At 37.6% G+C, this 72,089-nt stretch overlaps 4 protein-coding genes across 4 annotated transcripts in view; all 4 read left to right on the top strand.

Moving 5' to 3' along the window:
- Window positions 1-687, top strand: part of LOC139738605 (retinol dehydrogenase 8-like) — a 12,208-nt gene extending 11,521 nt beyond the window's left edge. The window contains exon 6 of the mRNA XM_071649221.1: window positions 1-687. This exon is cut by the window's left edge and continues 164 nt beyond it. Coding sequence (XP_071505322.1) covers window positions 1-64 — 64 coding nt within the window. The 3' untranslated portion in view covers window positions 65-687.
- Window positions 688-10,542: 9,855 nt separating this feature from the next.
- Window positions 10,543-16,364, top strand: LOC139738617 (retinol dehydrogenase 8-like). The gene is made up of 5 exons (XM_071649235.1): window positions 10,543-10,826; window positions 12,167-12,346; window positions 13,960-14,053; window positions 14,944-15,070; window positions 15,656-16,364. The coding sequence occupies exons 1-5, from the start codon at window positions 10,562-10,564 to the stop codon at window positions 15,884-15,886; spliced, it is 897 nt and encodes a 298-aa protein (XP_071505336.1). The 5' UTR covers window positions 10,543-10,561; the 3' UTR covers window positions 15,887-16,364.
- Window positions 16,365-24,597: 8,233 nt separating this feature from the next.
- LOC139738606 (retinol dehydrogenase 8-like) lies at window positions 24,598-36,149 on the top strand. Its single transcript, XM_071649222.1, has 6 exons — window positions 24,598-24,689; window positions 28,149-28,429; window positions 29,040-29,219; window positions 29,781-29,874; window positions 34,886-35,024; window positions 35,812-36,149. The coding sequence occupies exons 2-6, from the start codon at window positions 28,162-28,164 to the stop codon at window positions 36,037-36,039; spliced, it is 909 nt and encodes a 302-aa protein (XP_071505323.1). The 5' UTR covers window positions 24,598-24,689; window positions 28,149-28,161; the 3' UTR covers window positions 36,040-36,149.
- Window positions 36,150-43,544: 7,395 nt separating this feature from the next.
- LOC139738588 (uncharacterized) lies at window positions 43,545-53,993 on the top strand. The gene is made up of 2 exons (XM_071649203.1): window positions 43,545-44,104; window positions 53,882-53,993. Exons 1-2 carry the CDS (start codon window positions 43,545-43,547, stop codon window positions 53,991-53,993), a joined length of 672 nt encoding a protein of 223 aa, XP_071505304.1.
- Window positions 53,994-72,089: the final 18,096 nt, after the last annotated feature.

Below are 72,089 nucleotides of genomic sequence, written 5' to 3'. Positions count from 1 at the left end.
CGACGGGGTCGGGGCGACCGGGGCCCTCGGATGGTACGAGATGATGAAGAAGCACCAGAAGTAGAAGATGATTATCATCTTATGCGTTATCGCATGTCGGCATGTCCACTTTTAGCTAGCGTAGCAGGCCATTGTAGAAAGGAATTGGTAGACATAAAATCAAAAACAATGAAATCGAGAACTGAATTGAAAACAGAATTGAAAATTTGAAAACGTGCATGACACCTAGATTTCCTTTGCTACATCTTCGTCAAATAAGCTGCTGAGATTCAGACAACGTTCCAAAATAAGGCGTCGTCTTTAGCTAGGTTTATTAATGGGAAATCGAACTGTGATAGAGACGTAAGCTATGGTGTGGTATAAATCTGTGTGGTGGTTGCATAATTTATAACTAAAAAAACAACATGTTCAAGACGATAAGTGTGAATGCTGTCAATTTCCTGTGTATCTAGCACTATTTCGTCATAGTGAATTCAACTTGGCATCCCATCAGAAGTTGCCTTTTGTAGGGGGTAATGAACGACGCATCGGTGAAATACACATCTTTTACCGGGATAGGAACGTATTTCGAGCCGCGTCGTGACTCTCCTCTAGCCGCTACTGTGTCAGGGACTTTGCGTACAGTGTACAACACTACGGGGTTCTTCTAAGCCGACCAACAGTAAAAGCATGGAAAGGGCTAAGAGACACAATGCGAAATATGAATTCAATATTTTCGTAGTTTTTCCCTTCTTTCTTATAGAGGTGGCAAAATGCTCTCATACTGCATAACTGATACTGCAGTTATGCTTGCCTTATATTTGTCGTCCCCAGGAGTATTTTCGTCAAATCAGTTTGACTCCTTCTGCAAGCATGTTGAATATATTCCGATAGTATAAATAAGCATCAGCTAGCTTTTTGCTCCTTGCTCAAAGGTGTGGTCAGTTATGTTACACTTTATACTTTTGGTTTGTTTTGTTTTGGTTTTATTTCTGCATTTTCTTTCTCCAGGTACAATGACGAATCAATACAAATTGATACAGAGTATGCAAAAGAGAGAGAAAGTAAAACGTAAAAATCAATACAAGAATTGTGAAATTCGTATTTGAAACAACATCGTCCCTTATATAACATAAATGAATAAAATCAACCTATCAAAGGCTCACTGTATTCGTGTATGTTTACAATGGAGAAATCGAAACAAGGGACTGTCGTCATTAGCAAAGCTTGACGCGGATGAGGCCCTATGCCATACACAAATTGCTTACAATACCAAGAAACCTACACATATAATTATCAAAGGGATGGTATAGTTTTGGTTGAGATGGGATTTCGGGTTTCCAACTTCTTTTGTGTGTGTGTGTGTGTGTGTGTGTGTGTGTGAGAGAGAGAGAGAGAGAGAGAGAGAGAGAGAAACCTCCTATGAAATATGAAAGAAGGTATCATTTTAAAAGTAAATAAAAGTTTATTTGATGAAATTGATTTTGAGAGGGCATAGATATCCAAACAGATTGATACTACTGGCAGGTGTGACTCACCTTTTATTTGGATCGATTTGTGTTTACACTGTCTTTTTGATATTTCAGCCATTTCAAAACAGAGTTTACTCAATTTAACTATGAATTTCTGTTCGAATGGTAAGCATGTTAACATTTCAAAAAGTGGTTTCTAAGAATCTCACAAACGGTTAAAAGCTGAATTCTCATTCCAACCAATACTATCCCATCCCAACTGTTAAACCGTGCACGTATTTCTACAGACGACAGAACAGTGGCTGTATGCTTTACAAGAAAAACATCTGCATCTGTCTATTGGCTACTTGTTATACACTGTCACGGAAACCCCATACAGGTAATGATAATAATTATGCACATGAAATGCACGTCGTATAGATAGCATTAATACACTTAAATCTTATTTTTTTCATTTTCACTGCACATTAGCCTAACAAAACAGTGTAATCAAACTCATTCTTTTATTTTTGTTTCTTACCTAGACTTACAATATTGTTCTACAGGGGTCTAGCTAAGACTATCATCCCAAGCTCTTTAGTGGACCCCTCCATTTCTGTCGTAATCATAGTTTGTACTATTTATAGTATGCTATTTCATTTCTGGTATTTTCAGTTCATGGAAGAACACTGTATTTTGTTTGTCTTTTGCATTTTATTTTGTTGTGTGCCTGGCATAAAGAAGAAGAAGAAGAAGAAGAAACAGAAAAAATGTATTTTGTTGGTGGAAATGAAGTAAGTTCATTTCAGTTCAATTTGCTTACAATAAATCACTTCTTTTTCTTACGGCATTCATTCATTCTAATGGCATTGATTACTTTTAACTAATTTGAAGCATTCTAAACACGATGAAAGTATCATAGAACGTGTCATGAATGCATTTCCTAAAATCCCGCCTCATCCGTTAAGTGTAGGATATCTCTACACATGTATTGAGAAGACAGGAATTATGCACCTTTTTGGACAGAAACCCACACGAAACTCATTATACTGTTATAATCTATAACGTATAACCTGAATGATGTGGAAAGCGATACAGAAGTATTTCCAAGATTTGCAATCATGGAATATTTGACAATATAAACGTAATCACTTTGGGGAAATACGTAAATACTGTATTTTCTCCTCTGTCTGATAACGCATGTAGAGACAAGAAATCACACACCGTGGGACCGTTTCATAAAACTTGTCATCAGTGACAACTGCCACATTTCTATGACGAATTTGCTCTCAGCCACTTAGATGCAAGGATTTCAGTAGTTTGTCACATCTATGACAACTTGTCACTGATGGCAAGTTTTATGAAACGGGCCCCGTATGTTTAATTATATGTATGTAGATAAAGAGACAAACGCAGAGAGAGAGAGAGAGAGGGAGAGAATACATAAATTTCCATATGCGTCAATTTCAATTCAATTTCAATTTCAATTTTATTTCCATTTCCATTGAATAAAGAGGGAAAATATATATGTGCAATACATTTGTAAAAATTTAAAAGAAAACGTACAAGTGGTCACGAGTAACAACAGAACTTCCTTTCTAAGGTATATACATATATATAATACAAAGATTAGAATGGAAATGGAGGGTCCCACCAAAAAGCAAAGCGTGTAGGGTATGGGACCCTCGGAAAATACGTACACAAAATCAAAGAAATTTCGAACAATGTACACGTGAGAAAGATCAGGGCCCTGTTGCATAAAACCCTAAACATTAAAAACTCGGATCACCTAATTACGCCTATAGACTAGATATATCCATTTGTTTGTTTAAAGTTGTGTTTTTATAAGCAATTTATGTTTGTTTGGGTTTTTTTTTTTTTTTGGTAATCCCAGACTCATAGTCGGGGATTGCGTATTTCTTTCTCACTTACATTACATGCCAGTCTGACATGATTCCACATAATTATACGTACTCACACACACACACAAACACACACACAAACACACACACACACACACACACACACACACACATATATATATATGCATACACTCACGACCACAGATATACCGTTTGAATAACATTGGGTCTATATCATACCATCAAATCTTCTATTTTTCTATCACGACAACGTACAATAGGGAAACCCTTCATTAGCATTGATAACACATTTACTCGTTCTGTGCCAATCAGCCAAATAAGTACAAAATTCACACACGCACCTATAGACAGGAAATAAACTTAGCACGTATAGTGTTAACTATGGGAGTCAAGATTATTTGTGTAACTCGTCTTCATATGTCTTTTTTATTAAACTGACAAACTTTTATGTTTACAAGAAACATCTATGTGAATATGAATCATATTTGTTGGGAAACATAAGCGTACTACAACAATAATGTAATAACTACTTTCGGGATAATGAACCTGGTGATGAGTTCCTCAGTGAAAATGGCTCCAAACCACCCCCCCCCCAAAAAAAAAGAAGATACCGCTGAGCATCTCCCGATGTCGTCGATTGCTGAATATCTGCAGCGGTGGTTGAATGTCGAACATGGTTGAATGTCTAAAGAAACGAAGACCTGTTACGGAACCAGCGACTTTTATCAACGTCGGATGTCGCAGAAGTACGCCGTCGGAGTAAGCGGAAGAAGAGGTGAGGAATGGTACCAAAATGAATACCAGATATAGGCTTGTATTTTTTAAATACCCATTGACGTCAAAATTTGCAAAATTGTATTGCAAACTTGAGCATAAGAAGTAAATTGTACAACTAGCAACTAATTTGGAATTTTAGTAATCATGAAAAAGCACAGTTGTCAAACCATAGGCCCAATTATCAGCTTTTTTGTCTTCTTAGGAACACTTTCCTTTGCGATATCATTTTAATGTCGATATTTCTCGATTATCAAACCCAAAAATTGAATCCATGTAATCTAATGATAACTCACCATTTATAACCCATATCATTGTTTTTTAAATATTGAAATGCTGTCTTTCGATAAGTATTGAGATGGTATGAAAGTCTCCGTTTTAATGCTGTGCCAAGTAAAATGTATTGATGTAAAGGTGTCAAAGATCAAACTTGTCAGCAGTAGAACCAGTTAGACTTGGTTCAAAAGAAAACAATGAAATAAACCAAAAAGCAAACTTTATTTCAGTTTTTTAGTTTCCAAGGAAAACCAAGTCATGCATCAGGTACGTTTAAAGTGGTTGGTTATATAAACCACAAGTTACTGGGGCTTTGTAGACAACTTTAATACATTTTTGCACATTAGTCAACCTTCATATTTGAATTTGTAAATTTATGTTGAGACTAAATAAAGCTCTGACGAACAGGCAGAACAACATTAATCTTGTTTTATATTTATTTATATCTCTTTATAACTAAACTAGCGTCCACGGATCGGAAGTGTTTATAATGAACACGAAGTAAATAATTCTTTTAACATTTTCTGACGTCTAATTGGTCAACACTTTACTTTTTTTAAATGAATTAGTTAAGTACTCTGAAGACATCAAATTATGGAAAATTTGTTCCTAGGCAGCCATGGTTAAGTAAGTCTGTATTAAAATGTGTAAGTGAGAAATAAAGTTATTCGACAAGTATAAAAAGGACCCTAGTGATTTCAATGAACCTTGATACAAATTTAAGAATACTTTATGAAATGTTTCGCTTTATAAAAAAATATAATATCTCATAAAGAAATTAAAGAATTTTCATTAAGGGATGAAAGGAGCATGAAAAGTTATGTTCTTAAAAAAGAAAATATATTATCAAATGAAAGTTTTCGAAAGAAATGAAAAAGATAGTGATATTAGACCCGAGGAATTTAGCAATTGTTTTGTGAATGTAGGTCCTGATTCAGCTCAAGAAATTGCGTCTCTTCAAAGCCATTTTACATTAATTTGTGTGTGTGTGTGTGTGTGTGTGTGTGTGTATGATCCCATTGCTAAATCTTTACTTGTGACCCCGGATGAATGAAAAAGAAGTATTAAGTGTAAAAAAGCTTTAGAAATAAAAGTAGGTTCGGTTTTGATAATATCTCAAATAACGTAATGAAAGTTGTTGCTCCTCAAACATTTTATCCATTAGTACATATTTTCAATCTACCAAGGTACACTGGCACATTACCGTTAAAAATGAAAATGGCTATAAAGGTAGTACCGATTTTCGATAGAATACATGGTGTAATTTTCTCTAATCAAAGGTCTACATCTTTACTTTCATCTTTATGTAAGTTACTTGGTAAAAGATTACGGAAGAACAGCTGATTTTATTAAAAGCCAAAATTTATTTCTTAAAACACAATTCATGAACCACAGCTCATTGAAAAAGAATTCCAATAATATATGAATAATCGTAGGCACATCGTGGGTTTTATAATATTTGGTTTCATAAGATTCTTTCATACAAACTGGATAAGTACGGTATACAATACGAGTCGGCCTTTGAGTGGTTCAGAATTTACCTGTCGGGCAGGCAGCATTATGTACGTTTGAAGTAGTGCTAGTCCCCCTCCAAATACATTTCAGGTGGATCACACGGATCCTTATGACCCCTCACTTTCCTTTGTTACTTTAATGATATAGCATACTCAACTAAACTAAACTTTTGACTTATGATATTATATTTTTCTTCGATTAAAAAAGAAAAAAAAAACTTCTTAATACTGTCAATATTAAAGTAGTGTATAGAGCTGGATTCAAGCTAATAAATCATCCCTGAATTTACAACAAAGAAAGCAATGCAAACACCACATTATATGCCATTCGGTAATTCTAGATTACCCTCACGGTATTTATGTAAATATCCATTGAGTTACGAAGTACTTGCGTTGGGAAGCTCATTCAGGATTAAATGATGAAATGATTGCTAACCAAAAAGAAAGTTTTAGGATGAATTTATGTTTGTAATTTACGTGCGCACGCTGATTCGTGTCTTTTTCTTTTAATAAAAAAAGTAATATTCTTTTATACAAAATGATTTGCATTTAACTAACAAGAGAGTTTTGATTCACAAATTGAATGATTGTAAACTGCCCAAATTTTCGGTTATTGACAGTCAATTTATGAAAGACAAGAAAGAAGAATTAGCAAATTAGCTGGCGGATGCAGCTATTAAAACGCTAACCAAAAATCAGGAGTTGTATGAAAGACATTGATAGAAAATAGTATAAAAATATATAACTACAGCTTTGGTTTGTTGTGATCGTCAAACAATACTGTTTCACCTTCAGGTTTTTGTTTGCCCTGACAAGACCGCTGGTCTTTTGTAGTTTTCATGTTTCATTTATAGTTTTGTAGATTTCATGTTTTATTTATAGTTTTGTAGTTTTCATGTTTCATTTATAGTTTTGTATTACGTGTTTGTATACTCGTTGTCTGTCTTCAGTTTGTTATTGTAAAAGAGTTATGTTTTTTAAATGGAATAGAATAAATTTCAAGTTCAAGCCTTTAGCATGATAACATGATACTGGATAAATACCCTTGTGATGCTTGTATTAGAATGGATTTATCACTAAATGAAAATCAATAACAGCGTGCTATTTCTGCGGTGATTCATAGTTTGCCCTTCGAATTTTGCGTTTGATTTTTTTTCCTAACGTGGTCAGCACAGGGAAACAATCGTACAGACATCAAACATGCACTTTACCCTATATACAAAGCGTGTGATAGCTGTGTGCGTTCACTTTGTTTGCACAAATACTTCAGATCAAATAGGAGGAATTTCAGCGCTCGTATCGTGATTTTATTGTTATGTGAACTGGGGCTTGAAGGTTTAGAAATTTGTGCTCGCCGGAACATCTACAGAACACAATAAATGAGAATCGAAGGAAGGTACAATGACTCAGCAGATTTCTTGTTCATTATCGATGTATACTTGACAAAAAGAAAAAAGGATTAGTTTATTGAAGAGGAGTATTATCCAAAATTACCCTTTCATCACCACAAACTCATTAACATATGTTACATGGATCAGATAGCTAACTAACTACGACTTGTGAACTATGACATGTCTGCAAGAGATAGGATGGCTATAGATGGCTCTTCACATAATACCCCATCTGCTATAGGAAGCACCATGGAACGTCGGTTACATGTTCTTAACAGGGGAGGTGGGGTTCGAGGCCCACCGTGTGTGTGGCTGACATCCCTGGACAAGGTACATTATATACCACGCAATACCCCTCTGCGCTCATGTGTGTGTGATAATGTTCCTAAATATTTTGATGGGGTGTATTTCCTAGATAAAAATATAAATTAGGGTAAACTTTGCATGAGTTTTCTCATTGACCAAAAGGGCATAGTAAGTTGTGACAATTTTCTTTGTTATTGGTCCATTTAAGATTTGTCTACAAAATGAGCTTTGTTTGTTTTTACCATTTAACTTCTTGCCTTGGACTTATTTCAATTACCCATTTTATTCATGGACGTTTTACTTGAATTCATTTCGTGCAACAAACTGAAGGGTTATTATCACCCACGACAAACGTTAAATACTGCTCTATTTCTCCCTCACACATATAACCTGGCATATGGTAGTTTTCTTTTTATCCATCTTAAGTTGTTGTGACAGTTCGTCATTCAGAAAGCTTGTTATTCAGAAGGTTTGTCAATCCGAAAAATAAGATTCGTAATTCAAAAAGTTTGCTAGTGCACGCCTTCTCTTCATTTTAGGACTAACGAACATTCGGAATAACGAACCTTATTTCCTTTAAGGATTAACGAACCTTCAGAATGACTAACATTATCTCAAATTACATGAAGTTTGTTATGACCTTCAGTGCGAGGCAAAGCGAAGTGTAGATAAAGGAACAAATACAGTGTACTTGAACGTGTTCGAGAGGTAATCAATGATTACAATGGTGTTTTCTTACCAAACTAAGCAAACTGTTCCTTAGTGCTATTAATTGTCTCAACTTACGAAAACTGATACCTCACAACTGCACAATGTGTTACCAAGCGTGGCTTGGGTTAGAGGTAGCAAGACACCAGATGAGACTGATTAAAAATGGTATGTATTTCGGATAGGGAAAACTGGAATAGGAGGCAAGACAATATAATATTCGCTTTATACATTACTCGAGAAAAAAAAAAGATAATTGATTATAAAAGGCACGTGGGCCCGCACGGTGTTGCAGTGACGGTTTAGTGAAAACTTCACAAACGAGTCCCTGTACGAACAACATCACTATGACAGCCTCAAATGTTTAAAAGTTAATCACTAGCATTTCATATTCGTGGGAATTGGGCTCTCTGTGAAAATGGGCGTGTCTTCAAACTCTCAAAACTTGGGGGTGGGGTTCGGAAAGAGGGGCTGGAATGACTAAGCATTTTTTTTTCGGAGCCAGAGCTCGGCATACAGCTACTTCTGTTTACTTCCAACATATTTGCAGCTACAACCAGACGTGCAATCTACTTCTCTTTTTCCAGGTAAGATTTCGAAAATAAACTGCTACCATTGTCATTATTGATAACATGGATGGATTACACTGTTTTGCATTAAAAAAAAAAATTACTGACTGTAGGTATAGTGGTGGTGTCAGTCATGACGGCCTTTTCAAGATAGTGGCGGTTTATTTCATGGTTCTTCCAGGCTAGATAATTCAACGTCATTGTACATTTAGCATATCTTTGTGGCCATTGCTTGGATGACCTATAATAATAATGATAGAGAAAATTAAAGAAAAATCAAACTTGTGCTTATCTCAAGTAGTAGTACATACGAGGAGTCATTCATATGACAAATGGCTGTAGTAGATTGAAATGACACAGCACAACATTATAAGTAAAAATTTGTAAGTAAAGTGCTACAGTTATAGGGTATTTTTGACCTCACTGGTGAAAAGCACAGCGTGCAGTCTAGTTGATTTTACAGAGTAAAGGGATAATACATAGTTTTTCATTTTTCCTGCTTTTAAGAAAAATAAAGTGAGCCCTTGATTACTTTGATTAGCTTTTAGGTGTAATCTTAGATAAAGTTGAGGCAAGTGATCCTGACTGAGGTCTTAACCCACGGGCTATTTAGTAATGTCAACGAAGGATGGATAGTGGCAATTATCTTTTACGATATGGAGTGGTAAACTAGAAATGCACGGATTGTATATAGCGTTTATGTCTGGTCGAAGAATGCTTGAAAGAATCCACAGATGTAATTGTCTTGAGTGTTTGTTTTGGGCATAGTCCACGGATAATCCAAACTGCCTGATCGTTTATCATTAGTTGATCATCCAGTATTGATATCAATATATCTCTGTTTTGTTTTGGTTTTTTTTTCTGCACGTGCGAAAAAACCCCCCCAAAAAACAAACAAACTGTGACGACATCGCATATGCTGTAGGACAGACTAATACCTTCTCTAAATAACTCATGATCTTTTGGCAAAGAACTTTTTTTTTTCACATTCTTCCTGTATGTATTATAGACACACCACAACGATGCTTTATGGCATTTCGATAATATACATCCTTTCGCCTGAAGTAAGTTATCCTAGGTCGACAGTGATATAATAATTATGATACACAATACACAATAAAAACAACATCAATCAACGGCAATCAGTGTAAAACCGTCAAAGGTTATCGGTCTTGAGGATAATATTTTTTGAGAGAACTTCAAAGAAAACAGTGCTACATTAAAGTAACATTATGAAATAAGACATATTAAATTAGGAATGATAATAAAATGAAGTACACCATCATGAACATGAACACTGTTACACGGTCATCCCGACCACTTAAGGCGTAATTTACCATTTCCAAATGAAACAAAAACCCATGCTTAGTGCTTCAAATACTTCTAAAATGTGAATTGGGAATAGAAACAACTAATGTAAAAAATGTTTCAGTATAATCAATGTTAAGTATTGCTAAGTACATAAAAAGGGAACAATATCTATAATAAAAATGTGTTTATCGACAGTTACAGTTTAGTGGGAAATTAGTGATATTCCCTATATTTTAGGCTTTATCACGAAATTTTTGTATGTCAGGATGTTTTGTGATACAACTAACCTACATGTTTGCATCAAATGTGATATCTCGAACATTTTTAAATCATTGCTCCCATCAATATGATAAACAATAACTTTGAGCTCGCGCTCCAGGAAACGACGCATCATCGATCATGGCTACAGGGGTTGTCCTCATCACCGGTTGCTCTTCAGGAATTGGTCTCTCCACGGCAGTCAAGCTGGCCCAAGACCCAAAGAAGTCGTTCCTGGTCTACGCCACCATGAGGAACCTGGCAAAGAAGGGAGAACTCGTGGAAGCAGCCGGCAGCGCCCTCAACAGGACTCTCTTCATCCTCCAACTGGACATCACGAAAGAAGAACAGATCGTTTCAGTCATTAAGGAGATCATGAAGAGACACAGCCGAATCGACATCATCGGTTAGTATACAAAAAAAAAATGCACAGCTGAGCAGAGAGTGCCTAAGAGCAGATAAAGCCCACTCGGTAGTGTTTGCAATGGCGAAACATGCACGAGGGCATGACATTGTGAGGGTGTACCCGAGAGTGAGTAGCACCTCTACTGGCCTCATTAACTTAAACTTGAGCAATATTTGTTTTATAACCTGGGTCTGTGAACGATTTCTTTGAAGTATTTTTATGGGTGATCACTAGTTGGGAACATGTAGATCTTACTCAAACGGCATGATATCCGAAGATGTTCAATACATTCCTCAACATGAACTTAGAAGTTGTTTACAGTAGGCCTAAACATACTAAATGTGATTGAGCGCGAGCTTGAAATTGATAGAACAGTGTAGAGTGAGTGCTGCTAAAGTATAAATATATTGTGAAGCCCCTGTGAATGCCCCTTTTAATTTCTTGAAAATCCTTTGCACACTCTTCATTTTCAACTCTCGTAAATTTTGAAAGAATAATGCTACAGCTTTGAGTTGGCATCGATCATGGAGAGAATGAGTTAATGGAGCATGCTTAATTTCAGCTTAGATAATCCCTTCATCGTTGTTACTCCGGTGGTCTTCATCCTTTTTTTGTCCCATTCACTGCACAGTTAGCACGGTTTGATAAAGATTAAGCGTTTGAATAAAGTCTGTTCTTTAGATTCTCTTTTTTTTTCAGTTCACACCTTTCCAGAGTGTGCTGTCTCCTTCCGATATTTACATTGGTTTATCTGGGAGAGTCCATATACATCATTTTAAAGCTTAAAGTCTACTCTTTCAGAACCTGCCCTTAGATAAAAATCCATGTCTGGCGACTTTTTGTTGGTTTTGTGATGCAGAGTCACTAGTAAACGCTTATATGAAAGAAACCAACGCTTTTAGTCGCTCTGAAGGAGGCACAGTTGAATAAATATTCAGAGAAGTAATACAACAATAACCAATATTGCACTCAGAATTGAACTACTATTAAATCGAACAGCGATCTCGTTAAATGAGAGTAACACAATAAAATGATAAATAGTCCATGATGGATTGCTCGACACATGATTAATGCAATGACTTGTGCTGCTCAGCTTATTCTATATTCAGTCTCACGCATTACGATCAATAAGTGTCTCACTTTTAGTCGAGAACAGAACTGTCGATGAAAGCTAACCTCTACCAGTCTACAAAGTGTGTTTCATGGATTCCTATGTTTCATGCAACTACTCAGTCGTCCTGAAACATACATCAAAATAGCTGCTTTGTTTTTTTGCTGTCTTACCTTGTAGATTTGTGTCTCTTTTTAAGTAACGTTAACGATACCTTCTTGTTTCCTAGTGAACAACGCCGCATTTGGTTACTTGGGACTCTTTGAACAGATGCCGATGGCGGACATGAGGAAAATGATGGAAACAAACATGGTCGGAACGTACCGCCTGATCCAAGAAGTGATTCCAATTATGAAGCGGCAGAAATCTGGGCGCATCATCAACATTAGCAGTCTTGGGGGAATCAGCGGTGTGTTGATCTTATCATTATTATTATTGTTGTGGTTTTTTTTTTTTTTTTTGGGGGGGGGTGGGTAGGGTGGGTCGTGTTTGAATATTATGAGTATGTGTGTGTGTGTGTGTGTGTGCGCGCGTGTGTGTGTGTGTTGCTAAAGTGTGTCGCGCCTGTGATAGTAAAGCAAATTTCATAAATATTTTCCGTTAATCTATACGAAGAGTAATACATTTCGAAACCACCAGTCTGCATGCCCGCGATTAACTAATGATTTTTGTGTATAATTAAACACCACGTTATGATATCGAACTTGAGCCACTCAACCACAAGTCAATCAAATTACGTAACGTCACATATACATTTTTTTTTAACAGCGTTCCCGCAGCAGGGGAAAGTATAGATAGTAAATAACACACACACACACACACACACACAAATGAACAGGAGTTAATGATAATGGAGGCCTGGTTTGGCAACCCTCTTACTGAGCCATTTTCAAATGATAATGTAAGTAACGGGACACTGGAGTCTAGTAAATTGTAACTGGATGTGTAAAAGGTTTCAGAGTCTCTAGAAATGTTTGCCGTTTTCCTTTTCATTTTTTATATACTGGAAATTCTGAAATTGAGTGTAGCTGTTGTTGTTGTTTTTAAAAAAGAGAGAGAGAAAGAAAGGGAACTTGATAAAAAAAAAATCATTTTCCCAGACAACAGTGACATGAAATCAGATCATGATAAACCTTAAACAAATAAAACCTCGGTATTAGATATACAATATCATGTCTCCACGAGGGAGCTCATAATCATTGTCTCCAAGAGGGAGCTCATAAAAATATGTATCCACGCGGAAGACAACAATCAATATCCCCATGAGGGAGCTCATATTGAATGTCTTCCCGGGGGAGCTCATAACATAAAATGTCTCCAAGAGGGAATTGATAATGAATGTCTCCACGAGAGAACAGATAATGAATTTCTCCCCAAGGGAGCTCATACCGAATGTCTCCACGAGGAGTCTCAACATAAATGTCTCCAAGAGGGAGCTCATAATGTAGGTCTCCACGAGAAGTTCATAATAAATATCTCCATGAGGGAGCTTATGATTAATGTCTCCACGAGGGATCTCAAAATAAATGTCTCCACGAGGGAGCTCATAATGAATGTCTCCACAAGGGAGCTCATATAGAATGTCTCAACGAGGGTTGTCATAATAAATGTCTCCACGGGGGAGCTCATAATGAATGCCTCCACGAGGGAGTTCATATTGAATGTCTCCACGAGGAAAGTCATAATGAATGTCTCCACGCGGGAACTCATATAGAATGTCTCAACGAGGGTTGTCCTGATAAATGTCTCCACGGGGGAGCTCATAATGAATGCCTCCACGAGGGAACTCATATTGAATGTCTCCACGAGGGAGCTCATAATGAATGTCTCCAAGAGGGAGCTTATGATTATTTCCTAAAAGAAGCTTGTACAGTTTTTTATTATTACTAGAATATTCAATACTAAATCAACAGTAAAATGTCTTTGTTGTCCTGATTTTAACTTGTCGTCGATGCATACTTCACAATTTCAATTTTATAGTGTACATGACAGTGTTTTATTGATATCACGCAATCAATACAGGTTTTCCGTTTGGGTCCGTCTACGCTTCGACAAAGTTTGCAATGGAGGGCTTGACGGAATCTCTGTATCCCGAGCTGCGATGCTTTGGAGTGTGGTAAGCGAGAGTATTGAATTTGAAAATACAATGTATCAGAAGCAATATGCAAATAAAACTCTGTTCATGTGTACGTTACAAAATCCCTGGTTTCACAGTAGATCTGACAAAGAGATTGATCTGGGCATTACGTATTCTCTGAAAAAGATTTGTAAAAAAATGAAATAACATATTAATTGTGCTCGTAGCGGTACGAAGACGAAGATTATGCGTAAGTGCAGAAGTCGTGAGTTGTCAAGTCTGGCTCGTCAATACTTGCCGCAATAGATCAAGGAGAGGTCGGTAAGAACTCGTGTCTAATAGCAATCGATCATTTGGTCGAGATGGGTCGGGTTTAATGGGGCGATTGGGCTTGGTGGCAAACCCATCTTCAAAACGACATTATATCTCTTCCCCGAATGATGAATTTAAAGAGCGATGGCAGAAATAGTCTTCAAGGTCTGGGAATCATATTGGTGTCATTGTTATTATAATCATCATAACAATCTGTAAATATTGATAGATAATTATTGTAGATGATCAACCAATGTATTTGTAAACGTTACCATCACTCCGATTCTAATGAAACTATCATTCATTGGTATGATGGTATGATCACGGATGTGATGATGATACTGGTGTTGCGTTTGCTATCCAAGCAGTTGAAGGTTGAATATACTGCAACGTATTTTAATGAGTAATGGAATGTTGAAAGCGTTTAACAAGATTATCATACATGTATTACTTAAAATTTACCTGAAGGAATTCCGGCTTTCTTCGCCGTCATTATTGTATAGACTAGAAGTAGTCATGCAAGTACATAATATACAGATTTACATTACTCATATTATAAAAGTACGCATTATTCCATGTCTATTCACTTTCATTCCAACAATCAAAATCTGTGGCAGGATTACCTCGATTTGTCCCGGTGGAGTCGTCACCAAGTTCTCGGAGAACATGTCCTCCAATAAAACTGGTTCGGCCGACCTGCATCAAGCGGCAAAAGGAATCGACCCGAACGACAAATCAGGACAGGTATAATCAACCAACTTTCAACACATATACACAAACACACTATAATGTAAAGCTCGACATCAATAACTGGTGGACTTTGGTGTATGTTAATGTATGTATGTATATATATATATATATATATATATATATATAAATGCATATATGTATATATGTATATATGTATATTTATATATAAATATATATGCATTATTATGTATGTATATTTATATATATATATATATATATATACAAATATATGTGTGTGTGTGCGTGTGTGTGCGTGTGTGTGTGTGTTATACAAGTATTCAGAATGATGCATCTCGTTGAGTTTCAAAGTAGAAGTGGGAGTATTAGCAGAAGAGTGCTATAGGTCTAGTTATACAGCAAATGCCGCAGTAAACAAATAACGTGATGTTGAATTAACTGAGATACAGACAGATGACAGACTTACATAGTTACATACAGAACATGGTGGTACAGAAACATCATCACTTTTGTCACTGTACTTCAAATCATTTTACACACGTTGGAATTATCCTTGAAGATAATCATCCCCATAGTTGTTGTCATCATGGTCATATTTTATCTGTTTTTTCCCCATTACAGATTCTATCTTCCTTCATAGCAGATCTCAACGAGCAGATGATGCCGAGCAGTCAGCAACCCGAGGACATCGCCGATGTGGTGATCGAGTGCCTGGCCGCCGGGCAGCCCAAGGTTCGCTACTTCACTAGCGATTTAGGGAAGGGTATGATGGCACAAAAATACGCCGATGGCATCGGGGCGAACGGGTCTGATATGTGGTACCAGATGATGGTAAAGACCGATACCGCTTAAAGAGGAAGCAGCGTGCCTTCTTAAAGAGGAAAAGCCGCCCAAAACATAAATAAACTTCAAAAGAAAGAGAACAATGTTTCCTACAGAACCGTACTAACAATGAATAAACGTGGATAAGAAATAAAGAAGAAATGACAATTTAAAATCTCATATTTTTAAAGAAAACAGTGCTCGACCAGTCCTTAGGAATATTTAAATCAGCAACTTGATGATGTCATGCTCTACCAATTTCGAATTCATTGTATAAAGAGAAAGGGCAAAAATCTAATATTTTAGCTGTATAACTATAAAACTTGCTTTGAAATCACCAGAATAAATCAGAGCAAATGTTAACTCTCATATGTCTTGGTATGGGAACATGCTTTTACTGGTACTAGCTAAAAATAACATTTTTCCCCGAATTTCATTCATATCATTTCTGAAAAATTGTGACGGTATGACATCATCACCTCGCCCATTTAAATATTCAGAAGGACAGGTCAAGAACAACTGCTTTTTGCAAAATGGTAAGTTTTGCATATGTAGTATATTCCTTGTTATCCTATTTTCCCTTTTTGTATCATTCTGTAGGAAATGTTTTCATACCTCTTTTCAAGTTCATTATTTTTGCGTGTATTTCTTCTTTAATTAAGTGGGTTTCAAGGATTCTCTGCCAGAGGGGTCCACAACCATTCGTACAGGAATGTAAAGTTTAGCTTTAGTTGATGCCAAATTTAGTCGGGAGAAAAATAATGCAACATTATATATACATAATAAACATGTATATATATACATATATATATATATATATATATATATATATATATATATATTAATCATCTGCAATTTTCATACCTTGCTATCACGCGTGGATAGGTCAAGAGAGACAATATTAGAATAACATGTACACGATAGGGTCTTCTGTATTCAACGCAGGGTTCTCAACTGAAATCGAATTTTTACCTTATCAGCGAATGGTAATGAACTGAAATATCAGACATTTTTTTTTATATCACATATCTAGAGGTTATGTGTTGTTTACGCTGACATGATCTAGTCTTAAGTACAAAATTCTAGTGTAAAATAAAAAAGTTCTTTGGTAGATTGACAGGTTGATAAGGCCCGGCACACAAGGTGTGCTAAACGTAGGCATCACTTTGTCTTGGCATTGGGAACACAAACTGGGAACAAGTGGAAACAAGTGGAAATGCAATGCTAAGATACTTAATCACTTAATTATAGTTTTCAAGTGCAGAGGACCAATTAGCTACTGGCATGGATCCTGGAAACAAGAAAATGAAAAGTAACTTTACATGTAATAATGACTTACAGCATTGACAAAAGGCGGATGGTGCGACAAATATTTACCTTTACACGATTGCTGGTTGTCATCATAGTATATAGAATTAATCTTATTATATTTTTATATTGTGATATTGTGAGTTCAAATTAGTGTTAGAATTTTAGTTTATATATTTGTCTATGGAAACTTCTTTTTTGAGAGTTAGAAGGATTAGATATTCAAAATGCAGTCTGTTTATCGCCGGATATCGCATGAAAACTACCTTATGACTTTGTTCTCGATGATACATAATAAGCACAGTGAGCATTCATAACATTACCATAAAGATTGATTTCGACAACATACATCCATCTTGTTTTATGCGGTAAATAAAAGTCTGTCTACAGTGGTGACAAAACCGAATACTGTGTACTTTGTTTCTTGCTCTTACTTTGTATTCCTATATTAAGTACTTTCAAATCGGCATTTACTAGCATTTAGAAAAATTCAAATATATAAATTGTGTTTTATTTATGTGGTTTGTGGTTCGTCTCCAGTAGAATAAGAGAGCTTGATATTTGAAATTTGAAATGCCAAATAATGGAGCAAAATAACCGTGAAATAACCTATGACATTTGCAAAACAACTGAAAAAAAAAAAAACACAAACACAATATATTTTTTTTCAGTGTCCAATTTCGTGTGTTGGCTTACTCAGACTTGTAATCTTATCGACACTTTGAAATCCATTCGTATCAGTGAAGTGCATAATTTTTTTTTTATTTCATGGTTCTTCGCTTTCAAATGAAATCGACAAAAAGTCAAATAGAATGTCACAAATCCCGTCAGCAAAAATAAAAGAAAACTAACAAAGGAAAAAAAGAAAGAAAAAGTATATACGTATGTTTCCGAGTTCTTCTTCCTCACGGAATATTTGTCTAATAAAAATTAATGTTTTCTATACCATGTTAAAGGTAATTATCAACCTAGAAGGTCAATAAAAAAAGGGACACAAAAAACACATTCTCTTTTTTTTCAATTCCAAGGTAAAAAAGTTTTGCAAAATTGCAAGTGAACATTTAGTTGTCATTCATAAGTAGATGAGAACAAAAGACAAACTTCACACAATAAGAAACACGAATTGATTTCCAAAAATAATCCTATAATCTCTATAATGTCTTTGTAGCCCCTATAGATAATGAAAGACTTAAAATAATCTATCAAATCCAAATTCAATTGGCATTAGAAAAGAGACAATATGGCCTAACATGGTAAAGAATCTAAATGTTATTCAAATGAGTAAAACTGAAAACAATACTTGATTCTTGAATTTGTCACTAATTCATGAATTCCGTTTATCACATTTGCGGCTTACTCCCTATGAAGTTCGAGTTGATGGCAAAAATATTCATTTTCCCCTTTAGGTTCCCACTTTGTCTTTATTGAGGGACATAAGGAGATGATAAAGAAAACGAAAACTTATTTTTACATATCCATTCATGTCTCTCATTGCGTTAATTTGGTGTTTTGCTATAATTACTATTTTGAGGGGTATTCTAAAATGAATAGAAATTTTCATTTTCAGCAATTTGTACACATGTTGTACTTTTGTGCCTTGGTAGAGAAAGACGAATGTGTTCACTCATGCGTAGAGTTTGACTCAGTGTTATCTTACTAGTGCGATAACCAATCGAATTTCATTTCTATCAGAATGAATTACCTAGTATATGATACACTTTTTTATGTACTATGAGAAATACAAATTTGAAAAAAATGTGAATTTTCATTTTTTTTTTGTTGGTGCTGCATGTCGATTTTGATGGTCAGTAAAACAAGAAAAATGGATATGAAAGTAGATCGAAATGACGTTGCAATCTGATCGTCATTAACTCGTTCCATACAGGAGCCTTGTGGCTACAAAGATTTCAGAAATCAGTGTAAAACAGGTTAATACTTAGTAGAAAGATACAAGTGAATCTTGAATAGCGATGAGCCATGTGTGTTCAGTAGATCTAGTTCCCTGGCCAAGCTTGGTGAAAGTTCGTTCGATCGTTCGTTCGTTCGTGTTTATTTAGCTTGTCAATCAAATCAAATCAAATCAAATCAAATCAAATCAAATCAAATCAAAATGAATGGCACATAAGAAGACATAGTCAATTGACAAAGTGCAGTTTATACTGCATGCAAAACAAAAATCTTTGTAAAACACTTATAGTTGCGTATAATACAGAAAAAGCAGCACATATGATTTCCGACCGTTTCTTTCTTATGATTCAGTCACATTTTACCCATGTATTTCTTCAACTAGTATGTTTATTGATTCATGTAAACAAATGATGTGTATCTAAATTTCATTTGGAAATGTAATAGTTACATTGTACTTAATTTGTTTATATGAAATTGTCATATTATATGCTTTGGGCGGAAATGAAATAAAAATGAAGTGAAATGAAATGATTCAATAAGGTACCAGGGGACCGTCAGCATAAGCATGGCTTGACTGGGCTGACGGCCTCATTGGGAGTATAACTATAGGTTTGCATCTCACGGGAAAGTAGTTTTATGTGTTTCGATATTATGCTTTAGAGGGATATGTGGCTTGAACAAATCAGCTAGGCAGCTGGAGTATACATTGAGCTGTGTTCACGCTTATCAACCAGTTGTACTTGTAGGAACACAGAAAGCATGAAAGATATGGTACATTATATAGATGATGACTGGCGGGGGAGGGAACATACCGAATATTCCACCCGAAGAGTTTGAAATGCTATTGAGGGAGGTCATAAGTCCCGAGACGAAGTCGAGGGACTTATAGCCTCCCGAAATAGCATTTCAAACCCTGAGGGTGGAACGTTCGGTGCATGTTCCCGACAGCAAAAGTCATCATCTGTTAATCTGTTATAATACATGAGTTAGTCAAATACCATGAATACCGTCATCTGTTATGGGTTGACATTATAGTCAAGCAATCTGAGAAAACTTACCTTCAACTTGTCACCCTCGATCGCTCGCGCAGAGCCAAATTCACTGTGCGCGGGTAATTCATATCTCGCTGTGGTACGCGTCACAATAATCGGTCATCTGCTTTTTCCAAAGAGATTTTCTCTTTGGCTTTTTCACATTGTATGGAATATGCGAATTCATCCTATCGATTGAGAGAAAAATATGATCGTTCAATCGTTTGGCATCGTTTGTCATTATTTTGTCACGAGAAAATGTTTTCCCATGGGAGAACATTACAAAAATGTTCTGCCCAAGGGCGAACATAACAAATGTGCCTCCACCGCGTGACTGTGTTTAGCCAATCACTATTTGACTAACCCATTGAACATTGGTCAATGTCATAAGGGTATTTTATGATATTAATCCATTGTTCATTTTTTTTTTTCATGGGGCCCGTGAAAACTGAATTAAACCCGGTGTGGAGATATCGTTGCACCCGTCTCAGTGGCTTTAACTCCAATGATTATGTCATTCTGATTAAACAAAAAGTAAAGTGTGATATGATTCTGATCGACAAGTTCAATCATCTTGTCCTGTTCTGCGGTCCAATATTTTAACAGTCATTGCGAACCACCCCACCTCCCCCCCCAAAAAAAAAAAAAAAATAATAATGGATTGAGAGAAGGGGTTCTCGTGTCCTTTAAAAGTTGTATGTGTGGCAAAACCAGAATAGATGTTTGCGTAATATCTAATTCTGAATATACTGTAGACTTTACATTGCTTCATCCATATGGGGCGATTTGTTGTTGCTTTAAAGAACGAAAGAAGAGAGAGAGAAAAAAAATATGGGGCGATTTCTCGATGTAGACTTTTCACTACGCCACACCCACATCTACACACAAAGGCAACCATTAGCTCACTTCTTCTCTTAGTCTATGTGATTTTATTTGTAATGTCTATATCAGCAGAGTTCACTTCTACTATAAACCCTTTTGAGCTGAAACGAAACGCAAACATACCAGATCAGTTTAAGCAAACACTCGAAACTCTCAACGTTCATGGTGTGCGGTATTTCCTTGGGGAAAAAAAATCTTTCCGCAATACTGCTCAACCAACGTACACATTTTGGATATGGCTATAACAGTCCCAGTTACATCAGACAAAAGTAATATTTTCTCTAGCGCCTGTTTATTTCAACCAAATTCAGTTCATCAATGCTGAACTGAATTTTGTCATAATACATTGGAGTTACATTGGTATAAAATGTATGGCACATTGCAGAGACAGGACTTATGACATGCTGGGATTTAATCTCCATCCCCCTCCCCTTCCCTAACAAAAAAAAAAAAAAAAAAAAAAATAGGGGGGGGGGGGGAGAAAGAAAGTTTTAAACAAACTTGATCCGAGCGTAAGAGAACTTGATTTAAACACGTAAAGCATAAAGACCTATATAGTGAAGAGTGCCGTTTAAGATCAGTCATAATCATGAGCCTAATTATAGGTGCTTACAACGAGTATAATTGAGGGAAGCAAAAAAAAAAGAGGCCACAGGAAAGAGAAAATATGTCTAAAAACAACGTCTTAACCAATCTGATATTAATTATAAAGTCTGGTGTTCATGTCTCATTCGCATTTCTTTGGTTTGTTCCTTCATGTTCTCCATTAGTATGTTCATTACAGCACCGTGTCATATTCAAATCAAGTTGCAATCTAAAAGATGAGCCATGTTTTATTCCAGAGAGACATGCCGACCCAAAGGACTTACGAGGATTTCAACTTGCATGACTCAGCAGTTTTGATCCGTAATGTTTACACTGTCATACTCGATCATTGGCAATAACCAGTTGTCAAATCAGCAAACAAAATTTTAATGCGTGGAGTTCTTTCGTTAAGCTTTGCTGCCGGTAGCTGATATTTATTCCTGCGCATGTCACTGCGCATGCTTCAAAGTCTGTTGACCTTTAATAGTTGTATGCTGTTCGTTTGCTTTCCGTTGATTAGAGATGGAATTATAATCCTCACTATTGGCTATTTCAAAGATTCATACAAAGACACATACGAACAGTCGACAATCTGTCTGTGCTCGAATTTACACTAGCAAACCATCAAGAGAAAACAAAGAGCACCGTGTATCTACAATTTGTCTTCCTCTCGATCCCTACACTTTTAATTTTCTTTTCTCTCTCGTTTTCTCTATTTGTGTTCTTTGAAATTTCCTTTCTTTTTCTCTTCTTTTTCCTTGATAGTGCTAAAACGTTTTCTGTAAAACTCTTATCTTGATATGAACATCTTTTTCGCCTTTTTCATCTTTTCGTGCTTGGTCGTATAGGTGCCTAAATTTTCATGATGTCAGAAACCTTTTCTGATTTTGTGGCTCTCTAGTTCAATAGACATGTGATCTTGGGTGTCAACGATAAAGTGCTGTAGTATACAGAGCTTTTCGCATAACCCTCACCCCTTGTCGTTTTATACACAAGTAAATCACAAGAATTAATAATAATGCCATGCAATCTACACTCACCGTATTTGGCAGTATAACCCCCTCCCCCTTTAAAAAAAAAAGAACCCCTCCCCCCCCAAAAAAAAAACCAGAAAAAAGAGAAAAATCCTTAGATATCAAGTTTATGGTGTGATAATAAACACATAGCTGAATTCTCTCCATACACTGCCATATGTATTAAACTGGATTAAAGGGGGCTTGACGTCTCCTGAATGCCTACGCAAATTGCCAACGCAAGCGATTACATTTCCTTATTTTGCCAAACTTTGCATGAAAGGCATAGCACCCTTTACCGTTTGCAGATGAAACAAAACCCAGCTTTAGTGCATCAAAATGGATCTAAAATGTGGGTTGGGGATAGAAACAGCCGATGTAAAAAAAAACAATGAATCAGTATGATTAATGTTATTTAGGCTATTGTTAATTATACAAAATGTGAACAATAGCTATAATAAGATCTTTCAAGAGTAAACCGTGTACAGTTAGGGCTTATTTAGGAAATAGCGCTCTCCTTATGTTTTGGGCTTTACTGCAAAATGTTTACATGGTAGGATGTTTTGTGATTCAACACCTTCACATATGCATCAAAAGTGATATATCGAACAGATTTTCAATCATTACTCAATAGGGTTAAACTGTATACCTTGAATACTCCATGGCGAGTCACTATCCCATCATACACCCCATTGTTACACAGAATACGTACATGTGCTTCACGGTACGACTGTTTCCAGAATTGGAAATTGTGCTGAAAATAGGAGAAAGAAAGCATAAAAGATCTGTCATTCATGAAAACATGATACCAGGACGTGGCCGGGAAAAGGGAGGGATGCCAGGGCGTGGCCGAGAAAGGGAGGGATACCAGGGCGTGGCCAATAAAGGAAGGGATGCCAGGGCGTGGCTGACAAAGGGAGGGATACCAGGGCGTGGCCAATAGAGGGAGGGATGCCGGGGCGTAGCTGACAAAGGGCGGAATGCCAGGGCGTGGCCAATTAAAGGGAGGGATGCCAGGGCGTAGCTGACAGAGGAAGGGATACCAGGGCGTGGCCAATAAAAGAAGGGATGCCAGGGCGTAGCTGACAAAGGGAGGGATACCAGGGCGTGGCCAATAAAGGGAGGGATGCCAGGGCGTAGCTGACAAAGGGAGGGATACCAGGTCGTGGCCAATAAAGGGAGGGATGCCAGGGCGTAGCTGAAAAAGGGAGGGATACCAGGGCGTGGCCAATAAAGGGAGGGATGCCAGGGCGTGGCCAATAAAGGGAGGGATGCCACGGCGTAGCTGAAAAGGGGAGGGATACCAGGTCGTGGCCAATAAAGGGAGGGATGCCAGGGCGTAGCTGACGAAGGGAGGGATACCAGGGCGTGGCCAATAAAAGGAGGGATGCCAGGGCGTAGCTGACAAAGGGAGGGATGCCAAGGCGTGGCCAATAAAGGGAGGGATGCCAGGGCGTAGCTGACAAAGGGAGGGATACCAAGGCGTGGCCAATAAAGGGAGGGAGGCGACTGATACAATATCAATACATTTGTGTGCTTTTTCTTTTTTATTGTTGAATATTTTACGTTTTACAAATAAACCATAAACACAACAAGAAATTGAATGTGTGAATTGTCGAATGCAACAAATAAAAGAATACATGTGAAATAGAAAGTATGCAGGATCTATACAGGCATTACTTGTAGGGCACGATCACACGAGCCAGGTGAAAGGTTGAAGAAACGTGAGGGTCTCCATTTGGATTTTATTCCGTTGAGCTGTCTGTTCTCGCATTGAATGTGTGCAAATATCTTAAAACGCACATTATTGTTCATTTCGTTGTATCGTCCACTCTAGGCCTTAGAATGTCATTTCCCTCCAGTGTATGCATTCATATTTTGTAAGATTTCTTGACCTTCTCGTCATTTCATCTTCCCCGGAAGTGGGCGCATTGTTTGCGTTAGCGGACGCGTATGCACGGACGACCGTGCTGCGAGAGATCAGAATGACTCAGCACTTCTCACGTCCAAGGGCAGCTATATTGAGCAAAGGACGAACCCAGCCGAACGTTCAGACACTCATCTCGCAGACGCTTGATCCAACAGACACAATCTCATCACTCGAAGGTAAGAGGAAAGACGAAATACATTTAAGTATGACAACGTTTGATCGTTGTCATAAAAGGTTCACGAAGGAACACTACTGATGTTTTCTTGAATTCGTCTTTATAATGTGTACTATATTAAGCGGAATATGTCTACAGTGTTACAGCGTTGAGGATGAGTACTAATCGTCTTAATAGGGATTAGTGATATAGACTTGAACAGACAATACATGGCATCACATAGTTTCTTATACCCACAGTCGTTTTGTTGACAACAACGAGCCGCGCATGCATTTCTACTCACTGAATACTTGTACTTGGCGAAATTCGAATGGACTGCCTTTTCTACAAAAGCTTTAATGATCAACAAACAAGATGTTTTGACAAACGCTGTTTAGTATACCTGATATACCCTCGTTCCGGGCCAACTTAGCATTAATTTATCAAGTCGGGAACAGATGTCCGTGAGCAAGCGCAAAATGATAAAAAGAGCATCATTGCTATCGCTGTGGCAGTCCAGTGGGGCTGTAAGCGTTGCATACCAACCGATCAGTGCGAGCCAGAGGTCTTCCATATCGCCATTGTTTGCCGAATACGGGTCACTATAAGAATGTATGTCGTGAGTGCCTGTCACCCATTTAGGGTCCTACCACTTTTTTTTCGAACGTATCTCATATTTGCAGTGACAAGCAGCAGTATGCTTTGTTATTTCCTCTTGATAATATAGGAATTCAGTCTTTTCGTGTGTGTGCTGTGATCCATGAGATCTGATAGGCGGTGGAAATCATCCAGGTAATACCGCTGTTGAGCGCCACGTGACTCTCTTCGGCGAGCCCCCTGTGTTAATTTTTGCACAAATGACAATGGAATGAGAGCGGTAAAGCTTTAAGATTTTACTGTAGACGAATATCATGCTTTCTCACACTTCCGTACGTTTCCCCGGGGACAGAAGAGGGTGTGACCTTTGCAATGATCACTGCTATGCAGTGGCTCATATTGGATTGTTGAGTTATAGCTCCACAGTTGTGCAATATGTATAGGGACCTACATGTAAGATACAAATGGCCTACTACCTGCCAATTATTCCCTTTTATCGGAATACATGTACTCCTATTTTGTCGAAGAGAAGAAAGTCTGGTTTATAGTTCTCTCCATTTTGACTCATTCTTGAGATAAGAAGAGTATGCAGGAACTTGATCGATTCTTGTTGAAAACTCGAAGTATATGATTATTATTACTTATGCAGAGTAATAATCCCTGTGTATTTGTAATTACAATAACTATGAGAAAACTATTAAGGATAATTTATTCGTTATCTGTTCACATTATTGGAATGGCAAATCATCCTTGTCCGTTAAGTTGCTTCAAAGTTAAGATGTATGAAAGGGCATAACTTTTCTGAGACCATGACACGTCCAATACGAATAGTAGGCCTTCATGTACATTTCTGGGGGCAACACATTCAGTGATATTATGCAGGTACTACATTGCTCAGCTTCTATCGATTTACGCCTGAAATACAATTATGTTGACATAACCTTTGGTCCCGGCCTTTGGGACCTGGATATGAGTCGTATGCATTTGTTTGTACAGAACTGCATATACACACTCTCCAGTGTTGAATGAACCATATAGACTACAGCATATATATTAACCACGGCTGAAGCACTTGTATGTTTACTTCATGTGTAGACATAATGCTTGCCGCAGATTCAATACCGTGAAATATGTGATTGTCTCAACCAAGGCTAGCAAATGTTTGTTTTTTTTTTTTTTTTTTGCAAGAGTTTACTTTGCGTGATCACCCATTCTTTCATATTTCAGAAGCCAATTTAAGGCATGAAAGCGCTATCGTTGGTCTTACAATGTATCTCACGAGGTGGCAAAGACAATTCGTGAAACTTATAGGGATTGTACAGTAGGCCCTACTAGTCGAGGTGAGGATTCAGCTTGTAACGTTTTAAGAGCATACAATTCAATTCAATCAATCATAGTTTATTTCCAATCATCGAAAATCAAAAACCATAGTACAAAGTATACATGTGATGAAATAATATTGTTCAAACGTTTGCAAAAGGTTCATGTAATATATATACGAGACAAATTATAGAACAACATATAACATGTACAATATTTAGGAAAAACACTGTATAAATACTTCGTGGGCGAGCGGAAAATAAATTCGATTATGGAAAATAGTGATCCACTAAAAAGCAAAGCTTGTCGGAAGTGGATCGCTAGATAAATAATGAGTAAATGATATACTATTCTATAACAATATACATGTAATTATTTTGAGATACACCGGTTGGGAGAAAAATATAGAATACCAATGCTAGTGCCCGGACACTGCTCACTGAACCACGTTCGTACATACATTCGATTACCCACACGTATATACACTGTAAGACGCGAGACAGTACCGAGAGGAGAGAAGACGGTAACAATACAAGTCTACGAAGAACAAAAGACGGTAACAATACAAGTCTATGAAGAACAAAAGACAGGAAAGGAACAAAAGACAGGAAAGGAAGAGGAGAATTCTAAGGGAAATCAAAAGTTTATTTGATGAAAATCGGTTTTGAAATGACTAAGATATCTGAAAACAAGGTAAAACAAAGAGATCCTGATAAAAGTCGTCGCCTGTCAATTTTGTTAGTATGGCTTTTCTTGATATCACAACCATTCCAAGGCCAATTTTCATCAAATAAACGTTGAATCATTCTTGAAATTATATGCTCTTTCATATTTCATAAGAGGTTTCTCATTATCTCACACACACACACACACACACACAAAAAGATGTTATAAACCTGAATCCTCACCTCAAACAGTACTGTACAGTCCCTTATAAGGGACTATATGTCACACATCCTTTCGGTGTCACTATACTCTGCCGTGAGCCAACCTTTTCATTCCCCCACCATGAGATACTAAGCAAAGACTCTAATTTTTGAAAGAGTTCTGAATCTTCAAAGGAGATAAACAAGACAAAATAGTTTTGCGAACTTTGCTATGACCAAAATGCTGTCTATAGCAGCTATATGATTTATACCCAGACGGCCGAGTGACTATACTACGATAGATATTGATCTTTTCATGTTGTCACTTCCAAGGTCTAAAAGGACTCTACCTATATACAGTGTATTATATTTCAAATTTGACTGTTATCTGATTCGTAAAACTAGAGTAATCGTAAGGTATGGGGCCTAGACATGTACCATAATTTCTAACTCCCCATCAGGAGAGGTTGGACATTTTAAAAATCCGGCAGGTATCAAACATTTCGTGTCAGAAATGATTCGATTCTTTAGAATTCCATTTACAAAACCATATTCAATCAGCGACGACTGCATATAAATTATTCTCACATATGTGAGCAGAGACCCAGAGATGAACATATTTTCTAGGATATGTTCGCTCCTGCCTTTATTTCCACATGACAGTATCGATTAAACATTTCTTTTTTTTAATCATCCAGATACCTTAACACCATGGCTTCTGGGAAGAAGGTCACACTCATCACTGGCTGCTCTACCGGCATAGGCCTTTACACTGCCGTTAGGCTGGCTAAGGATGGCAATTACAAGGTCTACGCCACCATGAGGAATCTCGCCAAGAAGGAAGCACTGGAGAAGGAGGCAGGCAGCGCCCTCAACGACAGCCTCTTCATCCTGGCCCTGGACATCTGCAAGGAGGCTCAGATCGTAGATGTCGTGCAGAGAATCCTGCAAGAAAACGGAAACCGTCTCGACGTTCTGAGTGCGTATATTTTTACGTCATCGATATTTCTGCAGCAATTTTTGTCTTTATTTATTGCGCTCATTTATTATTTATCAGTCCACATAAAGTTGGCTTGAATTGAATTGAACATTGAAAAAAAAGAAGAACTTAACTGAAGTGATTTGATGGGTAGTCTTAACAGAGTATTATGTCTCAATTACTTGAAAAAAAAAACAGTTTCTGGTCACATTTTACCTGATAAACGCCAGTAGGGAACTACTTGTCCATGCCCTTTTCCGTAAGCCGCTGATTTTTATAGGCTCCGCTTCTCAACGAGTGGATCGCGAAGCTCCAGCAAATGGTGCTGTTTGGCCGTAATATCTGCCAAAATGAAATAGAAAAGATTCATAGTCAATCTCAGTGGACCTCAAAATACACTTAAGGAGCCAAGCGGCGCGTTGGAAAGGTTGAGAAGCACGGTGCTAAAAGTTTTTTTTTTCTCTCTCTCATCTTTCTTCGTATAATGAAGTTCATCCACTTATCTCGCTAAGTCTCTGACGTACTTCCTTATATAGTGCACAGTGACGCAGCATATGAAATGGTGTTTTGCATGTTAATGGAGATTATTATATGGTTTCATCCCACACAGTAAACAACGCGGCCTTCGGTCACTTCGGCCTGTTCGAAAACATGTCGATGAGCGACATGAGGCAGATGATTGAGACTAATATGATTGGGACTTACCGCTTGACCCAGGAAGTGATTCCAATCATGAAGAAACGAGAGACGGGTCACATCGTCAACATAAGCAGTGCCGGTGGCATACACAGTAAGCAATCGGCATGCATGTGCATAATCCTCTCGTATAGCTAGGTCAGTTTACGTGATTTCAGTTCAGATATATAGGTCTGCGTCAAAGAGAACAAGATCATAGTAAAAGAATAGTGTGTACAGAGCTCAGATTAGTGCATAACAATTCGGAGTGAATTACAGAATACTACTCTTCAGTTGTACAAATTTAACTCGACTAGACAACTTATGCTACCACGGAGTCCCTGCAAAACATTTCAAAACTATCTTGAAATAGTTGGATAACATTTCGACGCGGGTTTGTATTCCAAGAAGTCTACGGCATATCGAACGTGCATGGAGACGTTGATAAAGGAACGTGCATGCAGCTGCAGATGCGTCAGAAGATCCCTTACAGAAAAAAAAAAATGCTGATCAGTTATTAATGTGTGAATGGCTTCGCCGCATAGAAAATCAGCTTGCAGGTAGCTAGCGGGAAATCATTGATCAATTATGATAATCATAATATTTGCTCGACTTTATGAATCTCTATCAGTGGAATATTACAAATTGTAATGAAAGATGACGTCACTTGCTACAGGCGTTCCATACAATACCGTCTACTGCGCAACGAAGTTCGCCATGGAGGGCCTAACGGAATCTCTCTACCCAGAGCTGCGGATGTTCAATGTGAAGTGAGTGACTGCCAAAATACCGTTAATAGCCTCCCCCCCTCCCCTTTAATATTGGCCCTCTCCAGACGTTGTCGTGACGACACATCATAACGTTTGATACACATTGAACTAAGATTCTATTATTATTTTCGGTTTTTCAATACTTATTAGTCAATAGGCCCACACCTTCAGTTCGGCAAAAAGATAATCGTTATAGGCACATAGACCCGGGATTTAAAGGCATAATTTACCATATGCAGATGAAACAAAAACCCAGCATTAGTGCTTCAAAGTAGTTCTAAAATGTCAGTTAGGGATAGAAACAACCAATGTAAAAAATTGAATCATGTTAAGCATTGTTAAAATAATACAAAATGTGAACAATAGTCACAATAAATATGTTTCCAGACTAATCCGTCTACACTTATGGTTATTGGAGAAAAATAGCGATATCTCCTTATATTTTAGGCTTTATTGGGAAAATTTTATACGGTAAGATGTTTTGTGATACAACTGACCTACATATATGCATTAAATGTGATATCTTGAACATTTTTCAAATCACTGTTCCCAAAGGTAAACAGGACCTTTAAGAGGGCGCTATTGAACAGGGACACTACAGGGCTCACATCTGCAAATAAAATGGACTGTCCCAGACCCCATCACAAATTCGTACCAAAGGTACCAAAATAAATGAAGAAAAAATTAATTAAAAATCAATGATGTCGTTTGGCAAAAAAAAACTGAATAGCTGTAGATATTGAGTATGAATTCCTCTACAAACTGCATTTTGATTGGAGGATGAAAGCTTTTCTGATGGAATTTGAGGGAACTATATTTCATTGGGTACGTGTACGGAAAATAGGTGATTTTTTTGAGTGACAAGAACTCGTATTCTGGCTTTGCGGACCTTCGGACAGAATTTGAACCAAAGAACCCACCCTGGAAATTTAATGGATGAAAGGTTATATCTCACTTATCCAGGTTAGTGAAGCTGAAACACCTCATTTTTCCCAGTTATTTTATAGAATTTTTCGAAATTTGAGTTTTAACACACGTCTCTATGGGGAATTATTTACCCGTGTGAGCCCTATAGGGACACTAGGGACACTAGTACGATCATAGCCACCATCTTTAGTGAGAAGATCAACGATGGAGGGCTCACACGGGTAAATAATTCCCCATAGAGACGTGTGTTAAAATAATAAAAAAATCTGTAGAATAGCTGGGGGAAATGAGGTGTTTCATCTTCACTAATCTGGATAAGTGAGCTATACCCTGTCATCCTACAAATTCTCAAGGCGGGTTCTTAAGCTCAAACTCTGTCCAATGATCCGCAAAGCCAGACTACGAGTTCTTTTCACTTTAAAAAAATCACATATTTTCTGTACCTGTACCCAATGAAATATAGTCCCTTGAAATTCCATGAGGAAAGCTTTCATCTTCAAACCAAAATGCAGTTTGTAGAGGAATTCATACTCAATATCTGCAGCTATTCAGTTTTATGCCACACTGCATTATCGATCATTTTTAATCATTTTTTTCTACAGTTATTTTGGTATCTTTGGTACGAATTTCTGAAGGGGTGTGGGACTTTGCCTTTTATTTACAGGTGTGAGCCCTGTAATGTGAAGCTAGTTGACAGTCAATCACAGTTGATCGCGGGCGCGTATTGGCAGTGATTGGTGCTTTCTCTCTTTCTACGGTTTGAATACTTTATACGAGTGGCGCTGTACGCACCCATGGCGTAGGTTTGGTACGTCAATGTTGGACTGGGCCGATCACATCGATCTATGGTAGATCAAGATAAAGCCTTACACTTGCACGGTAATCTGTCAACAACCTGAAATTGGCGTTAAACTTTTGATCTCAAGACACACTAAATTAACCTCCGGCATTTTCAGTTGTCAACGCTACTGCCTTCATCAGCGAAATGGGATGACCCTTCTTCACCTTGATCACGTGACAGTCGATAAGCAGATCATAGACCTTCGACAGTCCATAGCTCCCCGTCGTTTTTGAGAGAAGGTTGACAGGCCCTGATGAAAACTACTTTTAACGGGGCATTCTAGACAATTTTCATAATTTCACATCCTGTAGTACAAAACTCAACAGCTCCATGTAAAGATTTGTGGAATTAATTGTGGTCCTTGAGCAGAGAAATCAATACCGTGAAAACCCAAAACAAATTACACTGAACAAAGATGATGACATAGGAGCCTCACATATTTCAGAAATGTAGCAATGTAATTCCATTACAATACCATATGCTTGACAAGTTCACCTGTGTAGAATTTATGCATACCTTCTTCTTTTGTTCTGCTTCCTTGAGCCCCAACTCGTGCATTCTTGTTGTGAGGCCGCCACGCCATCATCCTTGTTCATTGCAATTTCTTATAAATTTTGAAGACTCCTATTCCTCATCCCAATCACTGCAAGTTCTGAAATTCTGCACCAAGTGTAACCAATTTATAGTTGTGTTATGTAAAAGTCTAAAGTCATCCGGAGGTCTCCTTTAACTCCCCTTTCGACTTCGAATCATCGAGGTCCTCAGTCCAGAATCTCCTTGCTTATCTAGGTCAGCATGCTGCAGGGGGATTCGAACCAGTGAGCTGGTGGCGATTGATTATCCGTGTCTTCATCCACTGAATCACAACAGCCTTCGTAGTGGTTGTGTAAATCTGTGCCTAAGAGTATGTTGCCGAGCGTCAGACAAATTAGGATCTAGCTCAGTTCTTTGTGGAGCACGTGATGTTGATTTGGTTGTCTTTAATGCGCAAAAGCTGTAAAGCCCCCGTTCCACTATGCCGTTCTCGCTACGATTTGACAATTTTCTCAGGTCGGGAAGGATCGGGTAAAACTTGAGCCGATCTGGACACAGTACGATGTTAGAACGCTCTAAGTACGCTGCAGTTACGACTACCAAGTGCTTGCTACGCTCTTACTACGATGATCGGGAATAAGACATTGCGATCTCTGCCGCTGCCGGTACGCTTTAGAACGATGTAGCTACGCTGTTAGTGCGATGTTGCCGATGTTATCCGATCAATGCACGCTGTATCTACGCTCTGAACGATCTATACGATCTTATCACGCTGTTACCCCGTTCAGAGAGCTGAAAAGTGCCCGATGTGCCCCGATGTACCCCGATTCGACTGTGGATCAGCAGTCAGTCAACTTATTAGCATGCAGAACCGAAGAAATATACTGTGGACCTCGAAGATTCATTCTTCTTTTTTTACTTTTGATTTTCAAAGTTGTTGTTGCTTCGTTATTCTCACTACTCTTTCTTCATCAGCGAGCAAGTGCTTCTGTGCTTCCAGTGCCCTGGTTATGACCCACCATTTCCCTCTCCTCTCCCCTCCTCCCCCCCCCCCCCCCTTGTCCACCTCGGACTTACTACCTTCTTCACTACTATATCTTTCTATCCTCTCATCAATTTTTTCCTTACAAGAGAGCCGCCATGTGTTTGTTAATGTGCGTCCGTATGTGTGCATGTATGTGTGTATTACTCTGTCTGTCTTTTTTTTTTGCTACCGCTTAGGGAAAATTGTTGTTGTTGTTTTTTGCAATTATTTATTTTTCTCTATGAGGGGACTGCATTCTAATACTATAGCAAGCTCTGCTTTTTAGCAGGCCTCTCCATTTCCAGCAATATTTTGTATGCATTTACCACAGTGACGTAACTGTTAGTTGTATCTCTGTTGATAATTTGCCTGTATCTCTTTTACAATGTTATTCTGTTCATCGCATTGTGGTACTGATTTCATGACGTCTGTGTATATGAGCTATTCTTTGTATTTTTTTTATTTGTTTGTTGGAAGTGAAATAAATCAACTTGAACTTGAACTTGAAGAGCCTCCTCAACTCACGATTCTTTTGCAGCAATGCATTGTATAAACAAAGACGTGCTGATTTTTCAAAGGATTTTTTCTTGATGTCCTTGCTTTTATAGTCCGTCTTCCTCCAGTTGTAGATGATTTCATATTCTTCAAAATTCTGCTATGTCCTCTTCCTCCTCTTTCAGCATCACGTGCAGTCTCTCTTTCTTCGCCTTTTGGGTAGGTGCTTCGCTGCTTTCTTCTCTTCTTTTTCTTCATCTCTTCTTCTTCTTCAGAAATTACAGCTAAGATTACTTCCCGTTCTTATGCCGATGTTACTACGCTCAGAAAGACCTTGTTACGCTCATCCCGCTGCGTTTACGCCGTCATTACGCTCTCCTCGCTGCGTTTACGCTGTCACTACGCTCTCCCCGCTTGCCGTACGATTAAAAATATGTCAATTTTGATCGGGGAGATCGGGAAGAAATTTTGAACCGGTTCAAAATTTCTTCCCGATCTGAAAAACTGCCCGCTCCAACCCCGACCTCCACACGCTGCTGCTACGATGCTTCCGATCCCCGTACGCTTTTGCCGCTCTCTCCCGATCTGCTAGATCGGGACAGATCGGGGTCCAAATCGTGATAGTGGAACGGGGGCTTAAGATGGCACGTACCTAGGAAAGAGGAAAATATGTATTACAAGTTTGCCTAAAGATCTGCTGAATGTTCAACATGTTGAAAAAAAAGCATAAACAATATGCTTTAGAAATGCTGTTGACAGTGTGCGACTGTATATGATCTATTAAAAAGTAAGGAATTAATGATGAAATTTGTGTAAAATTGACACTTTCACATGATTATCATTTTTCCACATTATTATAATTTTTCAGAGAGATATATGAGTGATGATCAATTTAAGAAAGTGCAATGAATGGCATTAGTATAAGAATGCACGATCCTCTGGCAGAACGCTCTGGGCATCTAATATTGGACCCACGAATTGCGTTTATTTATTTTTCTTTTCATTTTTTTTTCTGCGATGGTATAATTTTCACATTTTTCATTTGGGATTCCGTCACGCCCCCATTTTTTGTTATGTTTTTTGTCTACCGTCGCGGCTCATCGGCGCAAATTTAAGACAAGTTTCCCACCTCCACAGAACAAACGCTTTCTTTTTTTAACCAGCTTTTTCTTGGACGTTTAAATTCGCAGGATCAACACCGTTTGCCCCGGAGCCGTAGCCACCAGTTTCCAGCAGAACTTGTCTTCCAACAAGACTGGTGCTGCCCAAATTGATCAAGCAGTCTTGGACGCAGCCGCCAAAGAGATAAAAGACGCTAAATCCGCGAAGGTAATTCAACCAAAAAGGTCTTTTTGCGCCTCAGAATCTGGCGATTCAATGTACACTTCGAGGTTGGCTATAGACCGCCCTCAGCGTTGGAGATGGATAATGATAATGACATCGTCAACGAAAATGTGACACTGATCTCTCAGTGGAAAAAAATAGAGCTAAGTAGGAATAAAACGATGTCTATATAGTCTTTTTCTTCCTATTCTTCTTCATTTTCATCTTTAGCATCATCATCTTCTCCTGTCGTACTCTCTGAAAAAAATCGAGTGAAAATATTCACACTTAAAAGAGTGAATAAAAAAAAAGGTGAATTTAGAGTGAAATTGGAGTGAATTTTGTGTGAAAATGTTCATTTTCACTCATTTTGGAGTGACCTTAGGGGTCACTCGAAGATTTTGGAGTGAGCCTTAGGTCACTCTAAAACGAATGAAAATGAACATTTGCACTCAAAATTCACTCCAATTTCACTCTAAATTCATTCTTTTTTGTATTCACTCTTTTAGGAATGAATATTTTCACTCGATTTTTTTTTAGAGAGTAATAATTACCATTTTCATTATGATTATGATTATTTTAATGATTATTGCCATCAGCTTTTCAATCATTCTTATAATATCTCAGTCACAAGTGTCATCATCGTTACGGTCAATAGTAATGATATTTGCATTTTGTTTCACTAATGACCATCCAACATCGATAAAGTATAACAAGAAATTGGGATTAATAAAAGCACAGAACTCTGTCAGCACAATAAGATAATTGTCTCATTGTGATTTCCTATTGACAGTTGATGTCCGAGTTCCTGAAAGTGGCCATGGAAAAGTTCATGCCGTACGGACAGACTTCGGAGCAGGTTGCCGCCGTAATAGCCGACTGCCTCACCGATCCGGAGCACAAGGTTCGCTACGGTACCAGCGACTACTCGTGGGGCGTGATCAAGGAAACCTACGCCGACGGGCTCGGGGCGACCGGGGCCCTTGGTTGGTACGAGATGATGAAGAAGCACCAAAAGTAGGGGAGCGGTTCTGTGCTATCGCGTGTCTTCATGTAAATTTCACTTTCACCTAGCGTAGCAGGCCAATCAAGAAAACAGTTGATATGAAACAACAGCAACAACATTTGCATAATGAAATGTTTCGCTGCGAACAAAGTTAAAATAGATCAGTCAAAATCAGTTTGACCCCAGGGAATGTCTTTGGAGGGGCTCACGTAGATAACAAATGGACTTCCGTTTGTTAGGCGGCACCCAGCTTTTAAATAGACGGGAGTCATATTTGGCGGTTCATGTGGTAAAGATAGATTGCAAGACCAAAATTACAATTCGGGATGAAAATGTTAGCGCCTCTTTTAACAGGAAATATCCAGGCTGTTTGCATCGATGATCTGGATGAAGAGGGAAGATCTTTCCTGATGTAATATGAATGCTTGCTATAAAGCGAATTCGAAAAGATGCGTGACATTTACAGGGTTCTTAAGTGTGAAACCGATACTAAACTTAACTGCACAAGACCTATGGAGTGGTTAAAAGTCAAAAAGTTAAAAGCTAAAAGTTTAAGAGTGCCATGAAAACATATCAAAGTATTCAAAGTGTGATGTAAAATTCGCATCTGTCGCTCACTGTATCGTCATAGTAAATCCAGCTGGACCTCCCATCACAAGTTGCATTATGTGAGTTGTAATGGACGACAAACTGATGAAATACACCTCACTTAACGGTGAGCAATTAGAGCCGTCATATTCCTTCTATTAGAGGAAAAAAAGACACGAAAATATGAAATGTAAATTCAATCTTTTTGACGGTTCTCTCCCTAAATACACAAGATCTACTGAACGCTTTTTGGCCGATTTCAATTTTGATGGATGTGCTTGTCCTGTCCGCATTTATTTTGTTTCAGTTCAAAACAAACTTCATTCCACTATCACATTTTTTGTTTTTGTTTTCGACACAACGTAAAGAAAAACAAACGAACAGTGTCATAGAACGATATATAAACATACAAACATATAAACATACATGTATGAAACATATTTGAACAAAATAATTTTATTATTGGAAAAGAGAAGCTCACGTAAAAGACAAGCTTGCAGAGACATGGGTCACTCAATAGAATGAACTTACAGAAGAAAAAAAATAGCAGAACGATTCTGGCTAGGGAATCGGGTGACGGCGGCTCACACAGAGAGAACAAAAAAAATCTGGTTTAAACACAGGTAATGTCAATTGTGGCTTTATATTTTGTCACATCGGGAGTAAAGCAAGTCCATCATAATTGATATCCATCACCTCGTCCGTATTAAGCCATGAGAGCAAAATAAGTTATTTTGAAGATTTGAATGGACTTCGGTCTTTGGGAAAATGTGGCAAGAAAAATGCAGTCCGATTGAATGATATATTGCAGTTATATTCTTGCCCGGTATTATTCATTTCTTGAAAGAAGTTTGGTCGAATTTAATTCGGCCCTCTTCTATTCTTCAAGCTTGTAGAACGTATTCCGATAATGCTCGTCTGCTAGCCTCTGTATAGCTTATCGTTTGCTTACCAGCATGTCCGGTCAGATTACACTATAATAAAGTATACAATGTACTTTTGACACCCTGTGACCAACACACAGTATTATCTCCAATAGCAATGAACGTTGATTATAGACCTACTGTTTATTCATGTGAAACATTCTAAGAGCAGTGAAAGTATTACACAACGTGATAGCGCTGCATTTCCTTCACTGCAAAAAGTCCGGTGTTAAATAGTGAACACCGAGCTGGTGTTAAATTTTCGGTGCTCATTTATGGTGTTAAATTAACACCTCCGGGTGTCATTTCCAAATATAAAACTGCTTTTGAAGAGTTTCTTGGTAACTGCACTTCTTGTTGATTTTTAATTTAAACAAGAAGATCAAGAATTTTACATTAAAATACTAGATTTTTGAAAAATGTGAAAATAAATTTACACCACAGTAACACCAGCTGGTGTGGTCTCTTATTGAAGCTGGACGGGTGTTAAACCATTGATATTAACACCAGCAAATATCAAATCAACACCATGTAGTGTCATTTTTGAATTAACACCAGTTCAGTGTCAAAATAACACCAGGTACAGTGTCAAATTAACACCACGAAGTGTCAGGTGAACACTTTTCAACATCATCACAGTGCATTTTCTACACCTGTGGATGTGGTCCTCTATTGAAGTTTGATCGGTGTTAGATTTAACACTCATGGTGTTAAATCTAACACCGATGTTTTTACAGTGTTGCTTCAACTGTTGGAGGTGTATTATATCGAATGTGTATAAGACAGGAAAGCTGAATCTGTTTGCCTAGAAACTGACACGAAACTGATTACTAGGTACCTAGTAATGTAGAGTGAATGATGTAGAAAGCGGTATAGAAAGCATTGCAAGGAGTTGCAATCGTGGGATATCTAACACAGATGCAGTCAGCGTAATCGTTTTGGGGAAATTCGTAGGGTATATTGCTATTCAGAAATGCAAGCATGGTCGTGTTTGTCTATACTGTTCGAAAACGTTTATTGAGGCAAGCAATTACACACCAAATATCATATTTTCCATTGTAGATAAAGAGTGTGTGACGGAGAGATATATCGCTATTATAACGTTCAATTCAACAGCGTACACATTTAAAATAACGAGTTGTGTATCTGACGACTTTTGTACTTCCCAATGAACAAATAAAACCTGATTACGCCTAAACTTGACTGTAACCTTAAAGTTTCTCAACTGACCGTATTCCTGTGTGACTACCATCCCCTTGATCAGCTCATGGCATACGGCATTCGGCCTCACAAATAAAAACATAATCTCTTTTATTTAGACTCACCACGCCACAGGCATGGAGACAGAGATCTGGTTATTTTATTTCATGTGGTTGGGAACGAGTTGATGAATCGCGCCCTCTCTTAACGACACCTGCTGAATACGAGATACATACCGAGTTATTCACATTAAAAAATGAAGATAGCAACAACAAAATCATAACCCCAAAGATCAATAAATCGATCACTCAGTACGTCACCCATTCACTTATTAATTTTTCACTTACTTACAAACTCAATCAATCAATCGATCAATCAATCGACCAATCGATCGCTCAGTCAATCAATCAATCAATCAATCAATCAATCAATCAATCAATCAATCAATCAATCAATCAATCAATCAATCATAATAAGGTATTGAAATTTGATCATACTTTAACAAATGCCGTAGCCCACGAATATGACCATTTGTGTACTAGGTGTGTGAGGATATGTTGTTGGTTTTTGGTGTGTTTGTGTGTTTTGTTGTTGTTTTTGGTGAGGTTTTTTTTTTGGGGGGGGGATGGGGGTCTTTTAGGCAAGAAGTGAAATTTTTCCTCTAAAATGAACATATGATTAAAGCTAACGGGCAAAATGTTCATTATACAGTTAATGCTTTTCCCAATTATTCAGACATGCACATGGTATGAACATAATAGAAAAACGTACCAAAGTAATTAGCCCAGTCGATATTATTCACTGTTTGGTGGTACAACAGTTGAGTTGTTTTGGATGGGAGTCTGCCTGTGTGTGCAGTTGTGTTTGTGTTTGTTTGTTTGTGTGTGTGTGTGTGTGTGTGTGTGTGTGTGTGTGTGTGCGTGCGTGCGTGCTTGTCTTGATTCAGAATGGCCAATTATATCGTAAGTGAAGCTGGACACTTGCCACAGCCCTAATTTCCAATTATTGATTGATTGCTTGTTGATGAAAAATAACAGTTATAAATAAACGTAAAGACAGAACGATAACGTCAGACCGCAACCGATCACTAAAATACATGTATCTTGCAAATAGAAGATGATATATACTATGATGATGGCACTTATAAAAGTGATGATGATAAAATTCATGATGATAAGAATAACGATAATGGTGACGGTAATGATGAAAAGTAATAAAGTCAAGGGCATGCAGAATGTGATGTTTCGTCTGTAAATAGCACGCAGGCTGTATCACTCGTTTGCCAAATTGATCTATTCCCTTTAGTGACTTTGACCAGGGTAGAAAACCACTCCACATAACAAGGAGAAAAAAACCACAACGATCGATTAATTATTACAATCTCTCAGCTGATGTGTGCAAATGGAAGTGTGACGAATAATCAGAAGATGAAAGTTGTGTGCTATTAATGTATCGGGGCAGTTTAAACTTAGTAAGCCTGTATTCATTGAGCAATACCTACACTACGCCTTTTTACTGTTCTCGGATTCGTTGCGTGAATCATCGAGTACGTGTTTGAAGGGGTGCCCAGAGTTACGGCCGTGTAGTCAGGAGCTGCCGATGGGCATGAATGGGGTCAAATAAGGTTCAACGCACTGTCACTTTTTTTTTCTTACATTCTTCCAACCAATGAGCAGTTAAGGAGTGATGTTCCATGGGTTAAAATGTCGTCATCTGTCAGGGCAAACGTGAAAGGAAGATACTGGTCTACCCCGAAAATAAACCCTTAACTTAATTAGGGATAACATTTTATACATGGAAGCAGACTACAGACAGCATGGATAAATGCGTGGGGTAGAGGTGTGATGTGCTGCGGTAACCTGTAATTTTCAAGAGCGAATTTTTTAAAAGTATTTTGTAGCGAATTCTATGCAAATTACGTCACACACAATAACTGATTTTATAAAACAATTGATGAATATATTTTAGTGATAACTTGACCAAGGTACAAACACTTTTTATTCGACAAATTTAAAAATTGTAATATGAGTGAAAACAAGCAAACAATGAATGTATTTCATCAGGATTCGAACCTGAGACCTTCTGATTGCTAATCGAATCCAGTCGAATCCTAATGGAATCACACCGCTCATTCTCAGTCTCTTTCTATAAAGTTAGTGCTTATACATATTTATACATTTATTTATCTATGTATTTCCTACATCACTGAATACCCACAGTATTTGGGTTTCGACAATTTGTATCATTTAAATAGACAATCAACAGGCAAATGGGACAATACCGTCTACAGCAATATTTTGTTGTTGTTGTTTTTTTTTTTTGGGGGGGGGGAGGTTGGGGCGATGATAGAAAAGATTGGACCTTTGTCTCAATGTCACACTCCCATGATCCCACGTTAATCTACTATCATATGTGCATAGTTGCTCTTTATTAACTTGATAAGTTGTCGCATAAATCATCATGTGATATGGTATGATAATGTGTAATACGATTCCCTCTTTTATTGCTTGCAAACCCCCTTCCCCCCCCCCTTCTCTCGCACCCTCTCCCTCTGTCCGTCTTTTTCTGACTATGTCCGTCTGTTTGTCTGTTTGTTTGTGTCTCTTATTGTATTACCATGACCTTCTGTTACGCATAAATGTTCATTCAAAATGAGAAATGTGAAACCGTTGGGAGATTATTCATGCTTTTAAATTACTATAATCCCCCAGTAAAATAATATTCCATTTGGCAACGGCACAAAATATTTGATAGACCTACCAGCGAAAAAGAATAAGAAAATGAAATGAAAATAAAACAGGGGATGCACGATAATGAATTATATGTTTTATACAAGATACTAATTTGAAGGTCGAATGCATTTGGGGGAGACAAAAACTATATAATACATAAAATTATATTTGTTTAATGTCAGACTTCAATACTCTGACAGTCGGAGTTCACATGTGTTTACATGGGGATGATCGTAACAAGTTACCGTCACTCATTGTGCTTATAATCACTCATAGATTAATTCCCTTTCAGTCCCCATCTTACTTTGCCCTTTGTTTCCTATCTGTTACGCATGTTGTACTTTTCTTGCACTTTTTATTGTCTTCTTTGTTTGTCTCTTTCATTCCCTCAATCTCTCTCCGACGAATACACGCACACACACACACACACACACACACACACACACACACACACACATAATTAATCTAGGACGGGGTTAAGAGTCGACCCCCACGACCCCCGCCCCCTTCCCCCTCCCCCTTTATGCCATCCGCTTCCCCAATCCTTTACCCATGCTTCTGCTCGTTCACCGCAGCCAGACCGTTTGGCAGGCGGTAGCACGCATCGGATACAAGCTATATCGAGCCGACACAGAGTTATATTTATATACCTACTACACTTCTGAAGTTTTACGGCTGCCCAGTGTCACAATCGACAACGGAGGGAGAGGAGAAAAAATGCATGAAGTTGAAGTTCGAAGCAGAGTTTGCTTAAATGGTTTCAGAGCGGAGCATGACGCAGTCTTTGGCGGAGGCTAAATATAAATGACGCTCTAGTTTGAGCACATTTCTGACTTCTGGATGAACTCTGGAGCAGTATTTAGTCGGTGCGACTTCTGTTACCCTAGCAAAATAGAGAAACATGCTACATTCGTCTGTGATGGCCCGAAGGGGAATTAGCTTCTATGTGACGAATTGGAATTATGTGGATTTTTGCTGCTGAAACTCATCGACTTGAAAGCATATTGGGGGAATTAATGGCTCTCAACTTTCACACTTGGAAATAAAACGAATTGGAATATGCTGCAAGATTCATAGTGGCATACGGATCGTTGAATTACCTCTATTAAACAGTCATTCATTCTATTATGTACGGTGTTTAATGTAAATTTGTGTGTGTATATTTGATCATGGAGAAAAGATGACGACGATAGCAGAAAGCAGCTTAGAGCGAAGCTACAAACTTTGGAGGTGAGGTGTAATTGGCCACAAGACTTGATCTGCATCAAAGGTTAGACTTCTCCATTGATTTCATTGACAAACTAAGCAAAACTAACGAAAAGATCTTATCGTAGAAGAATTCTATCAAGCTTAAAGGAACGCGAAATAAGCGAAAAATCAAACTTGCGGTTACAGCCCGTCTCCGTGACCGGAAAAGTCGATAATAATCTAGTAGTGATCGATCGATCGGAGAGGACCGGCAGGCGTCACAGGAAACAACAATGGGGCGGGTGACGTTTGCTGTGTACGTGACAATGACAGTTTCGCGCCAGTCACATCAACTTGCAGCTATCAGTCTTTTCTTACCTTCGGAGCTCTAAAGTCAGGGGTAAAAATCCATGGCTGTACCTTCATTGCTGGTGGGATGTGCAGATGATAAGAAATGAGTATTTTCTGACGGTACCGCATGAGCTTCGCTTGATTCTCAACCAAAATCATTTCTCTCGGAATTTTACGATGGATTAACAGCTGGACCTAATCTTCAAAGGAAATACTGTAGGTAATGCTGATTCGAGCCCAACAAGTCACAGGTGATATCATGTGGGATATGGTTTTGTCAATATTCCAACTTCCAACGATGACAATATTGTGAATTAGATCAGTTGAAATCTATTGTATGGCTGTGAAAGAAAGAATTTTCTTTTTATCATCACAACGTTTACAGCGTACACATCACCTAAAGTTTGTCAGCTGTGTGTGTTTAATGTTTCGGAGCTTCGCGCTGTCAGGATAAAGACCATACTAATTAGAGGTTACATGATTTTTCAGTTTTGACCCCCCCCCCCTCCTCCTCCATTGATTGACGTCACAAATAGGTATGGCGTCCGACGATACGCAAGCTCTTGCACGGAGCATCGAACTCCCCGAGGACTGTGGTCACCGGAGCGACGACGACGAGGCCAGTACGGTTCGCGGATCACTATCCAACTTCAGCCGGACCGCTACCTGCTATCCGCTCTTCTTCGCAAGCGGTCGAACCGAAAACACTGACCGCACTAGCTGCGACCACGATGGGTCGTCATCGCACCCCTCGTGCTTCAAGCGTAAGCGGCAAGGATACTTCTTGATCTCGTTCATCAGTCTAATTGTACTCGCCGGACTTGCCATGATCTTTGTCGGATATTACCTGCATAACCGCGGATATTTATTGGTAGTGGGCATCATATACCCGTGGGTAGTGGGTGTCCCCACTTGTTACGTGTACTGTCAATACAGAGGGAGCCGTCCTAGTGGTAGACGGAGAGGGTCAACCATAGCATTGTCTTCCGCGATGAGTATAGAGGTGCCACCCCCGCATTACGAGTGCAGACATCAGTTTACATCTGTGGATTATACGTATACATCGCAAACCGGCTTGCACAACTATGCTCCCAACGGGTAGGTACTCCACTGTAAAATTCATAATGATAACCACCTCCGCGAAAAGGTGAAACCCACGGCCGGTGGAGGTAATGTTTTCGGTCAATATATGTTTGTCTGTCTGTTTGTCGATCTTTCTGTCTATCTGCCTGTCTGTCTGCCTGTGTACAAGATAACTCGAGAACAGATGAACAAACTTACACCAAACTTGCAAGGTGTGTTGATAATGAAGTAAGAAAGGAAAAAATGATAATTTGGGGGTCAGAGGTCAAAGGTCAAAGTTCGTAGATGTCACAAAGGACATAATAAGCTTAATTTCCCAATAACTCAAGATGATCGAATGTTCACTAGACTCATTTGGGTGCTGTCCGTTATTCCGAAACATGCAATTTACCTATGTCTTGATGTTCGTCAATCCGAAACGAAAACGAAAATGAAAAAATGAAAAATAAAAGAATTCCTTATCACGAAAGCTTTCATAATAATGAAATGAGGTTAAAAAATCCGAACATTTGTGGCCTTATTCCAAAGATTCGTTAATCCGGAAATGAAGTAGGGTTGGTTATTCCGTAATTTCGACAATCCGAAAATAAATGAGGTTCGTTGTTCCGACGGTTCGATAATCCGAACATGACATATCGGTACGATTCGTTAATCCGAAAACGAACAAACGGTGCGTACTAACGAATCTTCGGAATAACGAACAGGAACCATACGTTTTACGTGATTTCCTTTCAAGGGAAGAAGATATTGAAGGTTGCGTGTTATATGGAAGTTATATGGAACTGTCGGGTTGACTTCGAGTTTAGATCTCCTTTGTGTCATTGTGCCACCGACCGACATTCACGTAATTCGTTTTTTTTTTTCAGCTTTCCAGGATCCTGTTACACCAAAATGGGAATAATAACGAGCCAAACAATATACCGAAAGTTGGAACAGATTCACTTCAGATCTTCTTAGGAAGGATACATAGACTTTCAAGATGCATTCTAGAGCTTGGCAAAGTGGCCCCGGATATTGTTCCGAAATGACTTACTGAACTGTTCCTAGCTTCTGAGGGCTGGTTCATTCCAAATTTGTCCATAACTGCCTAAGATCAGTTGAATTGAACGTAGGACTGATTTTAGTCCTTAATGAAACGACCCTTGATGTATTATATACATATACATATACATTGTGTACCAGTGTTTCGATATTTCAAGGTTTTTTTTTAATGTTTGAAAATGTATCATTAATTCATCTTTGGTATTCGCTGTTACCTTCGATTCTTTTATACTATATTCGTATACAAAATGAGTATAAATCACACGTACATTGTATCTATTTGATTTGACGAACGTTTTTGAGCCATCGAGGTAGTCGTGCATGCTGCGCTATCAAGAGGTACCACGGTATAGTATTGGTGGAGATAAGGATTGGGTTTTTAATTTTTAATGAGAATACTAATTATGAAATAGTACAGATCATCGACATTCTAGGAGGAATTCTAAGTTTATTTGATGAAAATTGGATTTAGAATGGCTGAGACATTCATAAACAAAGTAAAACAAAGCGAGTGTAATAAAAGGTAGGTCCCACCTTTTATTACAATCCCTCTGTTTTAGAGATCTCAGCCATTACTCTAGGAATAACATGCTCTTTTATATTTCATGAGGGGTTTCTCATTATCTCACCCCCCCCCCCAATTCAAAAAAAAAAGAAGAATAATGTAGAAAATCTGAAGTTAGGTCTTAACCTAAACTGAACGATCCCCTTACATTATAATCACGTCGAGAGAAAACAATGAACATTCATCTTCGAAAACAAGTTGGTATAACGACATTTTTTGGCCAGAGCAGGGAAAGTAATTAGAAGGGAGTATACCACGATATCATGTGCGGTCCTGATAATGTTGTCTTAAAAAAAAAACAGACAAAGAAAACGGATGTTGCGAGATTACGAGGGAAGACATGAACAGTAGATAATGCATCTGAAGTTCTGCTGTTGTTTGTATGTCTGGGGAATGCCTGGGTATGTGAGATGGCTGAGACAAAGTTAAACACATACTGCGGTTGCCGACAGTCTGCTTTGGGTTGTCATCAGGCGTAGGTGAGCGGTAAGTCGCCCCTTCCTTCGAGGCATGTCACGTGATGTCAAGGAGGTCGTCGTTGAAATACTCGCCCCTCAACATTCGTGTGTCGACCTTCCTCATCAGATCTCTGAGCTATACCGACATTATTTTTCGACTGTTTTGGTTGGTGAAGTGCAATAATAACAATGAATATAAACAGTCACTATATTGATTTGATAATGATGATTATAATCGAGACAGTAGATCATCTCCCGTCATTTTCAGGTAGGTCCCTAATCCCACGTGTATTCATGGGTCAAAAGGGCCCCCGTGAGTGAGACATTAATTTAATCGAGAATGCAAGGGCCGGGCAGGAACCAAACTTACAACCTTCCGTTTATAAGTCCAGAGAGCCTTAATCATTCTTCCACAGTGCTCTCAATGATTAACGCTTTATAATTCATTAAAACTGATTAAGGGGGAGGGGGTGCCCAAACACCCCTTAGACCCCATCAGCGGCCGAAGTATAATGTTAATGTAATGTTTTGTTTTGCATCATAATGCTGTGAATAATCAATCGACATTCAATAATGTATATTATATTTGGGAACAGATGATGTTCGTTGCGTCGGAAGGGAAGGAAGTTCGGGGGGGGGGGGGGGTTCTCTTACTAACGAGGAGAACAAAACAGAGTTACAATATCAATGGATTACCCCTCCCTGTCTGTAGGATTCCAATCTTCACCCAATATCCTGCGCCTCACCCTCCCACGGGTCTTCGTTGAGGCATGTGATCGTGAAAAGTCAGGGACAATCCTTTTCTAGGATAGATTCATAGAGCTGCGCACGTTTAAACTCTTGGTTTAGTATAATGTGTAATAATGCGGCTGTCGTCTAGCACAAACTTACTGCCTGAAGGAAAAGAATTAACTTCAAACCCCTCTTCAAGTTTAATTTGAATTCAAAAACGAAAAACAACAGTCAGAGTAGAAAGTTTCAGTAGAATTGCTAAATAAAAAGTACTGAAGTCATGGAAGTTGGAAGTGTTTTATCATTATTTTGTGAGCTCAACAAGAATTCATAAACCCTCCATGAAAGCCTACTGATTGTGAATGCTTGAAGGCTTAAAGGCATAATTTACCATTTGCAGATGAAACAAAAACCTAGCATTAGTGCTTTCAAACAGTTCTAAAATGTGAGGAAGGGATAGAAACAACCACTGTAAAAAAGTGAATCGGTAACATCGATGTTAAGTATTTTTAAATATACAAAATGTGAACTATAGTTATGATAAAAATGTCTCCAGAATAAGCTGTCTACAGCTATGGTTTATTGAGAAAAATACAGATATCTCCTTATATTTTAGGCTTTATCGCGAAAATTTTATATGATAGGATGTTTTGTGGTACAACAGACCTACACATATGTATTAAATGTCATACCTTGAAAATTGTTTAAATCACTGTTCCAAATGGTAAACAGAACCTTTAAGAGAGATGGGCTTATATACTGGACGATTAGCCTTACAAAGTATTTAGTCATATACGTTTAACTGTATAATATACGAAACAATGGGAGAATTGAGAGAAGATATCATCCAAACCTCGTCTGATTGACCAAACACTTGCCAAATATCCCTGTCTTGCACAAACATTTTGTGATATTCAACATTTTACAGATTTCTAATCGATGTTCAATTTCTGTAAAACCTTCAATATTCTCTTCTCTACACTCGTGTCACGAAAGCCTACCCAAACTTGCCAAAAGTTTCCCCTTAGGGTATTGACCTGACATCACCGTAGTATATGGACTACTTTACGTCTGATCTTTTTTTTTTAGAGAGAGAGGGAGAGAGAATAGACAAATAACATAGTCATTAAATTGCTTTAAATCACTTTTAACATTTCGATCACGAGGAATTCCAGCTGGGTTTTTATCTTATTTTATTATATTGTTTTTAAAATAGTTCGCCCGAGCCACTGATACAGGAGCTTGTAAGAGGTTACATTTGAAGAGTTTTATTGCAAAAAGAGCTGAGCGCCAATTTTAAACTTTTCAAAGTAAGTCCATCATCAGATAGAGCAAAACCAAACCTTTCCAGTGATATCTCACTTGTGACATAACAAGAATATTCCTGAAGTTATGACTAAAAAATCCTGTATTTTCTTTTTTTTTGTATTCCTTGTTTTTTTAGCAGCTTTAATCACAAGTATCTCGGCTAAACACTGTGGATATTGGGTTGAGATATTTTCAGTATAAAATAGTAAACAGGATTCACTTTTTGAATAAGCAACTGTGTAAGATGACAAAAAAAAATCAGTAGTGATAAATGTTCGTTTTTGTGAAGAAAAGTTGGATGATATTGTACATTGTTTTTATTAGTGTGAAACTGGTAAGTCATCTGGATTGAAACTGAAAAACGGATAAATGAAGGTTTTAGAGCATATATGAAATTTAGTCTACAAAATGTTATTTTTGGTTTTAAAGAAAAGAGAAACGACGGTCTAAATTGTGTTGTGATTTTGATTAAGTAACAACTGTTTGAACAAAAGTTTAAAAACGAAGTCCCCAGGTTTGACTCTATGAAGAGAAAAAATAATGAATATTATGCAGATGATAGATATGTTCATTCTGTCTCGGGTAGTCTCAACATGTTAAGTTTAAAGGAGCAGTCACTGCAACATTTGGTTGTGTAAATGTTTACTAGAGAAATTTTAAGAAAAAAAAGAGATTATGGTTGAATATTTTGAGTTCCACTATGTTGATATGGAGGGAAAAAATAGTCCATGGAGAGCTAAAAAGTTTTGGAAAAAAAAAGAATGGTGTTAGCTCGTTTTGCGATAAAACTCCTCATTTGTACTGCCTGTTGCCAAGCGATCTGCTGACATAGTCATATCCACAAAGTTAAAATAGCTACCAAAGTGGCCTTGACCTCCATTTTTTGTGATGACGAACCTGTCCCTGGTTGTAATCGTGAATATTCCTGACCTGTGTTATCATCATATATCACTCGGTCAATTAATGCCCCATTGCTTTCTGTATAGACAGAGTACAATTATTATGCCGCAATTGCTTTTTTCGTTTTCGTTTTGTTTTGTTTTCCTTTTTTTTTGTCTGCACGATTATCTCTTTAGTTTCTAAATCAAAGATAATCCACTGCATTTCAAAAAGTTCAAAAACCGTAACGAGTAAGTTGCATATGAGTGATATTATCCGTGTATTTTTTTCTTTTTTGGATAATGCATCAGTAGGCAGGAATAACTATTTAAACACACACTTTGGTTTCAAAATTGAGCTGCTAAGTCATCTATTAAGTGCTTCACAATATTACGTTTATTGAAGGTTTTGTGTGATCGTTTGCGTGGTCACAAACTTATTCATTTATTTAATGATTTCTTGATTTATCAATTTACCGGTACTCCTGTACATGTAGAATTACGTAGCAAAGTTATTCAGCGATGAGGTCATCATACGTTATTTAGATTGCACAGGTGTGAGACTCATCATTTAGGAAAATGTATATCAAAGTACAAATGTCCATAAGTTTTGTATCTCTGTCACATTGTACTGAAGTCCAATTTTTAGTTTGTATGAGTAAATTGCATCCATAATGAGTGCGCTTTTCTGATATGATAACTAGTCACATAATATTAGATCTTGATTTAGTCTCTATGCATTCAAAACAATCCTCTGAATTCCAAGAAGTAAACGGTTCAACCCCCCCCCCCCCGAGAAGAAAAAATGAAGAAAAAATGAGACGTTGTAAAACTGTAACTCATGGAAGTTATTCATAAATCACAAAAGTGTATTGCATAGAGCCAGAGTGTGAAAATAACTTAGAGTGATGGTTCATTATCCTTAAAGTAGACGCTATCAAAACGGCTTGGCTAGTGGCCAGGTACATTTTGTTAAGGCAGTTATTTTCTCTATCCAAGTGTATAAAGAGGCTGTCGCTGTGGATTTCCCCGATTTAAAGTGATCTCTTATCATTGCTTATTACCAGGGCATTACCAGGAAGGAGACATCATCCAATCGGTCACGTGAAGTAAAATGACATTTTTGTCTTAAAAACTCTTGAGAATGGAGCAAGTTGTAAGTGACTGTGTGTGTGAAAGTGTGCGTTTGTGTGTGTGCTTGTGTTTTCAGTAGTGGCATAATCGGAGGAAAAAGCTACATTTGGGACAGCACTGAACCTGAGCTGTACGGTTTTTTACAAATTGACGTCGCGTTTATCTATTATCACAATTATCGCCACCACCATTATAATATTGTTAACTGCAGTGTCACTCCCTGTAACATGTGTTAGACTTAGGTTCAGAGACCCGACCCCTATGGTTAGATTCAGGCCCGTCTTACATAACCGACGGAGATTAGTTAATTTTGCATACTTCCGGGTTTGCTAGCTGGTTATACATGTATACGGGCTGCCGAAAGTAAGTGATAATTGAGTATCATAACAGTTTTTAGTGTAAATTGTAATTTGATGGATTGGCTATTGTGTATAGGCAGTTTCTCTCTTCGATCTCTTTGACGCTTTCTGCATTGATCATTCATGCGTTTATTATGTCTGTTATGGATAACTTTTCGTTGTTTCGAAGGTTCTTATTCCGAAGGTTTGTTAATCAGAAAACGAAGTGAGGTTCGTAACCCATTCTTATCTTCGGATTAATGAACCTTCGGAAAAAACACCTTATTCCATTTTTTTTTTTTTTGGGGGGGGGGGGTGGATAAACAAACCTCCGCAATAACAAACCCCATTTCATAGCTGGATTAACGAACCTTCGGAATAATGAACCTTAATTAGTTTTCTGACTAACGAATCTTCGGAATATTAAACTGACAAATTCACGCCACAAATGATCGGGTTAACAAATCCCATTTCATTTTCGGATGAACAAACCTTCGGAATAACGAACATCACCCGTCTGTATGTATGTATGTATATCTATGAAGTCATGGACACAGTGTGAATGTAACAGAAACATTCCTGAACTTCTTAACCAGAAGGTCCGGGGATCGAATCCTGGTTGCTTCGTTCATCCTTAGACAAGATGTTTTGTCAAATCCTCTTCCCTTTTGCCCAGGTGTATAAATAATTGAAATGCAGTGCTCCCACTAATGAGGTTAGGCAAGTAATATAAAGACCTCATTTTTTCAATGTTGTCATCAATATCTTTCGGTTATGTGGATGTAAATATTAAAAAAAAAATCGTTTTTACATAATTATGTCTGTATAGGTATGTAAATATCATATCATACAATATGCTATGATATCATTATGATATACTTCATATACATTGAAATATAACATGATAAATATAGTATGATATTATATTATATCATATCATATCATATCATATCATATATAATAAAATAATATGTAATATCAAATATGTTATATCACATTATATCATATGACATTATAGATTTATTTCTTTAGGTGTATATATATACGCATTTACATCCATAATAATATGCATGCATATGCATATACATATGAATGTAATCATACATTTATTTTAGCCTATACCGCAATGCAAATTGATGTCGAAGGAGTTAAGATCATTCTTTCAGCGTCAAATTGTCTCCAGGGAGGAGATGATCTAATGGGTCTTCAGCTCGACCCAATATCGTCTGACGGACTTGACAGCGTGTTAATCGCATTACTCCAGAAACAAGATGATGTCATCGAGGGGTGATCGTTTGTCACGAGAGAAGGGGAGGGTCTAGGGTAGCTTTATCTACAATGGTACACTGTTTGAGGCAGAGATCTGCTTAGTTCCTCTTTGAATAAAAAAAAAATATCTGATAACAACAACAACAAAACAGGCATAAAGGGAACACAAGTTTTCGAGGGATTTGAAAGGAAAAGGAGAGAACCTGAATCCATGCCATAACGATAATTAAGTTATTGATAATCTTAATTACGTCTTACCAAATAGAATTTCAACAGGGGGGGGGGGGATAGAGAGAGGCCGAGGATGGGAAACTATATGGTCAAACTGATGTGGTCAAATTGTGGCCTTAGCAATATTTTTGTTGCTTCTCTGATATTAATTTAGTGATATCTTTTGCTGACAATAAGTCTTTCTGTACCAGGATTTTGACAGCATTTTTTCAAACGTTTGATTACTGTTCCGAGGTGTGTTTCCATACTCTATTTCATTTAGAGAAACATTTGTCTTTATCATTTTATTATTATCTCTGGTTTCTTGCATTTGAAAATCAAACTTAAAGATGTATGAATAATAATGCTCATTCAACTTGAAATGGTTTGACGATGTCGGCGAATTTTTTGGCGGAGTTGTTTTGATATAGCTTGAATTTGCAATTCATGCCTTATGCACAATTATTTTTAAGATTTCAAAATTGAAAAAAAAATATTCTATTGTTGACTGAGAACAATCGCTATTTCTTTACCCCATATTTTATTTACCCATAGTTCCACGAAACCAATAATGAGTATAATGTACTTCTGAGGAAGTTTAGGTTATCATTTCAAAGCTTTTAGTAACCACGTTTACTAAAGAGACATTGGATAAGAAACACGTTTTCAAAATTGTTATGATTTGCATAATGCTGTATATGATATTCATGTTTCTACCCTTATGAATTTTTGTAGTCTTGATACATGCATTGTTAAAATTGTCAAAAGTGGTTTCTATGATACTGTCATGTACAAAAATCTATACATAATAGTTTATATTGTAATTGTGATAAAGGTCATTGTTGACAGAGTAAGAAAAAAATGTATGTGGTTCTAATTCATGCATCCCCGAAATCACCCGTTTATCTCACAGCAAAAGTGAAACATCTGACGAATATTGACTTTTTTGCGGTTTTTAAGCACTTAATTGGTTGCTGAGTGGAGTTTAGATATCAAGGGCAATTCACGAAACAAACAGATTGTTCTCTATTGTTGTGACTCCATGACAATGTCGGGCATTAATGCACTTTTCCATGCATAATCAGCTGGGGAAACGTTGCACTTTGACCGTACTTTCCGCTCATTGTGGTACTGAACCCTCGTGTTAGGTGGATGGAAATCGTCAGCAAACTCTGTAAATCACGTATGTACACCATGCAGTTCTAGACAAGAAAAACGAAGGAGAGAAAAAGGATAGTTAACTCCCTAATCACAACAAAATAGCTAAAATAATATCAAAAATCCGAAGAGTTAAACACAGCAAGTAAGCTTAGTAACAAAACGTGACAACCGCAATGGACTATTTATTATGTATACTCCTTTCTCGATTCAGAAACTTTTGTGAAATGGCTATACCACTGTATAAATAATGTTACGATGTTGATGTTGATATATTCCTGTCAGCTGATAGTGATGTCACACTCTTTCATTTACCTTCTTGAGTAGCTTTATGTACATTTTAATGATTTGATTGCACCATATTTCATCCAAATATGACAAAAAAAGTAACGAGAATACAATTTTATATGAATATAAAAAATGCTGAAAGTACTGGTAACTTTTTAATGCTTGTTTTGTTCTTGCAATTTATATGTGGGCAATCAACATCCGTTTTGACACATGTAAAGACTTTCATAGGAGAACTGAACCACAAATGTGTCAATATTCGTTTTTAGAGGCTACTTTCAGGCATGGTAACTTCTATAATCAGAATTTGTCCTGTTCTACAGTTGTCGTGCATGGTCATTCTCGTCAAATCGTATACTAATTTTTTCGGCTTTATTTCCTTTTCACTCTTTCATTCTTCTACACATTTCCAGGCAAGGCAGGCTGGCGAATGGACGATGTCCGACCACGATATCGTGCGACGATCCCCCTCCGCCTTACGAGGAGGTGGCCGGTTCGGCGAACATCGGGGTCCTGCACGTTTGACGCAAAGTTGGCAATACATATCATCAATCGCCGGACTGAGTAGTCGCAGAGCCACTAGACAACTGCTAGAGCTAACGAAGGGAGTTCGTCGCCCATGAGGAAGAAGAGGAGGCGCTAGTCATTTCGCAAATTAGAGGGGAAACTCTACTCCATGTCTAAGTTAACAAATTTTAACGTTATTTAATAATACGATTGCTTAACCAAACAAATAATACCAGTGATTGTGTGATAACAATTGTAATTGGACAAAATGATTGAAGATATTTACTACTACAAATCAGTGATATTAATGATCATTACATAATTACAAGTTAGAAGATGAGGAGATAATAAAATGATCTATCGTATTCTCCATGGGTTTGTACATGTAGTACTGATTATAATGACGTGTTGTCGATAATCACAAATTTTAACAACCAACGCTTCCTTACTGCTGCATCATGTTAAGATTTGAAATAGAGGGTAGATATCTTCTGCTTAAGTCAACATTATCATTCAATCTCACTCGTGTCTTTGCGTCGTCTGAAAATTTTGTAAAATTAATTCCACTGTCTACTGGACATTAGTCCATCTGAGAATATTAATCAAACATCGAGTAGAGTTTCGCTGCAAGTCGCTTTTAGGCTATATCCTTGCTCGCGACCGAACACCTTGACCGTTGGAGCCATATACTTTTAAAGCGGAAACAGACGTTTTGATTAGCAGACGAACCACCAAACAAGTGCTAACAAAGAGCGCTGGTCGCGCTACAAGCACGAGGACGAAGGAAGTCCGTTGTTTGACTGAGTTGCGTATTAATTATGTCACAGTCACCACTGACATCTCTGCTGAACAGGACATCTGTGCTGTGTGGGACATCAGCGATATTCTCATGCAGTGGCTTTGAAAAGTTAAACGGTAAAATTCAACCTCCACTGCACTCACTATTTTGTATAGATCACCTTCATATCACGGCTATAAAAGCAACTGGCGCAATGTGGGTGTGATGGTTGTCCTTTTCCGAGGCATTGACCTTTTATCATTATTATTATTATCATCGACAAGGCAGCAATACAGCTCTATTTGCAGGTATCAGCAAAATTCAAACAAATTTAGAAGAGACTGTGTACCAGTGCATTCTTTCATGCAAACGAAATAAACATATCGTTATAGAAATTATAAAACAAAACATCATAACGTATATAGCTATGCCATGAATCTCTGTTTAGAGAGTTTAGACCCCATTACAGGTCTCTTGGCAACAACGTTCCAAAACATTCGTAATCTTGATGCCTCTTTCCTGTTCTGTTCTTAAAGACATAATTTACCATTTGCAGATGAAACAAAAACCCAGCTTTAGCATGTTCAGTGCTTCAAAACAGTTCTAAAATGTGAGTTAGCAGTGGCGGATCCAGAGGAAGCGCGCCGGAAGCGCGCCCCTCTTAATTTTTGGTTAAAACAAAAGAAATAAGAAAAATGGGGGAGGGTTGCTTGCGCCTCCCCTTTACGGAATTCCTTGATCCGCCCCTGGTTAGGGATAGAAACAACCAATGTAAAAATTATAAGCATCATAATCGATGTAAAGTATTATTGAATTTACAAAATGTGAACAGTAGTTATAAAAGAATTGTTTCTCGAATAAACCGTTTACTGTAATGGTTTATTGAGAAAAATATTGATATCTCCTTGTATTCTAGGCTTCATTCCAAAATCATTATGTGGCAAGATATTTTATGACACAACTGACCTACACATATGCATAAAATGTGATAACTCGAACATTTTTTTTTTTTAAATCACTGCTCCCAAAGGTAAACAGTGGGGTATTCAATACTAGAAAGGAAAGATAGAAATTGGTATTAACAAAGGAGGAACGAGATGTGAAGACTAGAAAACACGAATGATTTTAATTCCCTTTGTTCCATTGAAATACTCATACGTATAACAGAAATGCAAATCACCGTATGTATCGCTGTAAAAGCACACAGTATACTTCCATACTTAAAGCAGATAAAACCTAAATTCACCAAGAGTGACAATCAGAAGAAAATACAGAAAATACATTGACAAGGTGAATTCTTCGAGGACCAGATTGGGAATGTAAAAGGGAATCATCCAAGAGCGACGGACGATGAAATGCTAAAAGGGTAAGGAGGAAGCAAAAAAAAAAAAAGATAAAAATTATTATCCTATGTCTGTGCATTCTAAGACATTTATACGACACAGGTGGTCGAACTTTTTTTTATACAAGCTATGGTCTAGAGTTTTCCTTTTTTATCATGAGATGTAATTATCTGTTATAATGCTATTCAGTGTGACGAATGTAGCGACCTGCTATGCATTTCATTACGTGTTGTTCAAAGTGCCTATGAAAAGATGTACAATATATATTTTAAATGATAATTGCTCAGACGCAATAATGCGTTTGAGACTCAACTAATCTTGCAGGTACTTTGACTGATTATATGCACTTCTATGTATATATCGCGGCATGATGCAAAAGAGATGTATTATATTTCCAAATATACGACTTCTACCGTGGCACATGACTTTCAATCATATTGCGTTCTGTCCTTATTTCGCCAAAAACACGTGAATGTGGTTAAGTGAGTGTGAACATGGTATAGGCTACTCCGTAGAGTGATTACCTGTAAAACACCATGATATTGCGTCTGTGTATAACACAAGTGTTATCATCATCATCATCATTATACCTATAAAAGCAGTATTGTTTTCATCGTCGTCATCATTGCTATGGTTAATTTCACAATTGTTATTATTATTATCACCAATGTTGTTTGCAATATACCATAAACATCGTTGTTTCAATCTTGAGATGAGGTGTAGCGTGCGAAGCCTATGCATGAACTTCTCACTCAGTGACAACGTTGAAAGCGAGTCGTCCCATCTCTATGAAAGACAGAAGTGGCGCATTAACAGTCTCATTTCCTGAGAAGGAAGTTCTCGGGCTCCACACGTTTCCATGCGAGGACCTGAATTGGAAGTGCAGGTTTATCTTTTGAGTTGCGCACCAAAAGACTGTTTTTTAACAAATGGGGGAACAGTTTCTCGGCTAGGAGGCAGTCAGGTTAAAGGAAATTATCATTCTTTGGAGGGACACTGCAATGTGGCATAGTGAATAAGAATTCTGACTCTCATTCCGAGCACCCAAGTTCGAATCCAGTCCGACGTTTATGTCCTTGGACAAAATAATGTCCCTCTCTATCACATTGTGTGAAAGGGTACCTGGCAACTCTAAGGTAATAGTAATGGCGGGACATTCTGGTAGAACAATGTTAATATTGAAGAGGAGGCTACCATTATTAAAGAAGACGATATTTCAACTATCAAACATTTATTGGCCGCAGAAAATAAAAAAACATGAAAATCAAACCTGAACAATTAATGTAGGCAAACCATTACCAGGAGTTTCTTATGCTTGGTAAAGTATAAAGATGTGTTTAAAGTTGAGGTGCATGGCCGGATGCGCTCTTTGAAATGCAATCTTGATTACGTCATCGAATCTTCACGCAAGGTAAAACATTTTTTTTCTTAGCCATAAGATGTCAAAATGCTTTACGAATATAAGATTCAAAGCGCTCCTCAAAATATTATCTAGTGTGTATCATCAACAATACCTTTCAACTGTGATTAGGAAAGTAACTTTCCTCATTCAAATTAAAGAATATGATTATTTTAGTATTGTTAGTACAAGAAAAGAATATTGAAAAGTGCTAGGCAAGAATACGTTATGTTCAAGGCGAAATTATTATGGCTACATTGACAAAGCAGCCTTCGCCTTGTAAGATGACCCTCTGGCATTAAAACTGTCGCAACTATCTTTAATGTCCCCGGTTTGATAATGCCAATATCATGATTTTATTTTCGTCAACATATCGTTTTCTTTTTTTTTTTGTGGGTGGCCAAGGGGAATGCAAGCCGTATTCATCATTTTTCTTTTTTTGAAGTAAAGGTCCTTTCGTTATACACTGCATCACTGGTTCTGAAATATTACCTGCATTCGTTCAGTCAGTCATACGTGACATAGTGCACGTTTTGGACATAGTTCATTGTATTACTAATCCTTCGGTACGTATAACTTTTTCACTGGTTCTGTACAGGGAGGTGAGACCTCTCTGATCTAAGGAAACCGCGTTAAACGTGTTTAACTTCATATCTTTATTCCTTCTCCTTGAAAGTTAGATTTCAGCGAGGAGTCAAATTTACTTGCGAGGAACATTGCGGTTTTTATTCTTTAGTCATTCTTATTTTTCTTTCCTTTTTTTTTTGAATAAAGGCAAGATATCGTTATTTTTTTTTAATGTCACGTAGTTCCCAGGGGATCTTGCAGAGAGCTCTGATAATTGTCACAATTGAAACGCCAACTTTGAAACTCTACTAAATTCAGATGCATTACGAAAACGTATTGCAAGAGCTCCTCGGAAATCACAATCAGAATTCCGTACCTAGATTCTCTCTCCCCGACCCTCCCGACCCTCCCACCCCCCCCCCCGGCTCTCTCGCTATCATTTCTCGTTCTTTTTCTCTTTCAGTCCGTGGTTAATTTTCTTTTTCAACCGTCATACATTGTTGAAAGTTGAAGCAGACGTTATTACTCATCAACGGAAATATCAAACAGAGATGATTTGACACGATAGGATAATCTGCGGATTAGCACACGCAATAATGTTTCCAAACTACTTCCATAAGCGTATCCCCCCAGATCCATTTCAAACAGATTAGTCCCCTAGACGCTCCGTGTGAGATCCACATTATCGCGTAATTTGTCGCCATGGTGTTTTCAGTTATATAGTCTCAGCCAGGCTGCTTGATGATAATTGATATTCAATTCCATAGTGGTATCCACTAAACCGACGAGACGAAAGCTGATCATGGCACGCAATTCAACCAAACGACAGCCACTTTTCGCTGTCTCCATCGAACAATTTATGAGAAAGTAATGTTTTTATAAGACAAGTATGCTACAAACGAACTTTTGTGCATGAAACATGTAATGGAAAGTATCAAAAAAAATCACGAAACTTGACAAGGATTTTATTTTCATCTATTGAATTCTCAGTACTTCTAAGAAAAATACGAAATGTTGTACAAAAGATGCTTGATGTTGTAAACATGCATGATCAGGCAAAATTGTGCAAATCCGCAGAAGACTTTCAACGATAAAGTGTATTCGGGGAAATAGAAATTCTATTCTTTTAAACTTATGACAGGAGTTATTTGATGAAAACGTTGGGGAAAGAGCTATTTTTTTTTTTTGGGGGGGGGGGGGGGGTGGGGTGGAGGAACCCAAGCCGTATTTGCACTTATGATGCCTGAGATCCCCTTCATTAGAAGGAAAGTAAAATTTATACAACTTTCATTTTTGTGTTAAATGTTTTCTATCCATGTTACAAGAAGAAGAACAACAAAAAATATCTAACTCACCTAGGCAGTGTAATCATATACTTTCTCGAAAGCTAATGCAGATGAGATATTTCTTTTTCTTTCAAGAAAACAGAATCATAGGAATGTTTCATTGCTACGACAGACTTTTGTTCGTTTCTAGACTAATTTTGTCGATTACAACAACAAATCTCTCAAACAACTGCTCTAATGCAATCATCGATAATGACAACCGCCCCGATTAGAAAAAAAAAAAAATTATGAATTCTGTTATGTATTTGCCTGTAGGTGGGAAGGGATATGAATGAGAAGTGTTTGACCACGTAAACTTTGCCAAAAAAAAAAGCCACATCAATTACAATAACAATAACAATTAATCCTCCAATTAGGGGGAGAAAAGTACCAAGATCACCAATATAACAGGACAAATAAACAAAAGATTTTTATCTAGTGGCTGCCTTAAACGTGTGACGCACTTGGATGATCCCATAAAGCTCTTTCGTTTGTCAAGGTTCATTGGTGAAATAAACACTCTCCCTGAACTCAACAGTTCTAGAGCCCCCCCCCCCCCTCTCTCTCTCTCTCTCTCTCTTTCTCTCTCTCTCTTTGAATGCATGAGTCATTGTAGGACGCCTGTTCAATGTCCTGGTTTAAATGAAACTTTAAAAAGCGATTAAAAAATAACCTGTGATGAAAATAAACCGTTATTTTAAGATCTTTTTCCTGTTTTTCTCAGCTTCTATGTCTCTTTTAGCCACCTGGGAAGGTACAATTCATTATGCTACGAAAAAAGCGTCAAGTAAACACGAAACTAGGACAAAGTGGAGGTGGAATGAAGAAAAGTGATATCATTTTGAAAGTTGAGCGTTTGAGGTCTATTTTGTACACATGTTAGGTAGTAGTCAATCTGTCTGCTTGTGTTTATAATTTTGATGGTTAGCATGTGACAGTAATATCTACAGTCACAACATATGGACCATTTATCGCATCGCCTGTACTGTATAAGAATAGTTTCAGCGGGTTAAGCGCCATTCTTAAAATTTTAAAATAAATCCATGATCAGAGAGAGGAAAATGGAATCTTTCCTATGATAACTTCTTTATAATATAACAAGGAATGTTCTTGAATTTCTGTCTAATAATTGTCCAATATTTCATCGTTTTCAATCTGTTTAGTAGCTTCAATCCCGAATATCTCCACTTAGCACGAATGGAGTAAGCTCGTTTTGCGATCAAACTCTTCACATGTGCACGCTTATCTCATTATTTTGAGAAGGATTTTGCACTCATTTTACTGCAGGCAATAGGGGAACAATTATTTATTTGAGTCTATACTATCAACCCTCCATTTCAGAAGGAGGTACATATTTATGCTGCCATTTAATACACAGGCGAAAAGCCTAACTGTTTGGGGATTTAACTTCTTTTCCCTGCTGGCGGCGGTCATTCACTAGGTCAAAAGTGAGTCAGTTTGTTCCAAGGAAGTAAAAATGGTACCCCTGGAGATGGGTGTAGATTCAGCTGATTGTAACTGGGTGTTTGAGAGGTTTTTTGTTTGTTTTGCTTTGCTCTTTTTTTTTTGAAGATGCTGAGTGAGCCTAATGCACGTTTGTATCTTGATTCCTAGACATGGATGCTATCTTGAGATGTACCTTATACATAGGTGTATAGAATTGACACCCGGTACGTCAAAAAAAAAAAGTTTTCTTACTATGTTGGAAAAAAACAACAACCTTAAAATCCAAACAATATGTGGTAAAGACATAATCATCTGCTGCGGCGATATTACATGAGGCTTCTTTCTCTTTAATATCATCTCGTGGAATATGGCATCCCAATAAAGTTAAATACCACAATTTCTTTTCTTTCTAAAATTCAAAGTTTAATATATATCAACGGAGCAGTATGAGCGTCATGGTTACATAAGCAAGTAGATAAGTTGACGAATTATTGGTCTCACAAGTATAACAATAAAATGTGGGTCTCCTATTTTTTTTTTGTGTTTGTGTCTGTGTGTGTGTGTGCGCGCGCGCGCATGTGTACATGTGTAAAAAAAAAGAATCATAACCTTCATATCACACTGTTCTAGAGCTGTATACCGATTTGATGAGATGATGATATTGCAAATGGTAAATGGTCACGGATGAAAAATTACTGACAAACTGAAATAATTTCATACAATCAATGAAAGAATGATATCACCTTATTCTATTAAAGATACATCGTGCAAGGTGTATGTAAATGTGATCAATGTCACTTCTTCACGACAGTATAGGTGACTTTATCAAATTGATGCCACTTTCTTCATTTTTGGCCAAATTTTATTGGAAGATATTTTTACTTGTCTGTTTTACTTTTCGTATTCAATTATCTTGAAGGCAAGAAAGGACGCTCCCTTTAATGGAGGAGCTCTCTTTTGTTCTCCCTCTCTCTGTAAGTCGGCCCATCTACACCGTCGCAGCGTGATGAAGTCTCACGTGTGTGGATGATTCACACGACACGACACCGTTACCCATCCGCCCCGAGACTTCCGGTGTGGCACGGGGGAACCGCGCGCAGGGTACACGAGGCGCGGAGGCACGAACAAGGCTCGGTCTAATCCATGCTCTTGCAGATATTTCATGGCCTCTCTTAAAGTGCGACTCCACACCAAGTTCATATTGGTTTCAATAGATTGCGCTGTATGGTATAGTGGAAATGACTCTCGTTCTTGGAACGGAGGTCCCGAGTTCGAGTCCTGCGTAGTGCTTACGTCTTTTGAACACTATGTCCCTCTAGACCCAGGTGTAAAAATGGGTTTGCCTGGATGTGCTGGAGTAACAGTAATAGAAGGTGCCTTCTTGAAGAGAGGATACGCGTAGTAAATAAGACCATGATCATTGTTACGTTATGACAATGATGATAATGATAATCATCACTTTCATTGTTATGGTTATTATTAGCATTATCACACAAGAATAATCAAAGAATGGTAGAAATGTCACCAAAACTGGACAAAATCAATAAAGTTATGGGACCTACCACGCAAGGTTTGAAAATTAAATATGCTTCCACAAAACAGTGATAATTTATCGCAACCACATATTGCACAAGTACCAGGCGATAAAGCCTTAACTTAGACAAGTCTTTAAGAACCTACTCACAAATCATCCTGACCAGAACTTCATCTATTTAAAGGAAATTAAAATGGAAGCATTGTATCACTCCCATCAAATCAATGACAATGCACCGACAATGAAGACCGAGACGAGGTGGGTTGTATACGTAGCCGAATCATAAAGATAAAACTTCATCTTTCTATACAATGTTATGTGTACAAAGCTATATAAGGGAGAAATGTTGGGTGACAATGTCAGCAATTCATCTAATTTGCATGTGTGGTTGCGACCAATACCAGTGCTCCAAGTTAAAACAAAAACAAACAAACAAACAAACAAACGCAATGTCAAGGAATTGTGGCATTACTAAGTGAAATTTCCATAACTTAATTCAAGTCCGATTTTGATTAAACTTCCATTATTTTGTGTGTTTGATGTTAATCTACTGTATTCAGTCTGGCAATTTTGATGTAGGGGGGCTTTGACATTGTTCGCTATCTCTTTCCAGCATGCTTGAAGCAAAAGACAGTCACCTGAAGAAATGATAAGGGGGAGGGAACTCTCCCTGATTTAAGCTTTCTCAAAGGCTTGTCCGTCAATTTTTAAGCCCTCTGAGTCCATTATAAACCCTCTCAAAATCTTCTCATGGCTACTGCTATGATTACCTTGAAAGTGCGATGATTCACTAGACGCGATAAGGGTGATATGTTCTTGCTCTTGTTCAACAACGTACCCCCCCCCAAAAAAAAAAAAGGAATATACTTGATATTGCCAATGCAATGTTTCTTAAATGAATAAATGCACAAACAAACATTTCATTTCATTTCATTTTTATTTCATTAAGGGGGAGATAAACGGCTAAACTGTCTGTAGTCTGCATAATAAAAGTTATCTGTTATGATGATAGGATGGTGATATCCCGCCTAATTTTGTTCAAAGTAACACATATTTAATGATCTGCGATTGATATTGAGCTTATGTGACACATCAGTCCGTGCAGTTTTATGTGGTTAGGCCTAAGGAAGTTTATGACATTTGTCTAAAGCTTATGCATTCTTAAATTATACTACCCTTCCCCGTTGCGTCGTATTTGAGTACACAGGGGTGAATAACTCACTCAATTATCATTATCATGAACTGAAATGAGGTAGAGAGCAAAAGAAAAATGAAAGCGCCGCTTCTTTGAAACATGGCATCTATATGTCCATATTACATGACATAAAATAGGTATTTATAATGGCCTTTGATATGATTTGCGTGTGTATGTGTGCATGCAGGTTATGAACACAACCTTTATTTTCCAAATTTTGTTAAAAAAAAGAACAGGAGAATATCAAAAGACAAAAATATGGAAATAAATGAATTACCCCCATATATATATTCAGAAAGCCTTAACAAGAAGTTTGATAGGGTCTTGTCTTCCCCACCATAATGCTTCTCGTTGTTACTAGAAATTGACAAGTCCGAAAAGCAGTTGAAATACGAGATGAATACCTGAGCAGATGTGTAAAAAGCTAAAGGTCTCAATTCCTCGATGGGCTGGGCACACGTGACCAACACATCGATTATGGTGAACGGCGAAATCTCGTCGACACAGGCGTGCCATGCTATGAGTCGACTTGCCTTGACAACCATGAACATTGTCGGTTGCTATCTTGTGACAGAATGTTGTCTCTCTCTCTCTTGCTCACTCGCTCTCTCTCTCCCTCTCTATATTTATATCCTTTATGCGCTTGCATGGTTTAGTGTACGTATATCCTATGTACGAATATTTAAAGGGGATGGCGAGTAACTGATCAATGGGAATCAGTGGGAATGCTGGAGGATGATTGTTACAATCCTTGTGGGATTCATTCAAGAGTACATTATATACCTATTGTTGTGTGAAAATTATTTGCTTCAGAATGGTCTCATATTCAAATAATGTGCAGTTTAACGTTTCCAGGTTAGCGTGCCTGGTCAGTGACGGGACATTAATCTGCACATTACTTGAATATGAGACCGTTCTGAAGCAAATAATTTTCACACAACAGTAGATATATATTGTACTCTTAAATGAATCCCACAAGGATTGGAACAATCATCCCTCAGCATTCCCACTGATTCCCACTGATCGGTTACTAGCCATCCCCTTTAATGCAGCTCAATATAGTATTTAGCACAATATCGAAAACTTGAAACCAATATCTACATGTATCTAAAACACCATTCTCAATAAGATAATGAAGGAACCGCGAATACAAAGCTTGTAATCGCGGGTTCCAGGAACTAACATCAATGTCAAAACGTTTTGCAATGAAGATAGGACACAAAGTACTGATGACGTAACTACATGAAAGCAAAATTAGCAAGGCACAAAGGACAAAAAAGTAAAATAAAAACAAAAGAAAGGGAATAAGACCTAAGTGGAAAACTGACATATGAGTACACAAGTATACGAACATCTACCATAAAGTTCATAACGAATTCAGGGGAGAGTTATCGTGTAATAATTATAAGAGGGCATAAACGCTAAAACCAGAGGCAAAGCAAGCGTACACTTCAAATTAATCCGCCATACATTAAGAGAGGTTAGTGCAAAATAACAGGTTAAAGGGTTCATAATCATTAAGTAGCATGATTTGAGATTTGTTTGAAAAAAAAAAAAACAAACCTAGAGAAGATCATTTATTGATGAAATCTTGGGGAAGATCATTCCAGAAGTTGGGTCCAGTGAAAACAATTGTTTGTTTGTTTGTTTGTTTGTTTGTTTGTTTTTTGACAAACAGTTTGCGAGTACGTGGAAAGTAAAATGCTTTGTCTTGTCATTGCTTGTGGGGTATTAAAGCAATAAACTGCACAGCTTTTCTGAAACATATGCTTGAATATGTCAGGCATGTTATTGGCAGATAACTGATGCATATTGCTTATAAGTTGTATAAAAATATCACCTCCATCATATGAAAATAATATCGATATAAAAATATCACATCCATGAAAACATGGTCTAGGCCAACTTTAACATTTCATAACTTGTTTTTCTTTCTTTTTTTATTCTTCACCCGGTTTGTTGAAACTTCTGCTCTTCTATGATAGAAGTTACCTTTAGCTAGCAGTGTGAAATAGAGTTTTTCTTAAATTCTTCACGACACACGCGCGTGCTCAAAATTTTGTTGATTTTTTTTTTCTTCAAATTCTATCACCTGACAAACTTTTGACTCGAATGGATACCAGATGCACGTGTGCCTATCAAGATGGTACTGAAGGTAAGCAATCTTTATCCATAATTATATAGGGTTTGCAATATCCAGCAATGTTTCTGATATCATTAAAAGCAGTTCAACAGTTCGGACGGACTTGTGGGGAGGATGAGCGAGTGGATATGTGAGAGGAAGCTATTCACTCAAAAGAAAATACCTTGTGGTATATGCGTGTAAACATGACAAGTAGATTTAATTCCTTAGGCGGTAAACAATTTGACGTTCATCCGTCTTTGGGAGCCCCATGCCTCCCGAGTTGACTCTGAGTCAGACTGTAGAGAGTGCATGGGACAGCTGTTTTCCCGCCGAAATGTCACCTCTGGATCACCACGGCGACGCGACACGAATAATCGCATCGGTCTCACTTTCATTCGAAGATAATGCGAAAGATGTTCAATAAACAGGGTATTGCTTGAGCCACAAAAAAAAGTTCCAAAAGGGAATATTTGATGAAGCCTGGATTGAAAATACGGAAATAGACAGCACACAAAATGAATTGGCGAGACAGTTAAGAAATGGGAAATGTATATACGCAAGAAACAACACCATTAGCCACGAAAAGAACTTTCACATGAATTTGCCAACACACCCATCATGAAGCACAAACACACATCTAGGTACGCACACACACACACACATACACACACACACATACACACATACACACACACACACACACACACACACACACATATATATATATATATATATATATATATATATATATATATATATATATATATATATATTAAATCAGTTACATAGAAAGAGGGAGAGCTATGCGCTACATGATGAATTGATTCTTGCTTATCGTATCCAAGAATGCTACTGGCAAACAAATGTACCTGATAAATAGCATTCTCTACATGTTATATACAACTGTGCTTTGAACTGCAGCTATTGTTTCCGTCATTTCTTTTTACAGTTTGAACAAAACTGGATTTAAAAAAAAACCAAGAAAATATTCAGGAAGGTTTACATGGATAGTCGTTCGGCGTTCTTTTAAGCTGACATGACCACAAAACAACCGCATGGCTTTTACATCCTGATCGCTGCATTTGACATAAAAAACAAGTTAACCTCATTGGTACTGGAAACAATAGATGGGACCAATAAAAACCATTTCCTGTTTGTTTTCAACAATTCATCCGCGGAGGAGGAGAGCGGATTATATCTAATTACTTTCAGTTTTGACTGTTGAATATCTGTCCTGTTCATAGTATATACAAGTCAGAAATATTTGGGGGAGGAAAAACAAAATACGTCCCTTCATGGTAATTACATCTATAAAGTAATACAATTGAAGCCTATTCGCAGTGTTTTGTTACATGAATATACGTAAATATAATCTATACCAGGTAGAGTTGCAACTGATTGACAAATTGCCCGACATCGACGTAAATTTACGTCGATGTAGGGCAATTTGTCGATCAGTTGCAATGAAAACATCTCGACAGAAGAATTTCATGAATTTGAACAGGTAGAGTTGTATTTATATGCTTATACATTCATAAGAAATGTATGTATACACATATTCATATGATTATCAATTCATAATTATCATAGACGTAAACGTTCGCAAATCATGTCTTACATTCCTTGCAATTAGGTCTAATTAGATTAGTGGTCTTCTTTCTGTGGTTGCTCTTTGGCGGGAAAAAACAAAAGTGTCCCCACCATTGCGTGATGTGTGACAAATAACAATAGAGAAGATAGGTGTGTCTTCAAGAATTAACGCTTTTGTTTTCTAGTTTGCGCAATATGGTGTATACTGTACTTTCGTAGAACATCAGAGCACGGCAAAGAGATTTAAAATCTCTTCGGTGCACGGACCTTGGCACGTTATGTTATGTTATGTTATGTTATGTTATGTTATGTTATGTTATGTTATGTTATGTGTGTTATGTGTGTTATGTTATGTTATGTTATGTTATGTTACGTGTGTTATGTGTGTTATGTTATGTTATGTTATGTTATGTTATGTTATGTTATGTTACGTTACGTTACGTTATGTTATGTTATGTTATGTTATGTTATGTTTTGTTACGTCATGTCATGTAATGTTACGTTACGTTACGTTACGTTACGTTACGTTACGTTACGTGATGTTATGTTATGTTATGTTATGTTATGTTATGTTATGTTATGTTATACTGCCAGCCATATTGCCAGTTACTGGCATGTTATACTGCCAGAAGGACCGCAGCCTTTTGCGTCCATTCTTATCCCAAGCTTGTCCTTTGGGAACTCTGGAATCTTCCATGGTGATCTCTGCGACAGGCCTTAGATATAAGCTGTATGCCTCAAGCACGGAAAGTCCCGGGTTCAAATCCAAATGTGAACTGCTAATGGCAGTCATATTGTGTGATAAGTCAGATTATTTTTTCCCTTTTCCTCTTCCCCCATGAAAACACGATCATGTTCATAGACAAGACACTCTGTCCAAACAGCTTCTTGGAGCATAATGCCACAGAAATTACAATCTTTTCATCATCAAATTGGCAATTCTAACTAAATTTCAGTGCATATCTTTACAAGACTGGAGGAAAGATTAGACAGAACTGGTTATATCTATTTAAGTCTGCAGAAAATCAGAAAGAAATTTAAAAAAAGTCAATATGAGAGAGACCTTGACCTTATGAAATGTGTTGCCAATAAAAATATATATCTATATATATAATTTCTATTTTATTACATAAAGAGGTGCTTGACAATTCTGCAACACTCAAGACCTTTTTTTATTCAACAACAAAGGGCTAAAAAAAAAGGAAATGTCCTTCTTCTTTTTCCAATCACAGGTAAAAGTGTTTCCTGTGACTCGAGGTGTTCAACATTCCGGTTCATGGATCAGGTGCCACGTGAGAAAGTGACGAAAGACATCCCACTGCCAAGGAGCAGGGGAGACAGCGAAGTAGTGGTATATCAGCTCACCTAACAGTAAAGCTGCCAGGGATCTTGAAGAATCTTCAAGAGCTTAAGAAGGTTGTTTAAAGACGGTCAAATGGATATACCAATCGTGGTTTGTCTTCATCGTTAATCCCCTTTGTTTCAAGAGCTAGGACAGAATGGAGTGAACTATAATCTAAGGCCTGGTCGATTTGCCCTTTGAAAGACATGGTGAATTCAACCCTGAACCACTTAGAAGGACCAGGAGTTGGAAACCTCTTCAGATTAAGCTCCCTACTTCCAGAACTGATCTCCATCTACATTCATTCTTCCCAAGAACCACCAGATACTGGAATTCCTTACCACAAGCAATTTAACCAATATAGCTGATCCACGTTCATTTAAAGATACATTATTCAAACACTTTGAGTAATGTCCCTCCTACCATGACCTATGAACCAAAGTTGAGTGTTGATCTACCAGGGCTGATCAACGCATACCATCAAGATCAAGATCAAGATCAAGATCAACTAGATTAGCAACAAAATATCATTTTAGATTATTCTATTAGTGCCTGCTTGTTTATCAAAATGTGTGATTGAATCTGTTTGGTTGACAGTGCGTTTCTGTGGAATGATTTTACTATTTTTTCCACCTCTATGCCCATAACTAAGTGACAAAAAGTGTGCGTGATTAACCTGGAAAAAAAAAAGGCTCAATGGCTGGCACGTCAAGATCACGTGACCAGATTGCGGTCAGTGAGATGGGTCGGCTGCGTGGGAGAAAAGCTATAAAGGGGGAACGGAACGGACATATGTTTGATCCTTGCTGAACTAAACACTTCCTTAACCTCCCTTAGTGGAATCTTCATCATCAAGATGACGAGTTACACATCACTCATATACTCCTGAGGCGCTTCTTTGCCAACGCCTCTTTTTATCCCGCAATCTTCTTAATTTTTGGTGTAGATACAATTATGTCATCACGCTTCTTATATCAGCCTTCTTTTTTTCTGCTTCTGAATTGATGCAGGCCTGGCGCCAAATATAGGGAGAAGGGGGTATTTCCTTCTGGTTTGTTTTGACATAGAAGGTCATAGACTTAATTGGCATCTCCTCTGTTCAGCATTCTGTCGATACACACTGTTTAGCTTCTTCTTGACAGCGCTTCATATCATAAACCCATTGTCATTATTGATTATGATGTTGATTACCGTTCTCGCTGAAATCCGCGCTGTTTTATGCGTCAGGTGGTGGTGCGTTGTTGCCACAGTCCCGTTCCGGAAACCATCGAACCCTGGCGGGAATGTCTATTCTCGATCCGTGACTTGAGCTCGAAATAGATCGATCCATCCTTGAACACACGGATTTACTAAAGGTGAGTGTGTGTGTGTGTGGGGGGGGGGGGGGAGGGGAATTCGCCTCTGAAACTTATTTGTCGCTTTTTTATCACTTCGCATTATTCTATATATCACTTACTTTGAAGAGTCGATATGCAAATGCACATTTATACTTATTTTCTTAGTCTTAGTCTATTTGTCGTACTCTGCCCATTTGCGTTTTGTACTATGTTCCTCGTCAATGGAGTTATCACACTGCCATCATACATACATCGATAAATCTTTAAATAGCTAGTTTTACCCCCCCCAAAAAAAAAACAAAACAAAACAAAACAAAACAAAACAAAACAAAATAAAACAAAACAAACAAAAAAACAACCAAAAAAAAAAACAACAACAGCAGGACACGAAGCGCGTTAATGTATCAAAGAATGAGTTATACCGTATATGAAATCAACATCTATGCAGTATAGATGATTTCTTATTCCAAAACGGAAATACGACACAATTCAACAGAGAAATTGAAACACACCTGTGCTAAAAAAATTTGCAAGGCATCATTCGAGAATTAAGGGCGGGAAGGGGAACGAGTAAAGACATCATCCTTCTATACTCCTTGATCACCACACAGAAACATATACTAAAAAAAAAGATAGTCTAAGATTATTGATCGGAAACTTTTAATTACCGTCACACCTGTTGATAACACTTGGTGTGCGGAGGGGCGCTCTTAAAGGTAAAGAAAAAGAGATATGACAATGTGGAGTCACGCCGGAGACGGTTTGACAGAACGATCAAGGTTGGAAAAGTATGATCTTATTAAGAGTAGATAATGTGTTTCATTTCATTTCATTTCACTTTTTTTAACATTTCATTCAAGTGCTTTTGGCAATGCAGTTAGTATAGAAACAATGATTAATGTGATTGATACGTTCATAAGGGAATAACTGTATCTTTTTTATGAACAGCTTTTAGCATTCATTTTTCATTTATTCTCCTGACGTTGCTAGAATTGAGATCAGAATAGTGGGCAGGATTCATAGAGATAGTAGGACTACATTAATATATATATATATATATATATATATATATATAGGGAGAGAAAGAGAGAGAGAGAGATGGGAGATTGAAGAAACAGATCTAGATACATTATATTCATAGAGTAGATGTGTGTACGTAATATGTTTTGTGGAAAAGTATCTCCTATATCTCCTAAGTTTTTGCGTTAGTTGACAATGGGCGTTTATTTTACAGCCATTCTGTAGATAGAGCTCTGTTTGACACAAGCATGAACAATCGAATGATACAATTTTACGAGAGACAGCACTGACATTGGTGGGGGACAAATCTAACTTAGGTGGAATACAAATATTATGTCACATTATCTATCGCAATAAACCAAGACTTATCTTCATATGGCTCTCGCTCTTGCGGGTATTGATAATGAAGGTTAGATAACTTTCAATTTGTAAAGCCCTTTAGTCAATTTGTCAATTAAAGTACAGTGTAAAGTACAGGAAAATTGGACAATCGATGCAAAAGTTATGAATTTTTAAGATTTTTGTGTTGGAACTGCTGGATGAGCAGACTACTATTAAAGGCTCGTGATGTCATATGAGTACAACAGTATAAAGAAAATGTAAAGAAAATTCAACATATTTTCACTTCTTTTCGCACAATAAAAGAGCACTTGACTAGTCTCTTTCTAAAGGCAATGGGAATAATATTACCCATAACATATGTCAGTAACGAGTCAAGGGAATGTGTACTTTTGTCAAAAGACGAACTTTTGTGAAATTCTCTTTATATTTTCCTTATATTGTAGTATGCATGTGACATCATACACTGCAGTAGTCTTCTCATCCAGCGGTGACTGCACAAAAACTTCAAAAATTCATAACTTTTGAACGGATTGTCCGATTTTCCTCAAAGTTTCAATGATGTGTTCTACTAATATTGCTACATTCTCTCAATCCTTATGTTAATGACGGTAAACTTGTCCTTTAACGTATGCGTCCCGTTTTGATTGAACGGTATTCAAGATGAAATTATGTTGAGGGTAAATTTGTCCCTTCAAATGAGATCAATGAGTAAAAATCTCCGTATTAAATCAACTTAATGAGATAAGCACTACAGAAATTTGATTGCCTTAA

This window comes from Diadema antillarum, unplaced genomic scaffold (genome assembly GCF_040938485.1).
Source record: "Diadema antillarum isolate AM-2024a unplaced genomic scaffold, OU_Dant_1.0 seq00000759_RagTag, whole genome shotgun sequence".
Classification (NCBI taxonomy): domain Eukaryota; kingdom Metazoa; phylum Echinodermata; class Echinoidea; order Diadematoida; family Diadematidae; genus Diadema; species Diadema antillarum.
Note: the sequence above shows the minus strand (reverse complement) of the source record. Positions and strands in the feature narration are given on the sequence as shown.

Coding starts and splice junctions, on each gene's coding strand:
- LOC139738588 (XM_071649203.1), top strand. CDS start 43,545: ATGGCGTCCGACGATACGCAAGCTCTTGCACGGAGCATCGAACTCCCC. Junction 44,105..53,881: donor CACAACTATGCTCCCAACGG/GTAGGTACTCCA, acceptor ACACATTTCCAG/GCAAGGCAGGCTGGCGAATG.
- LOC139738606 (XM_071649222.1), top strand. CDS start 28,162: ATGGCTTCTGGGAAGAAGGTCACACTCATCACTGGCTGCTCTACCGGC. Junction 29,220..29,780: donor CAGTGCCGGTGGCATACACA/GTAAGCAATCGG, acceptor CACTTGCTACAG/GCGTTCCATACAATACCGTC. Junction 29,875..34,885: donor CTGCGGATGTTCAATGTGAA/GTGAGTGACTGC, acceptor TTAAATTCGCAG/GATCAACACCGTTTGCCCCG.
- LOC139738617 (XM_071649235.1), top strand. CDS start 10,562: ATGGCTACAGGGGTTGTCCTCATCACCGGTTGCTCTTCAGGAATTGGT. Junction 10,827..12,166: donor CAGCCGAATCGACATCATCG/GTTAGTATACAA, acceptor CTTGTTTCCTAG/TGAACAACGCCGCATTTGGT. Junction 14,054..14,943: donor CTGCGATGCTTTGGAGTGTG/GTAAGCGAGAGT, acceptor AATCTGTGGCAG/GATTACCTCGATTTGTCCCG.